This window comes from Gobio gobio, assembly GCF_949357685.1.
Source record: "Gobio gobio genome assembly, chromosome: 16".
Classification (NCBI taxonomy): domain Eukaryota; kingdom Metazoa; phylum Chordata; class Actinopteri; order Cypriniformes; family Gobionidae; genus Gobio; species Gobio gobio.
In genome coordinates this window covers 18,644,282-18,716,370 of record NC_137109.1, presented here as the reverse complement: position 1 = coordinate 18,716,370, position 72,089 = coordinate 18,644,282, and the positions used below count along the sequence as shown (strand labels likewise).

The 72,089-nt window shown below is 38.9% G+C and overlaps 1 protein-coding gene across 2 annotated transcripts; it reads right to left on the bottom strand.

Moving 5' to 3' along the window:
* Nucleotides 1-43,323: 43,323 nt before the first annotated feature.
* On the bottom strand, nucleotides 43,324-69,066 carry fmr1 (fragile X messenger ribonucleoprotein 1). Of its 2 annotated transcripts, XM_079839774.1 has the most exons (15): nucleotides 68,745-69,066; nucleotides 66,889-66,941; nucleotides 66,644-66,737; nucleotides 66,466-66,537; nucleotides 66,131-66,279; nucleotides 65,931-66,024; nucleotides 65,729-65,845; nucleotides 59,942-60,112; nucleotides 57,329-57,407; nucleotides 57,109-57,221; nucleotides 52,647-52,733; nucleotides 49,094-49,292; nucleotides 48,522-48,713; nucleotides 47,517-47,596; nucleotides 43,324-45,769 (listed from the first exon to the last, which is right to left on the bottom strand). In XM_079839774.1, exons 1-15 carry the CDS (start codon nucleotides 68,793-68,795, stop codon nucleotides 45,602-45,604), a joined length of 1,719 nt encoding a protein of 572 aa, XP_079695900.1. In that variant the 5' UTR covers nucleotides 68,796-69,066; the 3' UTR covers nucleotides 43,324-45,601. The 2 variants fall into 2 exon arrangements, with proteins under 2 accessions (XP_079695900.1, XP_079695901.1); XM_079839775.1 differs by lacking the exon at nucleotides 52,647-52,733 and having other exon boundaries at nucleotides 68,745-69,047.
* Nucleotides 69,067-72,089: the final 3,023 nt, after the last annotated feature.

The following is a 72,089-nucleotide window of genomic DNA, read 5'->3' as shown; positions in this document are numbered from 1 at the left end:
GTCTTCAATTTAAGACCAATTCTGTTAGAACTGCTCATATGATAAACATTAAAAGCAATAACGCTTAAATGATAGTGTCATATCAATTTCAGCAAAGTGTTTTTAGTGTAGGGTCCAATATTGCATATTACTATGATATTGGCTGATTATTAGTACTTATAAAGCACACATTAATGCCTTATTCTGTATGATCATGTTCTACATCTCTTAATCATCTCCAATACTTTACTATTATAAGCAGCAATTAGGAGTTTGAGGCAAAAGTCACAGTTTATAGTTAGTTAATAGTGAGAATTGGACCATAAAGTGCAATTTAAAGAAGCTATTATCATTTAAATGTGTTATTAATATATATATTAATAACACAATTAATATATATAACACAATTAATATAATGTGGCAAGGAATACAACTGTGCAGGAATATATATATATATATATATATATATATATATATATATATATATATATATATATATATATATATATATATATATATATATATATATATATATATATATATATATATATATATATATATATATATATATATATATATTCCTGCACAGTTGTATTCCTTGCCACTGTTTTTTGATCAGTGATATTTAAATAAGCTTTTACTTTTTTTATATAATTTAATAATTATAGTTTAGTAATACCTATTTCTATAATTTTGTGTATGTTCAATAATCACATTTCTTTTTTTTTACTCTGTTCAAAAGTTTAGGTTTGGTAAGATTTTTTCATGTTTTGCAAGTCTTACTCACACAAGACTCACCTCTTATGCTTTTATTTGATACAAAAATAAACAAAAACAGTGAAATATTATTACAAACTATTTTGGATAATATTTAAAAAATATATATGCATTCCTGTGATGCAAAGCTGAAACCATGAGACACTTTTAATTCAGGATTTGATGAATAGAGTTAAAAAGCATTTAGTTGATTTTTTTCTTTTGCTGAATTTTGAATTTTCTGAATAAAAATATAAATTTATTTTTAAAATAATAGTAATCATAAATTTTTTAAAAATACAAATTTGACTGACCCCAAACTTTTTAACAGAATTCAAAATGTGTTATTTCGATTTTTCATTAGGCCTGTATCAAACATTACACACAAATATATAAAACTTAAGCAGCTTATTTTTACGGCTGCCTCATATCCTCACATCTCTCCTATTAATAAATATTTTGTTACAGATGTGCTTATGAGACAACATATGATCCAACCAACCTTTGCCCCATGCAGTCTCGAGTAACGCTGCCCTCTGCCAGAGCTGATCTGATGGGCAGCACTCTCTGAGCTGAGAGCTGCCGGACAGTGTGACCTTTTAGCGAACGTAAGGGATAAAATAAACTGCTGTCAGTGGTAATGAGCCATCTGGACCTCTCATCCAGCCACCGTCCCACCTGAAGGCCCCATCAATCTGCTCCACTGCTGTTGAGGGGTGAAGGAAACATCCTCCATGCCCCACTCATGCAGCTCTTCCCTCACTGTATACCTGAGCAGTCAGGTGTTATGTCAACTAGTCTGCTAAGCCCTCAAGATAATACATATTACATTTCAGAAAAAGAGTTAAATGCTACATAATCTAGACACTCACTCAAATTCTCTTGCACATTTTGGATGAGTCTGTATTTATCCAGTGTGATACTATAGGGTTAATCTGGCGTGCTCGTTTTGGTCAGACACACAGTGCTCCCTGCTGGAACTGACAGGAACTTTACACTTACTGCCCGAATGGAACGTTTTTAATGGTTTGTAAATGGTGGGGATTATTTGAACCCCTGGAAACAGGGTTTACATCTACAAAATGGAGGTCATGGTTAGAAAGTCTGGATTAGGTGCAACATCCGGAAAATGGACAAAGCCTTTATCTGGTAACCAACATAAAATTACATTTAAAATATAATAATTTGAAATGCAAGTGAAGTAATTAAACATGGGGTTGGTTAGATTGTATGTTTTTGAAGGCTGTTTTTGAAGTGAACGTTTTTAACATGTGTTTTAAAATGTAATCTATTCCTGTGATGTCAAAGCTGATTTTTCAGCTCATAATATTGAAGGATCATGTGATAGGAGTAATCCTGTCTTCAGTATCACATGATCCTTCAGAAATCATTCTAATATTATGATTTGCTGCTCAAGAAACATTTCTGATTTTTAATATTGAAAACAGTTGTGCTGTATCATATCTTTGTGGAAACTGTGATTTTTTTCAAGATTCTTAGATGAATAGAATGCTAAAAAGAACAGTTTGTTTTTTAAATATAATTTTTATAACAATGCAAAAGTCAAAACTGTCACTTTCTTATAAATACAAAAATTTAATAAAAAAACAGGAAATTTAAATGATCTTTCATTAAAACATGACCCCAAATTCAAGTATCCCAGAGCAATCGTACATAGCAAAACATGCAAAAGGCATACAAAGTTGAAATTATACACTGAAATATACACTGATTAGGCATAACATTGTGACCACAGACAGGTGAAGTGAATAACACAGAGTATCTCTTTATAACGTGTTACTGGGTGGGATATATTTGGCAGCAAGTGAACATTTTGTCCAGGAAAAACGGGCAAACGTAAGAATTTGAGCGAGTTTGACAAGGGGGGCCAAATTGTGATGGCTAGATGACTGGGTCAGAGCATCTCCAAAACTGCAGCTCTTGTGGGGTGTTTCCGGTCTGCAGTGGTCAGTATCTGTCAAAAGTAGTCCAAGGAAGGAACAGTGGTGAACCGGCGACAGGGTCATTGGTGGCCAACACTCAAAAAAAAGTACTTTCACTGTTGTTAGTTGCACTCAAATCATCCTTGTTCACATTGTTTGTTGTTTCTACTAAAAATGAGTATTGTCAGCTTTACTTAATAAGTGTTTTTTCGGTCAACTTAACATTGCTGAGTGAAACGAACAAACTGGGCAGTGGACCTGTAGTTCCCATAATGCTTTACATTAGGAGAGTAAATTTAGGGATTAAAGTGTTATTTTATGTTTTTCAGTAAAGGGAAAGATGTTGTTATAGTTTATGTTAGTGTTTGATGTCAACCTGGTCTCACAGAATTCCGTGAAATGAAGACGGGCCCCTTAACTCAAAATCCGTGGCAGTTTCACAGAATTGCCAAAAATTCTGTGATGTGTCCAAGGAAGTGATTCCTATGTAAGTCAATGACAGTAAAAAGTAGACATGATTTTATGAATATTTATAGGCTACTTTTATATTTTGGAGCAATTAACTCCACTCCTACCCTAAACATATACCCACTCTCAACAATATAAAACGCATAACAGGCAAATAAAAGTACAGTTACAGGAATTTATTGCAAAAACTGACCAAAAACAGCATAAAAGTATTAACTCATGTTGCAATCCAAGTCTTCTGAAGTCACACGATGTCTTGATGTAAAGAACAGAGTTGATCTTAATGTTTTAATCGCTAAAATGATGATCCCGCCGCTCCGTGAACACACTCATTCATATCTCATTCAAATAATACACACAACTCGTTAGCATGACGCACTCTGTCACGAGACACATGAGCCAATGGCATTTTACAATCAAAGCCGACGTAATGACGCAATTGGTCACGAGACATACGACAGCCAATGCTGTCAAAGCTGACATAACGTTTCTTCCGGCGGTACAATTTGAAATGTGTTTATGATCTTTGGCGGATGGACTCGACGCTGCTGATCGCTTTTGGGGATTTTCTTCACACAAATCAATCGTTGGCCTCGGAACACTTGTAATATTTGTACTTTTTTAATAAATTGTGCCTGCAGTCGTATCTGCCTGTTATATCCTGTTTTTATAATACACAAATGATAGGTTTAGGGAAGGGATTGGGTTACGTGTTCAAAACGTGTCTGAATACTGTAAATAAAAAAAATTAAAATAATTGTAAATAAAATTATGCTGGCTGATTACATGTCATAATGGCAAAATCATAGTTTCATGATGATAACCATGCCCAACGCGTCTGTATACTGTCATTGACTTACATAGGCATCACTTCCGTGGACCCATCAAGGAATTTTCGGCGATTCCGTGAAACTGCCAAGGGTTTTGAGTTAAGGGACCCGTGTTCATTTCACGGAATTCTGTGAGATCAGGTTGTTTGATGTTCAGTTACATTTAGAGGAGTTTCTGTAATTTTGTGGTTACCATTGCAGAAGAGTGGTGCCTGTGTTTAGGCTTTGGGCACTCATACACATTTATCGGATGGACTTCCTGCCCTCAATTAAGTTATGTTTTGTAGAGCCAGTAGTTAGGTGAACACATTTATCCATTTAATTTACTTTGTTAAATATAAGGTAAATTAAATGGATAAATGTGTTCAACTAACATACGGTGTAACATAACATTATTCAGTAAACTGCACATATAAATATTATGTAACAGTGACAAATTCAAATGGTTTGTATTTACTTTACTGACTTTCTTTTGTTCATATAACTAAATTGTTATTTGTAAAAATTACTCAATATAGTTGCGTGGAACCACTTGACGCTGCTTTTTTTGAGTAAATTCAACAAGTAATTTTGAAGAGTGAAGGCTCATTGATGCATGTGGGGAGCGAAGGCTGACCCGTGTGGTCCGATCAAACAGACGAGCTACTGTAGCTCAAATTGCTCCAGAAGTTAATGCTGGTTCTAATAGAAAGGTGTCAGAATACACAGTGCATCACAGTTTGTTTCGCATAGGCCTGTATAGCTGGCCTGGTCATCCATGGGGATGTCACTTTGACACGTACCACCTACCTAAGCATTGTTGCAGACCATACACCCTTTCATGGAAACGGTATTCCCTGGTGGCTGTGGCTCTTTCAGCAGGATAATGTGCCCAGCCACAAAGCAAAAATGGTTCAGGAATGGTTTGAGGAGCACAACGAGTTTGAGGTGTTGACTTGGCCTCCAAATTCCCTAGATCTCAATCCAATCGAGTATCTGTGGGATGTGCTGAACAAACAAGTCCGATCCATGGAGGCCCCACCTCGCAACTTACAGGACTTAAAGGATCTGCTGCTAACATCTTGGTGCCAGAAACCATAGCACACCTTTAGTGGTCTAGTGGAGTCCATACTGTTAGGACTGTTTTGGCAGCAAAAGGGGGACCAACACAATATTAGGTCATAATGTTATGCCTGATCGGTATACATGCTATATATAAATCCCCCGAACCAAAAGGAGATGTTTAGCCCAAAATAATATTGACCAGTGGCTGTAAAAACTGAAAACAGAACAAAACATTTGCCAAAAACACACCATAAAATTACCATAAAAATTTGTCTTTAGAAGCTACCGGTATATAGCTTTTTGTGTGTCTAAGGCTCGTTCAAACCAAGAACGATAGCGATGAAGATAAAATCGTTCTAAATATAAAAGAATAGCAGACTTTAATGATAACGGCACAGAGAAACGATATAATAAAAATCACTTTCAGAACAATGTTTTCCAGCTGATGAACGATAAAAACATTGACAGCCAATCAGAATCCATCCTGCTTTAACGAGTTCAAACATTTAAAACGGCAGACATCAAAACTGCAGTGCGCAAAGAAGAATAAACAGAATTATATCTTGTTTTGGTGTGGAAACTAATATAGTTATCGTTACAGTTATTCTTGTGCGAAAGGGCCTTTAGTCATTATTTGGTGAAAATCTTGATATCAGCTGCTACATAACACATTTTTACACCATGTGTATGTGCAAGTGAGAGAGCTACTGTATATAGTTTGCCGTCAGATGACTTAATAACATACCACAAAAGCCATTTATACTACTATAAATGATACATGTGTGGTGCTTTTATTCTTTTCAGGGCTTGACAACCTCTGGTCAATATACACTTTTAAAAGATCACCTTGGACGTTCTTCTTTTGAGGTCCACAGAAAGAAAGTCATACAGGTTTTGACTGCATCAAAAAGGAATAGACCTGTATAACCGTGGTCTTCAGACTCCATATAGTCTATACTGCGAGTAAACAGAACAGTGGGAAAGGTCGCAGGGGATAATTTAAAATATGGGTCTGACCATGGAAGACACAAAGGTCCCACATAAAGCAACAACAACAACGACAGCCTGTGCAGTGGCTCGTCACTCCTCACTTGGCTTTTTGGATCCTTGGACACTGTCAAACGCAGCTCACACACTCACTCTGAATGGCATGGACTGCTTCCTCATTCGGAGTGATTCACTGCCACTTCACAACACCACTCTTCAGAGTCTGGGACTGACATTTCCCACATCCAGACTGCTGCTCCTGACAGCCACAGAGAAGAGAAGAGATGAGAGAAAAAAAAGACAGGTTGAGTGGGTCTGACTTTATGTGTAGAGACAAAGATATGCCTTGTGGAAGCCAATCCATGTGTTCAGTTTTTACAGTTCTCAGGTCAGGGAACTTCCAAAGAAGGGCTGGTAAACCTAGATGATCTGCGTTTGGTATATTATGATTTCAGGTCTTTTTTTTTTATGGAAAGTACCTATATATACTGTATAAATGTACTTTCCACAAAAACAGCCTGAAATTATTAATTCAATAAACTGTATTATAAAATATTATAAATATACAATTTCATTATAAATTATTTTTGCAACCCTGTTACCAACATTTGGATATATCAGAAATGTGGATATATCAGCAGTTTAAAACCCTGCAAATAAACATTAAATAAACATAAACATTTATATATTTTATTATTATTTTATAACAACATTTATATAATAATAATAAATATTACATAATTGGTTACATCAGGGTTACGATCTTTAGGTAACAATTTATTTTAGTGTCCTTGTTACATTTGTTACATGTACTTACCATAGTAATAGTAAATTATGCATAATTCATGCTACTAACCCTCAACCAAACCCTAATCCTATAGTAACATGTAGTTAATCAAAATTTCTCATATATAATTACACTGTAACAATGACAACTTACAATAAAGTGTAACTGAGTTCAATGGCTGAGCTTTTCAACAAAACAGAAAACAAAACACAAATTGAAATGAGTTTATTTGCTTGTGTTCCTTTTATTGCTGTAAATAGAGACAGTTTTTGTTATTAGATAAGTTGAAATCGCCTTTCGTTTAAAACTGCCTATAATTTTCATACTTTACATGGTATACAATACCTTAAAATATCTAAGAGTTCCCCCAACAATGGATTTGTGCCCAGTCTTAAAAATAACGCTTATTTATTGGCTTCAAATGTTCCACGTAGAACCTTTAACATCCGTTTTTAACATTCCATTTCCTTTGGTTCTTTATAGTGGAAACATTTTCTTTAGATAATTCAAATGTTTCTTCATAGAAAAAATAATCACTGTTCACTGAAAGTTTCTTTATGGCATCGCAGTGAAAACCCCATTTGGAACCTTTATTTTTAATTTGTAGAAAGTGAAAACAAAATGTGTGACATCTTTATAAATAACTGCAAAACCTAATTCTTCTTACAATTATAAAGCAAAATGAACCATGACTAAATGATGGTATATCAAAAGACTATGATTAAGAGGACTCTACTGAGAATTCCTTTGAAGATATAAGGGATAATTTTCACATTCTGTCTAAAGTATCAAATGCTTTTTTTCAGGTTGTTAAACCGACCAAACTGGGTCATCGGTCAAATCTGTGAGACGGGTAAAGCCAGCAGGTGGTCTTAACTGTTGTCTTGAAGTGCTCAAAATCCATCCTGTCATTAAACAAATGCCTACGAGGAGCAATTACGTGTCAGGACTTCAGCCTCACTTTACTGGTGCAGGTCTTTAGAACGTCACATGTCTTTAGACTTTCAGGCAGCATGAGAGGGGTTAAACTCATTGCTAAATCATTTTCACTTTGAGGTCTTGAAAAGTCTTTCACAGAACTCTTAACTTCTTCGTTTTCTGAAGAGCTTCTGTGTGAACATTTGCTCAAAGAACTCAAACAATGCCAAGGCCACTGGTTTCAAATACTGAAAAGAAGTGTTATATTGAAATTAATCTGAATAGAGACTTTAGGTCTTCTTCAGAAGCGGACACACTTCAGAAATCAGTCACATGTTTAAGAGAGAAATCAGCCTTCAACCACGCACAAAAAAAGTATTAGCTACTAAAATTATGGTCACTTCATGTGTTTTTACTGATTGGATAGCTATCGGCGCCCTGCTCTTTCCGCGCCGCCGAGGTGTCCTGCTCTGCCCGCGCCATCCAGACGCCCTGCTCTGGCCGCGCCACCCTGGCGTCCTGCTCTGCCCACGTCGCCCCGGCGCCCTGCTCTCTGCGGGACGTCCTGGTCGCCTGATCTCTGCTGGGTGCCCTGGCCGCCTGAACTCTGCGTGCCGCCCTGGCCGCCTGAACTCCGTGGGCCGCACTGGTCTGTCTCTCCCATCCCTCCCTGGTCTGTGTTGTGTTCGTGGATAAACCGAAGCAGCACTCATCACACAGCATAGCAGGTACGTAACTGAACTTTATTGAACACCCCCACAGTCTCAAACCCCCTGCTTAGGGGCGTGGCTCACTCAGTAGCGATCTCACTAATCAGATATCACTACATCTCCCCTTCCCAAAACAATAAACTTTGAGAACTCAAAAATGTTACAATTTGTGACATAATAAACATACTGTAACCATTTTACTCAGTTCTAAGCATATTCAAGCTATGCATCACAAATGTAAAAGAAAATTATGCTTTAAGAACGTCTTTTAACACAGCATTTTGTCTTTCACATAAAATTTCACTTGTTTTTTTTTTTTTTTTTTTTTTTTTTTTTTTTTTTAAAGGAGGTCAGGGTGGACTACCTGAGCACTCCTGGCACAGTGAGAGGATTATTCTGCCTCTGTGATCACCGGCCATGAACTAAAGGTTCATTCGTCTTGGTGGAATAGACAAACGTCCCGACCTTGTGTAAGTTCCATGTCGGGTAGGTATGGCAGACTGCAAACTTGGAGACGGTTGACGGACTGTTGGCATCTGACTGTCAGGTATGTGATCATCCTCAAATAACTCTGGCCAATCAACTGCTTGCTCCTTGTCTGTTTCAGGCTGATGGAGTCGCACCAACGCCCGTCTGTTGCGTCGAATATTTCCCTGTGAGATTTTCACAACAAACGACCTTGGGGCCTGCTGTCGGATCACTTTCCCTGGGATAGCTTTGTCCCTAATCCAAACAGTCTGTCCAGGTTTCAGTGGTGACAGAGATCTCGCTCTGTGTCTCTTATTGTATGAATTTCTTGTGCGAGCACGTAGACTGGATTCAAACTGTTTCAGTTTGTCTGTGTCTGGAAGTTTTGGTGTGAGGAGAGACGGCAGAGTTGGTAAGCCTGTTCTCAGTCTTCTGCCCATTGACAGTTCCGCTGGACTGTAGCTGTTTGCAAGTGGTGTGGAGCGGTATGCGAGCAAAGCTTTGAATGGATCTGCTGTTTTCCCCAAAAGCTTTTTGACCGTTTGTACCGCTCTTTCGGCTTCGCCATTTCCTTGTGGATACCGTGGGCTGCTTGTAACGTGCTTAAAGTCATACTCCCTCGAAAACTCCCGGAAGTCGGCACTGCTATACTGTGGCCCATTGTCGGATATTAGTATCTCAGGTACCCCATTCCGTGCAAACACCGCTTTCAGATGTTCTATAATGGTTGCAGAGGAAGTTGATGATAATTTGGCCACATCGACATCTCTTGAATAGTAGTCGACTGTTAGAAGGTACTTTTGTCCCTTTAGTTCAAACAAGTCTGTAGCCGCTCTCTGCCATGGATATGATGGAAAGTCTGTCGGTTGTAGAGGTTCTACGGTCGTCATGGAAGCCTTTCTACATTCATCACATTGTTGCACCATAGTTCGCAATTGTGAACTCAGGCCAGGCCACCACACAGACTGTCTTGCCCTTTGGCGACATTTTTCAATTCCTTGGTGTGCCTGATGAATGTGAAGCAGAACTGAACTTTGGAGGGAGGCAGGGATTATCAACCTTGTTCCATGTAGGAGCAGTCCGTCGAGGATGGAAATCATGTCTCTTTCCAACCAGTAAGGTCTGAGTTTGTCATTGGCTTGCACCGTTCTCGGCCATCCATGCTCAAGATACCTCATTACTTGGCTGCATACAAGGTCTTTTTTTAACTCCTCCCGAATGTTGTCTAGGCGGCTCTTTGAAGCAGGAAAGCTTTTCCCTATCTGGAAGAGGTAAATATTTGTATCTTCCACAAGAGTTGAGTCAGCATCCGTTACATCACTTGTAGAGGGCATCCTTGAAAGCGTGTCTGGAGTTGTGAACTGTTTTCCTGGAACATGGCTGATCTCGTAAGAATATCTCATAAGTCTCATTCTGAACCTTTGCAGCCTTGGTGGTAAATCATCCAGATGTTTTGTGCTCAGTAAGCTCAGAAGTGGCTTATGGTCTGTCTCAAGAAGGAAATGTTTCCCAATGAGATAGCAGCTGAAACGTTCACATGCCCAAACAAGCGCTAGAGTCTCTTTTTCTATTTGAGCATATCTCTGCTCCGTTGGAGTTAATGCTCTAGACGCATACGCAATGGGTTTCCATGCATCACTGAGCTTTTGAAGAATCACTCCTCCTAGACCAAAGGATGATGCGTCTGCTGCGACTTTAGTTTCCTTGCTGGGATCAAAGAGTGCTAAAGTTGGCGTCGTAACAAGCTCTTTTTTAAGCAAGGCGAATGACTTTTGCTGTGGTGAGTCCCAGGTCCACAGACTTTTCTGAGAGAGAAGGTCTCGCAAGGGCTTTGTTTTCTCAGCCAGTTCTGGAATGAACTTCCCCAATTGGTTCATCATTCCCAGAAAGCTGCGTACCTCAGACACGTTGGTAGGTTCACGCATATTTTGTACTGCAGCCAGTTTGTCTGGATCGGGCTGTAATCCATCTGAGGACAGCTTGTGGCCTAAGAACTTGACTTCTGTCTTTGCAAATTCACACTTCTTTTTGTTAAGTGTTAGGCCAGCACTCCTAAGCTTCTTTAGTGCTGCGTCCAGTCTGGTGTCATGTTCCTCCTGTGAAGTTCCATATACAAGAATGTCATCCATATGACATGTTACTCCATCTAGTCCTTCCAAAATCTGACACATTCTCAACTGGAACAGCTCTGGAGCACTGGAGATCCCAAATGGAAGCCTTTTGAAGGAGTAACGCCCAAATGGCGTAATGAAGGTGGTCAACGGTTGAGACTCTTCAGCCAAACGGATCTGCCAAAATCCAGAATTGGCGTCTAGCTTTGTGAAGATTATAGCTCTGCCTAACTGGCCTAATGTGTGGTCCACTGACGGCAAAATAAACTTCTCTCTTCTGACAGCGCTGTTTAGTTTGGTCAGGTCCACACAAATTCTCACCGTGTTGTCAGGCTTAAGTACAGGAACCATACCAGAACACCAGTCACTAGGTCCCACTACTTTCTTGATGATGTCGAGCTTCTCCATCCTGGATAACTCTTCTTTGACTTTTTCCATCAATGGTACTGGGATCCGTCTTGCTACATTCACAGAGTAAGGTGTTGCATTGGGCTGTAACTTAATACAGTACTCCTCTTTCAGCTCACCCAAGCCTGTGAAAAGTTCTGGATATTTCTCTTGCCACTGACATTCTGTGATATTATCCAGTCTTGCAATGAGGCCAAGTTTTTCAATGGCATGTCTGCCCAGGAGTGGTGTGAAGAGATTTTTAACCACATAGATGTCTTCCTCTATTTTTTTCTCATTTCTTGAGATGCTGGTAGAAAACACCCCTCTCACATCCAGGACATGCTTTCCTGGTCCCATCAGCGTTTTTCGTGATTTCTTCAGACCAGTGTTGCTATTTGAGGTGAGCTGTGTGAAGACAGATTCAGGTATCGCTGTGACATCTGCCCCAGTGTCCATTTTCATTTTCACTGGCTGTTTCAAGATCTGAATGGTTGTGCACCAGCCTTGAGTTTTTAACTCTACAGCTCCGAGGAATGCTTGTCCTTCGTTTGAATCACAGTCCTCTTTAACCTCATGCAGCACTGTCTTTGAATGACATTGGCTCATAAAGTGGCCTGTTCTATTGCACTGATGACAGACAGCCTCTTTAGCTGGGCAGAGATCCTTTACATGGTATGGTGATTTTCCACATCTCATGCAGCATGATTTCTTTGATTTTTCTTTGCTATTTTTCTGGAAAGTTGTCCAATTTCCGCCTTTCCCTGACTTATTGAACTTTTTAGACGAATCCTGTCTGTACTTTCCTTTATGTACAGCCTCTAGCTTTAGGTCTTCGTCCTCCTCTTGCCTAAGTTCTGCCTGCTGTTTTCTCACCGTTTCACTCTGTCTGGCCATAGTTACAGCCTTCTCCAAAGTTAGGTTTGCATGTAGTTGAAGGCGCTCTGACAGTTTGATGTCTTTCAATCCAACAACAATTCGATCTCTAATGAGTTCGTCTCTCAGAGTTCCAAAAGCACAGCGTTCTGACAATGAATACAGCGCAGTGATAAAATCATTAACTGGTTCATCTGGCTCTTGTTTCCTGGAGTTAAACTTTGCTCTCTCATAAATCACGTTTATTTTGCCAGTGAAATATTCTTTGAATTTATTCTGCACAGTTTCATAATTTCCACGCTCTTCTGTTGTCATGGCCAATCCACACAAAATGTCATCAGCTTTGTCTCCCATACAGTAAATCAGTGTGTTAACTTGGTGCAAATCTGATGCTCGTGCAAGATTACTTGCGACTCTGAATCTTTCAAATCGTCTGAGCCATCTTTCAAAGTCATTTGGCTTTGTAAAATCAAATGGATCAGGAGGTCGGATTTGATATGAAGATATGGGAGCTGATGATTCCTCCATTTGCTTTGAAGAATGTTAATTTTCTTTTTTTTTTCTTTTGCGAACTTGAGCGCTTTATTCAGCTTTTGTGCGTTATCACAATTCGCTTCTCTGGGCCTGCACCCCTGTTGCTTGGCGACCGCACCCCTCCCCCGCTCTCAACTTACGGTGGATACGCGCGTGCTGATCTGGTGCTGATCCGCTTGCTGACTTTCCTTTTTTCCTTATTGGAAACAGCATAACTATCTTACTTTAGCGTTTCTTCTCCCGCGGCGTTTATTGACTTATTCATCCGTTTGTCATTTGTTGGAGACTGTTCTAGCCGCTTCTGACACCATGTTGTGTTCGTGGATAAACCGAAGCAGCACTCATCACACAGCATAGCAGGTACGTAACTGAACTTTATTGAACACCCCCACAGTCTCAAACCCCCTGCTTAGGGGCGTGGCTCACTCAGTAGCGATCTCACTAATCAGATATCACTACAGTCTGTCTCTCCCGTCCCTCCCTGGTCTGTCTCTCCCGTCCCTCCCGAGTCTGTCTCTCCCGTCCCTCCCTGGTCTGTCTCTCCCGTCCCTCCCTGGTCTGTCCCTCCCATCCCTCCCTGGTCTGTCCCTCCCTTCCCTAGTGGAGCGTCTGGTAGCTGCTCCTTAAGGAGGGGGTAATGTCACATGCTTGTCCTGTCTCATGTGCACATGTGGTGTTTTGTTATTTTGGGTCATGTGCTCCTGTCTCTGTCTAGATCCCACCCCCCTTGTTATCTCGTTATTGGTTTCATTTGCCTCACCTGTGTTCCCTCATGCCCTGCTTGATTTGTCCCCTTTATAAGTTCCTTTGTGTTTTCAGTCTTTGTCAGATCATTGTTTTGTCTACGTCTCCCCCCTCCCAGTGATGTTGCTTGGTATATTTGTTATTTTGATTATTGTTTTGCCCCCTTGTGGGTTTTGCTTTGTGTTTATATTTCTTTTTGTTGATAAATATCACCCTCTTTTGCACATGAGTCCTCACCTCAGTTTTCATTTTTAAGTTACGTGACAAACAGGTAGAGATCCATCCATGTTAGATATAGATCTGGGTCGTTAAAGACCCGAATATGTAAGAATGATTGGCGAAACAGTGCATTTAAGGGTTAAAAGAGCAAATTCCTCTAAAAGAGCAAATACATGGTGCATTGTGTAAATTCCAACATGCCGTTCTTCTTCTGGGAGTGGTCGATTTATGTCTCCCTCAGACGGCCACGATCGTTGCCTTCAGTGTTTGGTCCGTGCTCATGCTGAGACATTAGCTATGTTTCCATCACTCTCTGCCATTCCTGAAGGTAGACCAAGCAAACGCATTGAGAGATCTGCACGAGGATGGTCCCAACCCAGATATGATGCAGGAACTGCATTCAGCTACCAACCATCAACAGGCTACTAAGAACCCTCGGAAGGCTATAAAGCAGACCTGAGATGGGCAACCCAAAGGAAGAGAAGAGGCCGCTGACCTGTTTTCCCCTAGGACTGGGGTCGAGCCTCACTCCCCATGGAGGGATGGGAGGAGAGCTCTTATTTCCTTTGGCCAGACGCCACCAGCCAGACTGCTACCACACGGTCAGCAAAAAAGCAGTTTCCTCCTTCCCTGGGTCACACACATGGTGCTCATGGCTCTCGTTATCATGACGGCCAGGAATCTAAGATTCACAACAGAGCCTTGATGAATGTGCATACCTTGGCTCCTGTTCAGAATGCTCACATGCTGACATGTGTCAGATACCAGGACTGGTTCACAACGATAGACCTGAAGGACGTGTACTATCACGTCTCGATCCATCCTTGGAATAACTCACTCTTGTTGTGTGCCCACAAGGACATGGTCCTCAAGCAGCTAGCCCGACTGGGACTTCAGGTCAACTGGGAGAAGAGCAAGCTCCTCTCCCGTGCAGAGCATCTCTTTCGTGTGGAGTTGGACTCGGTCACAATGACAGCATGTCGTTCAGAAGATCGTGCTCGCGAAGTGCTGAACTGCTTGAATTTGTTCAAGTACAAAACAGCATTCCCTTTTAAATATTTTCAGAGGCTCCTGGGGCGTATGGCATTCTCAGCCACATAACTCATGGCGCATTTGAGAAAGCTTCAGTACTGGCTTTATGCCCGAGTCCCAAGATAGGCATGATGCCATGGCTCACATCATGTGGCCATCACGCTTAAGTGTCGTCACACATTCAGCCCTTGGATGGACCTATAGTTTCTATGGGCAGGAGTTCCCTTAGATCAAGCATCCAGATGTGTTTTTGTTACAAAAGACGCATCCAAGACAGGCTGGGGTGCTGTGTGCAAAGGGTGTGCAGCGTCAGGGTCCTGAGGTGAGGGGAAGACCCACGGAGATGTGGCATTGGGTCATTGCTTTCCTGCCTCCACCTTAAAGGTGTATGTGGCTGCGATAGCAGCAAATCACAACACTGTAGATGGTAGATCATTGGGGAAGCACAACTTTATTATCAGGTTCCTGCGAGGTGCGCAAAGGTTACATTCTCAGAGACAGTGCCTCATCCCCTCTTGGGATATCTTGGTGGTCTTACAGGCCCTACAGAGATATTAATTTTATCTTTTATAGTCAGTCAAGCTCAGTGACCTCTCTATGAAGATGGCCCTCCTGACTGCGCTCAGCTCCGTCAAGAGGGTGGGGGATAGTCTGGCTATCACCAGACCAAGCTCAATTTAAGATTGAACATTGGTCTGGGGAGTCTGCTATGTATTTTCTACTGCACAAGAGGCGTTATAAACAAGCATAATTCAAATGACTCTGTATGCAATTGGATAGTCCTTCAACCAATCAGACCGTGATCAATGGGCAACGATCCATCCTTTCTCTATCCGTCATTGTGTTAAACCCACCAATAGCACGCCAGGTGGATAAGCCAGTCTGTGATTGGTTCCTGCAAAAGTGTAACAGAAGCAGTAGAAATGATTGTACAGGTTTCCAGACTGAGTTGCAAGGCGAAATCAAATCGCCGGCAGATCAGGCTGGGTGGGGGACCTACAAGCCCTTTCAATTAACAAAACCTACCTAGAGTTTGTGCCGACGGACTCTCACATGGTCCTCAGATCCCGACTATGTGCCTAATGTTCCTACTACACCTTTCAGGGATCAAGTGGTGAATCTGCAAGTGATCTCTCCTGATGAGGGAGACCCAGCTCAGTCTCTGTCTCTAAAAATTAAAGGAGCACCAAGTCATTTTTTGGTCAATATTTTGCTTACCAATATATAATATATATATGCTACTGCTATGCTAGTAATATATAATATCCCTCAATGGTATGCATTATGTTCTAACTAGTGCTGGGCAATCGATAAATCGTGATTAATCGCATCCAAAATAAAAGTTTGTGTTTAGATAATATACTTGTGTGTACTGTGTATTATTATTATATAATTATTATAATTATACAGACGCAATTATTAATTAACTATATTTAATGAATGATCCAGCAAACTTACTCTCCCAACAAAGTTTGGTGAAAACATCCCCCAGAAGAGCAGGGAAGGTATCTGTTACCATGGCTACCATCAGATAAGACTTGGTTTACAACTTAAAGGAATTTCCAGAGAGCTGTGATTCTAAATTTATTATTTTTGAAATGGGACCCAATGCCCTTAACCTCTTAACTGTCACCGTCCCACCTGGTGCTCTTTTTTTTGATCGCCTTTTTTCATATCATATATTTAAGTAATTATCACAAATTAGGTATCATTTGAAAGCTTACAAACTCAAAATTCATCCTATGAAAACCGTTTTGAAATCGGACATTGTGTTGCCATGGAAACGTTACTCTAAATTATTCTAGTGGGCTCCTCCCCTAGTGGGCGCTGTCATGTTTCATATTACAACAATTATTTTAACTACTTTATATTCAAAATCTTTTCCAATCTTGACAAAACGCATATTGTCGGAAAGGTCTGAGTCTCAAGGGTCCATATTTGGTGACTGTTTTGTGATGGAAGTAATATTTGGACAGAAATTTACAGGAAAATGCATCAAAACAACAATAAATGGAATTTGAATGACACCCGGTGGCTATTTTTGGTACAGCACCCTAAACAAAATCTCATGGGGACTTCAATTTTTGTGATATCAACTTCAAATTTGGAACACAAATTGGTTAGACATATGGCTTTGATTGTATAGTAATTTTAGAGTAAATTCTTTTTTGTAAAATATATATTTTATATGAAATAAAAAATATTTAGTACAGTATTTTTCATTTACAGTAAATTTAAACTTCCATAACTATTTCATACTTTCATATTTTGAATTGCTTTCACTTCAGCAATAATCTGCAGAATGTCGTCTTTAAAACGAGACCAAACTTTGGTCTATATTCCAAAGCATTCTTGAATTACAGCCCTTTAAGTTTGGATAGTGCAGTTTCATGTGTATTCTCAAAAAGGGGGGTGACAGTCAAAGGGTTAAAAAGGACTTTCCTGCATTAATTTATAGAAAATTGTTCTATAAATGAACATGCACCCCAGGACATTGCGTGTACAATTTAAACTATTTTGTAAAGGGTCTCTTTTATGGCATTTTGTTTATGCATGTCTTATGAGCAACTTACTAGTTCATGTAACCTCATATGTCTTGTCTCTTATCAAATTAATGCTCATTTCACGACTTACACTTTCATGTATATCTCTTCTTCAGAGGATGCAGTGTGTGTGTCACAGACACGTCCACCAATCACTCCACCAATCACAGCGCACTCCTTCCCCAGAGTACTGATCACCATCACCTGCACCTCATCACCACACTCATCACCAGCACTACAAGACTCACAACCACACAGCACTCCACGTCCGGTCTCGTTCGCATATACTACTGGCTATGCTTACCTCAAGGACTCCTCTACAGATGTCTCCCTCCTTCCGTGTTCCTTGTCTGCTGTGTGGGTGTGTTCCTGTCCGTCCTTCAGTTCTCCAGTGACCTCCAGGCTCCAGCGTCCGTTCATCTACAAAACAAAAGACAGTAACTCTCTCTCTCTCTCTCGTATCACCTTCAAATCTCCCAACAACCAGTTTACTCACCTGTTCCACAACATCTGCTCTACTGAGGTCTAATAAACACTCTCACCTGTTTACATCTGTGTCTGCCTCCTGTCTACTTGTAACAGAAGACCGGACCCAAAACCGAAGACCCAGTATGAGCCAACCGGATCCATTCCAGGAATTGGTAGATGCGCTTCGGCGCACATTTCCTCCACAACCCACTCCAGTTACTGTTCATTCACCTGCACCAGCGATCACTAACCCATCTGTCAACAACCCTCCTTCACTACCTCCGTATGCAAGTCCCATGGCCAAACCGGCGCCCTACTCAGGATCGGCGGAGAATTGCAGCGGCTTCCTGCTGCAATGCACACTGGTCCTGGAGATGCAGCCGCACTTGTACCCGAGCGACACTTCCAAGATCGCTTTCATAATCTCTCAGCTCAGCAGCAAAGCATTAATGTGGGCCGATTCCATCTGGTCACAACAGGGTGCGGTAACGCAATCATACGCTGCGTTTATTTCCCACTTCCGGGAGGTGTTTGGAAAACCGATCACAGATTCTTCAGCTGGTGAGAAACTTTATAATTTAAAACAGGGATCCATGTCTATTTACGATTATGCTTTGCAATTTAGAACGCTTGCAGCAGTCAGCGGATGGAATGAACAGGCGCTGATAACAACATTTCGGCAAGGATTGGAACCTCGGGTACGGCTGCATCTCGCTGCATGCGAGGACTCCATCGGCCTTGAGAAGTTCATCCAGCATTCCATTCGCTGCGCCACTCGCATGCAGGCATGCATCCAAGAGCACCAGGACCAGTATCCCTTCAACGTGCCCTTCTGCTGATCCGAACCCGTCAGCACCCCAGAACCAGCCCACGAACCCATGGAGTTAGAGAACTCCCGACTAACCCCTGAAGAACGCCGTCGTCGGCTGACCCTTCGTCTCTGCCTGTATTGTGGTGAACCTGGGCATGTCATAGCTGCATGCCCCACACGACCTCCACGACCCATGGTGAGTGCCATTATTCCTGCTGGTTCTGGGGCGCCCCTGGTTGGAGCAGCACAACCCTACCATCTCCTGGGAGACGGGCGAAATCCTGAAGTGGGGCGACACTTGCTTCTCTCAATGTCTAACTGAACTTCCTCTTCCATCCTCATCTCTGCCTGATCTGACTCTCTGTGCCACCTCCATCGAAAGTCCAGTTGAACAACGCTCTGTCGATATCCCCAAGTGTTACGCCCCCTTCAGTGATGTCTTCTGCCTGCAACGGGCTTCCAAGCTGCCTCCACACTGGCCATGGGACTGTGCCATCGACCTGCTTCCGGGTGAACCAGTACCAAAGGGTAAGATATACCCACTGTCCATCCCGGAGGAGAAGGCCATGGAGGAATACATCCAGGAAGCCCTCGCCCAAGGTTACATCAGGCCGTCTACTTCCCCTGCTGCATCCAGCTTCTTCTTTGTGGCAAAAAAGGACGGAGGCTTGCGGCCTTGCATCGATTATCGTTCCCTCAACAAGATCACTGTTAAGTTCCGGTATCCCCTTCCTCTCGTCCCAGCTGCCCTCGAACATCTCCGTGGTGCCACTGTGTTCACCAAGTTGGACCTCCGCAGCGCCTACAACCTCATCCGGATACGTGAGGGGGACGAGTGGAAGACTGCCTTTATTACCCCTACTGGACACTATGAATACCTTGTCATGCCGTATGGATTGGTAAACGCCCCCTCCGTATTCCAGGATTTCATCCATGAGGTGCTCCGGGAGTTTCTCCATCGATTCGTCCTAGTCTACATCGACGACATCCTCATCTACTCCCGGAGCCAGGCCGAACATCGCCAACACGTTGCGGAGGTCCTCAACCGTCTACGTCAGTTCCATCTGTTCCTCAAGGCCGAAAAGTGTTCTTTCCACCAAGCATCAGTTTCCTTCCTGGGATACCACATAGATCACAGTGGCATCCGGATGGACGAGAGGAAGGTGGAATCCATCACAACCTGGCCAGAACCCACTACCATAAAAGAACTCCAACGCTTCCTAGGTTTCTCCAATTTCTACAGACGATTCATCAAAGGTTACAGCTCCATCACTCATCCACTCACCAGTATGTTACGCAATAAGCCCAAGTCTCTGTCCTGGACCCCGGCAGCCACCAACGCCTTCAGCCAACTCAAGAAAGCCTTCACCACCGCTCCCCTACTAGTCCATCCAGACCCGGAAAGGCCCTTCGTCGTGGAGGTGGATGCTTCCACAACCGGAGTGGGAGCGGTGTTGTCTCAGCAGCAGGGGACGCTAAGTAGACTCCATCCATGCGCCTTCTTCTCCCGCAAGCTCAGCCCGGCGGAGGTCAACTACTCCATCGGTGACAGGGAACTCCTTGCAGTCAAGCTTGCCTTGGAAGAGTGGAGGCATTGGTTGGAGGGAGCCAAACATGTGTTCCTGGTGCTAACAGATCATATAAACCTTGAGTATCTTCGATCAGCCAAGAGACTAAACCCCAGACAAGCCTGTTGGGCCATGTTTTTCTCCCGTTTCAATTACACCATCTCCTATCGTCCCGGTACCAAGAATCTTAAAGCTGATGCTCTCTCCCGTCTTCATGCTCCTGACGAACAGACCGAAGAACCAGAACCCATTATTCCAAGCTCCCTCATCGTAAGTCCTATTACCTGGTCCGAAGAAACCATTCCCTCCTCCAATGCCTCCACGAACCCTCCGCCGGGCTGTCCACCTGGCTTGCTGTACCTCACTCGGACACGACGCACTCCCACCGTCTGCCTACTGCCATGGAAACAGCCGAAACACTCTTCAATCAAGTTTTTAGATATTTCAGAGTACCTGAAGACATAGTATCTGACCGAGGTCCCCAGTTCATATCCAGAGTATGAAGATCGTTCTTCTCGCTCCTAGGTGTGGCCGTTAGCCTGACGTCGGGGTATCATCCACAGTCAAACGGGCAGACAGAAAGGAAGGTACAGGAAATTGGCCGCTTCCTACGTACCTTCTGTCATGACCACCAGGACTCTTGGAACCAGTTCCTAGGTTGGGCCGAGTACGCCCAAAACTCCCTGAAACAGTCGACCACAGGACTCATCCCGTTCCAGTGCGTACTCGGCTTCCAACCTCCACTGTTCCCCTGGGATGGGGAACCCTCCGACGTTCCTGCTGTGGACTACTGGTTCCGAGAGAGCGAGAGGGTCTGGGACTCAGCTCACCATCAGTTGCAACAGGCCCTGTGCAGACGCAGGATGGTCGCTGATCTTCGACGTTCTGACACCCCTGTCTTCCAGCCTGGTCAGCTGGTGTGGCTATCTACCCGAGACATCAGAATGCGTCTGCCTTGCAAAAAGCTGAGTCCCAGGTTCATTGGCCCATTCCCCATCACCAAGCAGGTCAACCCTGTCACATATCAACTCCGTCTGCCACAAGGGTATCGTATACATCCCACTTTCCATGTTTCACTGCTAAAAGCTCACCATCCCTCTGTTTCTCCCACAGGACCTGACGTAGTTCCCCTTCCACTCATCCTGGAGGACGGTACGGCCTATAAGGTTAATGAAATCTTGAACTCCTGACGTCGTGGTGGTCAGCTGGAGTATCTAGTGGATTGGGAAGGATATGGTCCCGAAGAACGCTCCTGGGTCCCAAGGAACGACATTTTAGATCCCAGTTTACTCCAGACCTTTCACGACAGTCATCCTGAGAAACCAGCTCCGCGGGGTAGAGGACGTCCACCACGGCGTCGGGGTTCTCGGCCCTCTGGAGCGGGCCGTGGAGGGGGGGGGTACTGTCACAGACACGTCAGGTTCCACCCTCCACCAATCACAGCGCACTCCTTCCCCAGAGTACTGATCACCATCACCTGCACCTCATCACCACACTCATCACCAGCACTATAAGACTCACAACCACACAGCACTCCACGTCCGGTCTCGTTCGCATATACTACTGGCTATGCTTACCTCAAGGACTCCTCTACAGATATCTACCTGTCTCCAGCGTGTCTCCCTCCTTCCGTGTTCCTTGTCTGCTGTGTGGGTGTGTTCCTGTCCGTCCTTCAGTTCTCCAGTGACCTCCAGGCTCCAGCGTCCGTTCATCTACAAAACAAAAGACAGTAACTCTCTCTCGTATCACCTTCAAATCTACCAACAACCGGTTTACTCACCTGTTCCACAACATCTGCTCTACTGTGGTCTAATAAACACTCTCACCTGTTTACATCTGTGTCTGCCTCCTGTCTACTTGTAACAGTGTGTTTGTTGCATTATTTGAAGTATAAATGGGCACAGACCCATTGAATCATGCTTGAAACAAAGAGCCATAAATCTCCCACAGAGGAATTTCCCGCTGGGAAATCCCAACAATCCCATTGGTCAACTCAACTCACTGGTCAATCCCATTGGACTTCTTGCAGACTTTTAAGGAGAGACACACAGATCCACCTCTCTTCTCTCTCTGGACCAAAACGACGTGTCACCTTGGCTGTCTATCAGCCGGCCAGCAGGCCAAGCCGATAAAGCCTACAAACAGAGCCATGTGCATGTGTGGGATAGGAAACCCGATGCCACCAATTGGCCATGGGCCAGCAGGCCCAAACTCCTCATGCTATGTGCAACTTCCTCAACCTCAACGAGCAACCATCGAAGCAACCATGCAAGTTCACCGTCGTTCCTTTGCTCAACACAGAAGGAAACGATCGCAACTGCAAAACCATCGGACTGAACAATCAATACTTTCTCCTGCGACTGTATATCTGGACGCCTTACCAGGCAAATGCAAGTAACATACTACGAATAACAAATCACTGTGTAGTTAGTAAAACTGGAAACCGCTTTGTTCTGACCTGGTTCTCCCAACCAATTGTGTGATGTGTATTTTATATTAGCTTTAGTCTTGTCCGTGATTTAGTTAATACAATTTGTGCACAGTACATGTTTGGTTCTGACTCCCTGCCTGCAAACATATTGTCACTTAAATGATCGATCTTGTTATGCACTCAAGGCGCTTAAGTAAATACAAAGGAAGAATAATTTTTCTTTAGCCATGAAAAATATCCTTTTCTTAGAATTAATTAAAATTCAATACTGAGCATTCACAGGATGAACAGATTGATTGATTGTAATTTTAATGTAGCCACATCAAGTTAATCTATTTAACTGATTCAAATATCCATAATTAATCATAATGAATAATCATGGCAGTGAGTTATGAATAATTATTAATATTTCCCCTCTGAGTTAATTCGCTACATTACTATGTATATACACACTGCTTCATGTATATATTTAAGAAATATTTGCATATATATTTATATACAACCCCAAATCAGAAAAAGTTGGAACAGTATGGAAAACGCAAAAAAAAAAAAAAAAGAAGTGATTTCTAAATTTACTTTGACTTGTATTTCATTGCAGACAATATGAACACAAAATATTTCATGTTTTCATGTCTCTGGTCAACTTCATGTCATTTGTAAATATGCATCCTTTCCTGTCATTCAGACCTGCAACACATTTCAAAAAAAGTTGGGACAGGAGCAATTTTGGGCTAGTAATGAGGTAAAATGGTTAAATAATGATGTGATTTGAAACAGGTGATGTCAACAGGTGATTGTAATTATGATTTGGTACAAAAGCAGCATCCAAGAAAGGTCTAATCCTTTAGGATAAAGATGGGCCGAGGATCGCCAGTTTGCCAACAAATACGTGAGAAAATTATTGAAATGTTTAAAAACAATGTTCCTCAAAGAAAGACAGGAAGAGATTTGGATATTTCACATTCAACAGTGCACAACATTATTAAAAGATTCAAGGAATCTGGAGGAATTTCACTACGTAAAGGACAAGGGCGCAAGCCTAAGCTGAACAACCGTGATCTCCGATCCCTCAGGCAGCACTGCATCAAGAATCGTCATTCATCTATAAGCGATATGACCACATGGGCTCAGGACTACTTTGGCAAACCTTTGTCAAGTACCACAATACGTAGTTACATCCACAAATGCCAGTTAAAACTGTACTGTGCCAAAAAGAAGCCCTATGTTAACAGTGTCCAGAAGCGCCATATGAGGTTACATGAACTAGTAAGTTGCTCATAAGACATGCATAAACAAAATGGTCTGGGATGGACCATCACACAATGGAAACGTGTACTGTGGTCAGATGAATCAGTATTTCAGGTATTTTTTGGGAGGAATGGACGCCGTGCTCCGGACCAAAGAAGAAAAGGATCATCCAGACTGTTACCAGCAACAAGTCCAAAAGCCAGGGTCTGTCATGGTATGGGGTTGTGTCAGTGCCCTTGGCAAAGGTAACTTGCACTTCTGTGAAGGCACCATTAATGCTGAAAAGTACATAGAGATTTTGGAGCATAATATGCTGCCTTCAATAAGACATCTTTTCCAGGGACGTCCATGCATATTTCAACAAGACAATGCAAAACCACATTCTGCACACATTACAAAGTCCTGGCTGCGGAGGAAGAAGGTACGGGTACTTGACTGGCCTGCCTGACCTGTCTCCAATAGAGAATGTGTGGCGCATTTTGAAGCGCAAAATGCGACAACGAAGACCCCGTACTGTTGCCCACCTTAAGACTTGTTTGCAGGAAGAATGGGACAAAATTACACCTGAAACACTTCATCACTTGGTGTCTTCAGTCCCTAAACGTCTTTTAAGTGTTGTGAAAAGGAATGGCAACATTACAAAGTGGTAAATGCTTTACTGTCCCAACTTTTTTCGAAATGAGTTGCAGGTCTGAATGACAGGAAAGGATGCATATTTACAAATTACATGAAGTTGACCAGACAAAACATGAAATATTTTGTGTTCATATTGTCTGCAATGAAATACAAGTCAAAGTAAATTTAGTAATCACTTCTTTTCTTTTTTTTTTGCGTTTTCCATACTGTCCCAACTTTTTCTGATTTGGGGTTGTATATAATTTATCTTATATATATATATATATATATATATATATATATATATATATATATATATATATATATATATATATATATATATATATATATATATATATATATATATATATATATATATATATAATATTGTATATATTATTTTTTTTCCTTAAATATATTCATCCGTGTATGTGTATTTATATATAAACATGATAATTATATACAATACACACATATATTATTTAAACACAAACCTTTATTTTGGATGCGATTAATCGATTGCCCAGCACTAGTTCTGACCATGCAATATTTTTTTCAAACAAGTTATTACATGAAATGGCTTAAATCATACAAACCAAAAAAAGATTTTTGAAAAAAATAAATAAAAAATAATATCTTTGGATATGTACTTTGGGAAACGTTGCTATATGCTAAAAATCCCCCTTGATAAGAGATGTTTAGAAATGAGGTTAATAGAGCAATTTCTGGAGCACTTCAACCGGATGTCGATGACGTAGAATGGTTGCACTCGGCAATCAACATTGGGACCCACTTTATATTAGGTGGCCTTAACTACTATGTACTAACATTTCAATTAATCATTTGATACAATGCACTTATTGCGTACATACATGTTTTTACATTGTACTTACATTTTAAAAAAATACCTGCATGTAATTACGTCTGTAATTAAAGGTCCTGTTCTTCGTGATCCCATTTTTCAAACTTTAGTTAGTGTGTAATGTTGCTGTTAGAGCATAAATAATACCTGTAAAATTATAAAGCTCAAAGTTCAATGCCAAGCGAGATATTTTATTTAACAGAAGTTTCATTTCAAAGCCTACAGCGAACGGCCGGTTTGGACTACATCCCTGTACATCCTGCTTTAATGACGTCAATAGAACATTTTGTTGACTAACCTCCGCCCACAAGAATACGCGAAAAAGGGGGCGTGGTCTTGTTGCTCCCGCGTGGAGAAGAGGAAGTGTTGCGTTTGTATAGTTTGTTTGTCGCCATGTCGTCGAGACGCTGTTATTTTCATCCCGGAGTCAAATCACCTTTGTTTGGCTTTCCCAGGGACGCTGTACTTAGAGATCATTGAGCGCATGCATCTCCGTTATGGTAAGAGGCGTGACCTTTCCGGGCAACGTGCACTAAGCTGCTGTCGAATCACAACACGGGAACCGCTGGCACAATCAGAACTCGTTATGTATTTCTGAAGGAGGGACTTCATAGAACGAGGAAATTCTCAGGCTGTGTTTTTTTACACGCGAAACATGAACACATGTTATATTGCACACTGTAAACACAATCAAAGCTTCAAAAAAACACGAAAAACGGGACCTTTAATTTCTGTAGTTAAATTTTTTAATTACAGAGTTGACACTTCCCTTACACCTAACCCTACCCTTAAACTTACCCATACCACCACACCTGTCCCTAACCCTACCCTTAAACTTACCCATACCACCACACCTGTCCCTAACCCTACCCTTAAACTTACCCATACCACCACACCTGTCCCTAACCCTACCCTTAAACTTACCCATACCACCACACCTGTCCCTAACCCTACCCTTAAACTTACCCATACCACCACACCTGTCCCTAACCCTACCCTTAAACTTACCCATACCCATACCCCCACACCTGTCCCTAACCCTACCCGTATCCCACCTCAATATCAGCAAAGGTGTTTTGCAATACAATTTGAACACAGTAAGTACATTGTACTTATTTTTTGATGTAAGTACATAGTAGTTAAGGCCACCTAATATAAAGTGGGGCCGAGACATCATTTATGTTATATTAAGCCATACCAGTCTTAACACCAGGGTATCCCTTTAAGGCATGCTCTTTTAATTTGCATAGTGCAATTTTTCTGAATAACAAGGAAATTAGTTGAATTTAATTATTGCCATATGGCAACTCCGTACCATAAAGGGTTAAACATTTTAAAATATAATCAAATAACTATTAATGTCTTTATGGCTAAAACATTTTAACTGTAGACAACTTGATGTACTCTATAAAAAAAAAGAAATGTACATTAAATGTTTTTACATTTTCTGTTATTTAGTTGATATTGCATTTTTATAGTGCAATGTGTTACTCTAATAGTGTTTTGTATTTGTCTATACAGTATAACCCTGTGCACCTTATACACAATTGACTGTTTTATGAACAGGTCACTTCCAGTATGATGATTCATTATATGGCTGTCTATTTTACGACTGGTATCATAGTGTTTTTTGTATTTCATGGTAGATTGAAATATCAGTATTAATTCTGTAATTAATATCTGTAATTACATGTGGAATTACACTGTTGACACCTCCCTTACACCTTAAACCACCCAATACCACCAAACCTGTCCCTAACCGTACCCGTATCCCACCTCAATGGCAGCAAAAGTGTTTTATAATACATCAACACAATACATAATATAAATTGTATTTGTGTTATAGGCCAAGTACAACTAGGCAATTGTCTTTTTTAATGCAAGCACATACGCCTAGTAGTTAAACACACCTAATATAAAGCATGACTGAATATTTTTTGTGTACATTTAATTTCCCCAAAACACGATTGATACTTCACATAGTGTGTATGGAGAACAATCATACAAACAACAAAACGTACGTCTATATGAGGACAAGGACATTTAAGCAGCGTTATTGTTTCTCCTTCAGAGAGATAAGCTATCAGATCGCTCAGACGCACCGACGCGCCGCCTCATTAGGAGCAGAAGACTTCATACTCATCAAAATGCATTAGGAGACAAGCATCTGACACGGGCATTAAAACGGCTCTCGTGCAAATTGAATTTGACTACTCTGGTGAGGGGCCGTCTTGCTCGCGGGAGCACTTTGCTTTCGCTCGACATCGCTAGACTCACTCTCTCTCTCTCTCTCTCTCGCTCGGGATGTCAGCATGGCCCTCCATTTGTCTAGAGCAAATACAAAAATCAATAATTTAATTTCACTTTTCAATTAAGTGAACTAACAGAGGTTAGTCCCTGTGTTCTTTGACCACAAATTCCTCCCATGCCATCCGTCTGAATTAGCGCTCATTGAAAATAATGACCGGCTCCACATGTCATGTATTATCTGGAAATGTAGGGCCCATAGGTAGGTAACATCGCTTGACTCCTGCTAATTAATACCATGTAGTAGATTTAATGGGCCTTCCCGTCTTTGTTTATCTGGTGATTTATTTCAGGTTAACGGGGCTCAGAGTTGTATTCCATTATCAATTTAATTACCGTTTCTAAAGATGGATAAATAATTTTTTCATCACAGATGCACCGTATTGACAGGCGTACTGAGGTCAAACATGTTACATTATTCAGTTAATAAACCAGAGGCAACGGTGAATGATATTAAAAGGATAAGAAAACTTGTCTATAAGGAACATGAGGTTCAGTTGATATTTCAAGGCAAAGACCTTGAGCTGATTAAAAATATTACTGTGGCAGATGGCTGAAAAACCAGCTTTAAAGAGCCAAGAGCTTTAAGTACTACAACAGAAAAGTAATTCAGTGTCAATTCATTCTTTTTAACAGTTCTCTATCTAAAGGGAAACCTGTCAAATCTGAATGTTCAGCATACTCGAGTCTTCAGTGCCACATGATCCTTCAGAAATCCAGTTTAAAAGAACAGCATTTGTTTGATAAATAAGTCCTTATTCTCACTTTTGATGCATTTAATGTATCCTTGCTGACTAAAAATATTTTCTTTAATGAAAGAAAAGGGTTAGTTCACCCAAAAATGAAAATTCTGTCATTAATTACTTCCCTCATGTCGTTCGACACCCGTAAGACCTCCGTTCATCTTCGGAACAGAAATTAAGATATTTTAGTTGAAATCTGATGGCTCTGAAAGGCCTCCATTGGCACAATGGCACGGTTCACTCTCAAGACCTTTAAAAGGTACTAAAGACGTTGTTACAAAGTCCATCTCACTACAGTGGTTCTAAAATAACTTTATGAATCGGCGAGAATAGTTTTTGTGCGCAAAAAAACCCTAAATAACGACTTACATAGTGATGACGATTTCAAAACACGGCCTCATGAAGCTTCGAAGCGTTATGAATCAGTGAGTCGAATCAGCAGTTTGAATCACCAAATTTCAGCAGTTTGGCGGTTTGACACGCGTTCCGAATCATGATTCGACTTCATGAGGCCGTGTTTTGAAATCGTCATCACTATGCAAGTCGTTATTTAGGGGTTTTTTTGCGCACAAAAACTATTCTCGCCGATTCATAAAGTTATTTTAGAACCACTGTAGTGAGATGGACTTTGTAACGACGTCTTTAGTACCTTTTAAGGGTCTTGAGAGTGAACCGTGCATTGAGCCAATGGAGGCCTTTCAGAGCCATCAGATTTCAACAAAAATATCTTCATTTGTGTTCCGAAGACGAACGAAGGTCTTACGGGTGTCGAACGACATGAGGGTAAGTAATTAATGACAGAATTTTCATTTTTGGGTGAACTAACCCTTTAACATAACATACATCATTGGCTATTTCTGGGATGTATTTATATGAAAATACTAAGATATAATTCAAAATAATGAGCGCAAGTTTAGCATATATGTGACCCTGGACCACAAAACCAGTCATAAGGGTCAATTTAAATTTATATATACGTAAACTGAATAAATAAGCTTTCCATTGATGTATGGTTTGCTAGGATATGACAATATTTGAAAATCTGGAATCTGAGGGTGCAAAAAATAAATAAATATTGAGTCTTTATAGTTGTCCAAATGAAGTCCTTAGCAATGCATATTAGTAATATTACTACTAATAATACATTTTTGATATAATTATGATAAAACATTTACAAAATATCTTCATGGAACATGATTTTTAATTAATATCCTAATGATTTTTGGCATAAAGAAAAACAATACATTTTTGACCCAATGTATTGTTGGCTATTGCCACAAATATACCCGTGCGACTTATGACTGGTTTTGTGGTCCAGGGTCAGATATGATTCTTCATGACGAAACCAACATAATTTCTTGCCAATCAGTCTTCTAGCTTTCTGATGTCACTGTAATATAAAGCATATTTAAAGATGAAGAACAGATATCAAGCCTGTGATGTTAAACCCAGACTGATGATGCTGGAGTGCGCAGTTTGACAGCAGGCTCAGTGTGTGGCCCCTGAATCGCACTCCACCACGGCTCTCACACGCCAGGGGCAACAGAGAAATGAGTCATGGGGGACCCAGACAGAGAGAGAGGGACGGGAGCTGGGCGCTTCAAAATGACAGTGTCTGAGACAAAAATCTAAAGGACAAAGTGTTTGCTACTAGTTGAGTGCATCTTTTTGTTAGCACTCCACTATAAGACAATGCTGTTCTTTACACGTTTGTACAAATAATGTTTGGTTGACCCTATACAAATCACAAAGAGAAGAAGAGAACACAACAGACTAGGACATTTATCTTGTAATGGTTACACAACTGCGTGCAGAATAATAAATGTTGAGTTCCATGTCGAAAAAGTATTTTAGAGAATCTTAAAGGAAAAAAAGGAAAAAGGAAAAAAGAAGGAAAAAAAAAAGAAACAAATTTTGTACAACCTTCATCTATAAGGTAACACTTTATTTTACAGTGCAAGGACAAGTGTTACCTTCTATTTATAGATGAAGGTTGTACAAAATGTTTTTTATTTTTATACATATGTTACATACTTACCATAGTAATAACTGTAAATTACATTCAACTAACCCTCAACCAAACCCTAATCCCATCCTAACCCTATAGTAAGTACATGTTAATTAATATTACTCAGTCTTAAATATATAATCACACTGTAACAATGACACCTTAACCCTTAAAGGCATACCTCGGGTCTTTAGAGACATTCTAGAGTCGTTCACTACCCTCCTCCTCATTCATTTTTTAAAGTTAGACATCAACCTTCTTAGCAGGGCCGTGCACAGACCTTTTGAGGGGCAGTGGCCCAAACCAAAAAAAGGGGCACTGGGGTGGGGTGGCATTGGGGGCGAGGATTGGGTGCTTGTCCATACAAATTATCCATCTTACTCTTACTAGTCAATCAAAACAGTTTTGATCTAATTTTGTGTCTATCGGAAATAGTGATATATGACATTGTATTATGTTGAATATCAAAGTTGTGGTGTCTATTTGTTAATGAAGGATTTGTAGAGTAGCCTAAATGTTATAGCTTTTATTTTTAATAAAATAGAAAAAATTAGACTCTTGGGGTAAGATGATCCAGCCATATTTGGCACAGAAGGCCCCAAGTGGCATGTTGTCACTGGTGTTATTGTTTTTAAATGTAATACTTATTGTAATTAATGGGGCTATTATTTAATATTTTCATGAATTAGATGTAGATTTCAGGCATCTTCACTTTCATTAAAACCTATAGGTTAATTGAGTGATTTCTATTATGACAAAATATATTAGGCCTATGTTTTTTTATTTTTTATTATGACATCTTCAATTAAAATATGGGCAATTAAATAAGTAAATATTGATATGCTTGTACATAAGTCATAAAAAATTACCTTTCAGATGATTATCTTTTACTGGGATTCAGATTTTTCTGTTATCAGTTATTCAATTAGCCTATTCTAAATGGTCAAAATAAAATTAAGTAGAATATTTTTAGTATTTTACATTATGACTCGGACGATATAGCCTAAATAGTAATAAGAATTATATCAAAAGTAATTTATACATTCTGTAACAGTTTATTGGTTATTATATGAAATTAGGCCTATATATATATATATATATATATATATGTATATATTCTACAAAGTGTGCCATCAACATGATTGATGTTGGTGTCACTTTGGGTACAAAAACTTGATTAGACAAGAAATATGATTCACTTCCAAGAACGTGTATTTTGTTCAAGTTGTTGGCACTATTAGAAGATCAGGAGCAAAATAATACCGACAGAATACAAAAACAAACTACCAAATTACTAATTCCACGGATTGTAATGCATACTGTTAATGCGACGACATTCTGGAACTGTCATCTCCGCTTTCCAGATTTCCGCACACAGACTCTGAGTGACGCTAGGGAGCAGGCAGGAAAACACGGGAGCGGATTCACGGAATTAATCCATTTTAAACAATATTACAAGAAAAAAATAATAAAATTATAATTGAATGCCTGTTTTTCCACTAGTTTTTTGTCAAAATTGAATAGGGTCGCTAACGACCCGAGGTGTGTAAGATTGTATGTATTTTTTTTTGCACAATAATAAATGAATCTATAATGACGAAATAACTGCAACTCACCTTTATTCCACAAGGTGGCAATGTCTGATACACAATGATGAAGTGACGTTTCACTCATACTTACTGCAGACTGAAAACTGAACAATAATTATAATTGGCAAAACTTGAATTGGCTCAGCGATTTTCTGCAGAGCAAGTACTGAACACATTCAAATATTAGTGTCACTGTCACTTGATGATGAATCTGGTGAAGGAAGCTGTCAGTGATCAAAATATTGATTTTCAAGACGTTGAAAATGAGTTTTGAGAATATGCGTGAGATTGTGAATATGATCCAGATGCAGAATGTACTGGGAAATGAGTTCTGACGAGGACAGTGGTGATGGTATAAAACATCTGCTCAAACTGAAGCCTTACATGCTCCAAAAGGTAACACAATATGCTTTATTTTATTCTTCTGTAATTGTTGCTCTAATATCCAGAGTTTTATATATTATCGCGACAGGTATAGTTATAGATCTATCCATGTTAGATATACATCCGGGTCGCTAAAGACCCGAATATGTAAGAATGTTTGGCGAAACAGTCATGCATTTAAGGGTTAAAATAAAGTGTAACCAAATATAATTGAATTACTCTAAAAGTTATGTGGTGTAAAAATAAATGCTTGAATACAAATATTTTATATATACTTAAATAAAATAAAGTAAATAAATCCTTAAATAAAATGATGTACAAACTGTAGAAAGCAGAAAAGTTGCAAATATCAAATTTGTAACATTTTACATTTAAAAAATAATAAACCAAGTCATAAAAGGGTCAAAATATCTGATTTTACATGATTTCAAGTCCTCTATCTTATTTCCAGTGTTTTCTTATGCGATTTATAAAAAGTCTTCCAGCATTTTGATTACACCACAGTGACTAAAAGTTTCTAAATGATTAGGACTGGGTTAAAAATATTGATTTCTCAATTTTATTTGATTCTCATTTTGAAGAACTGATATTTATTATTAAATCCCAAGAATCGATCAGTTTACACCGAAATTCAAACAATAAATACAATTTTGACGCTCTTTAATGTGGCGTGACAGATCGATGTGACGCCTCTGATCGGAGCACGTGAATGATCATCTCTTCCTCTTCACTACTAGTCACAGCATGAAATAAACATGAATGAACATCTGAAGGTACATATCGTGATATTTTGTTTGGCGATACTGTATCGATTCTCAAAAACGCAATATCGACATTAAAAAAATAAATAAAAAACATACAGATTCATGGCAGTGGTTTAATTTTCCGTTTATATCTGGATCACAGTCTTCTTATCTCTGAACTTAAACAGTGACAGGAAGTAGCATAACGGCATGTCACTAATGTTAACGTTAATATGCAGGAAAATGCAGGAAATCGGAACGCATGTGGCGAAAGACAAAACTTGTAGTCCATTATAAGATCTATAAAGACAGTCTTCGTGCTTTCAATGTGGAACTAGGCAAAGCTAGACAGACCTTCTTTTCAAATATTATAAACAGAAACATAAACAACACGCGCACTCTTTTTGCTACTATAGAGAGACTAACAAACCCCCCGAGTCACATTCCCAGTGAAATGCTCTCAGACAGCAAATGTAGTGAGTTTGCTTCCTTCTTCTCCGAGAAAATCATTAATATCAGAAATGCGATCAGCACATCGTTCAGTTGCTCTGAGGTGAATCAGATCAGACCACAGCCTCAGAAAGTTACTATGACTGATTTCGAAGCAATTGATGGTAAAATTTTAGAAGAAACAGTACAGCACCTTAAAACATCAACCTGCGCCCTTGACACACTCCCCACTTCTTTTTTCAAAAGTGTGTTTAACTGTTTAGAAGCAGATCTCCTAGAAGTGGTAAACGCCTCACTTCTTTCTGGGACTTTTCCAAACTCCCTTAAAACCGCAGTAGTAAAGCCTCTCCTGAAAAAGAGAAATCTGGATAACTCCATATTGAGCAACTACAGACCAATCTCAAATCTCCCCTTCATAGGCAAGATCATTGAAAAAGTTGTTTTCAGTCAGCTGAACAAATTCTTAAGCTCAAACGGATACTTTGACAATTTTCAATCTGGTTTCCGACCGCATCACAGCACAGAGACGGCCCTCAGTAAGATAATAAATGATATTCGCCTCAATACAGATACAGGCAAAACATCAATTCTGGTACTACTGGACCTCAGTGCTGCATTCGACACTGTTGACCACAAAATACTTCTTGACAGGCTAGAAAATTGGGTTGGGCTTTCTGGAATGGTCCTCAAATGGTTCAGGTCATACTTAGAAGGGAGAGGTTATTATGTGAGTATAGGTGACCATAAGTCTGAGTGGACATCCATGACATGCGGAGTCCCACAAGGGTCAATTCTTGCACCACTCCTATTCAACCTGTACATGCTGCCACTGAGCCAAATAATGAAAAATAACAAAATGGCTTACCACAGCTATGCTGACGACACCCAGATCTACTTAGCCCTATCACCTAATGACTACAGCCCCATTGACTCTCTATGTAAATGCATTGATGAAGTTAACAGTTGGATGTGCCAAAACTTTCTTCAGTTAAACAAAGACAAAACTGAAATTACTACATTTGGAAACAAAGATGAAATTCTCAAGGTGAATGCATATCTTGAGGCTAAAGGCCTGAAATCAAAAAATCAAGTCAGGAATCTTGGTGTGATTTTGGAGTCAGACCTGAGTTTCAATAGTCATGTCAAAGCAATAACTAAATCCGCTTACTATCATCTCAAAAATATATCAAGAATTAGATGCTTTGTTTCCAGGCAAGACTTAGAGAAACTCGTTCATGCTTTTATCACCAGCAGGGTGGATTATTGTAATGGTCTCCTCACCGGCCTTCCCAAAAAGACCATTAGACAGCTGCAGCTCATACAGAACGCTGCTGCCAGGATCCTGAGCCGAACCAGAAAATATGACCATATCACACCAGTCCTCAGATCTTTACACTGGCTTCCAGTTACATTTAGGATCGATTTTAAAGTGCTATTACTTGTATATAAATCACTCAATGACCTAGGACCTCAATACATTGCAGATATGCTGATTAAATACAAACCCAACAGATCACTCAGATCATCAGGATCAAGTCAATTAGAAATACCAAGGGTTCACTCAAAGCAAGGAGAGTCTGCTTTTAGCTATTATGCCAGCCGTAGCTGGAACCAGCTTCCTGAACAGATCAGATGTGCTCCAACAGTAGCCACTTTCAAATCCAGACTCAAAACACATCTGTTCAGCTGTGCATTTACTGAATGAGCACTGTCACTGTACGTGCTTTGTCCGAACTGCTTGCATTTTAATTTATATGCTTAAATTTAACCCTGTTTTTATTTTTATTTTTAATTATACTCTTTATTTTTATCTTTCAATATTTTCTTTATTTTTTATTTCTTTAAATTCCTATTATAACTGTAATATTTTTATTTCATTTCTGTGTAAAGCACTTTGAATTGCCACTGTGTATGAAATGTGCTATACAAATAAACTTGCCTTGCCTTGCCTTGCCTAATATAGTTCGCTGCTAGAAATGGGGGATGAAAGAATATTTCCAGCAGGAGGTAAAAATTAGCGTACTAGAATCTCTTAGCTTAGCTGAGAGTTGCTTTGACATGATCTTTCTTCTGAAAAACCTTGACATTAAAAAATAAAGACAAACATAAATCCAAATGAAAAAAAAAAAAAAAACTGAAATCCAAGTTTATAGGTTCTGAGAATTTTCAACATCTGTAAATATTGTATTGTTTTCTTTAGGATTCCTGCAAGCACTTCATTTTTATTTGATATTAAGTAGATGTAATTCTTTTGTTCAGATCAAAATGTTAGGGCACTGCATGTTACAATTGTAAATTGTTATCTGAAGTTATCAATTGTAAGAAGTTATCTGCCATAACTTCCGCTAAGTGAGGTCAAAATACAAGCGTGGTCATAGATATATTGATTGTAGATTCTCATTCGACTGATCCGTGCAGGTGCTAATGAGGCATCTACGTATACATCTATGACCACGTATTTTGACCTCACTTAGCGGAAGTTATGGCGGAGCTCAGAGATGATCACATTCGTCTGATAAGAGGTAAAATAATAGCATAAATACTGCTCGGTTTCTCGCAAAAACTGATCATTTCGCTAGATAAGACCCTTATTTATCGTCTGGTATCGTTTAAATCCCTTTGAAGCTGCACTGAAACTGTCATTTGGACCTTGAACCGTTTGGGGCCCATTGAAGTCCATTATATGGAGAAAAATCCTGGAATTTTTCATCAAAAACCTTAATTTCTTTTCGACTGCAGAAAGAAAGACATGGACATCTCGAATGACATGGGGGTGAGTAAATTATCAGCAAAAGTTTATTTAAAAGTGAACTAATCCTTTAAGACGTCCTCCCCATTATAAACGAAGCATTTATTTATTCAAGCTCCAAATACAGCTTGTTGTGGATCCTATGGGGCAAGGTGACGTCACCTGGCACCAGTCGTTTGCATATGAATGCCTCCAGTGCAAGACAACTACGCTTAATTTTGCATCATCGGCATCGCATCGTTGTCATGCTCACAGGTGATAGATTCAGTTTATTTAAAAATTTCACTGTGAATTAATTGGTAATTAATTCACAATTTCAGTGCTCTGCAAACACTTTTACAAGATGGATTTGACAGCAACGCCACAAACATGTAATTCTAATGCCTGATCTGTGATATTTTCTTTCTAAATCGTTTAATACGGTTTATGCATCAGCAAATCAAGCCAGTATCTTAACAGTCAACTTCACATTGTTTCTCTAAGTAGCATGAAAATGTTATTAAAATTGATTAAACTACAGAAAACGATCAAAGAACGCTCCCTTTATAATGGATGAAGCTGTCAATCAAACAGCACGAGTTTATCTGGACACTTGCCAAAAGTCACGTTCTAATGAATGACGCTGCTATTCTGCAGAGCAAAGCTCTTACTGTATGCATATCATGTTTGCTGTTAGTTATGATGAAAGCATTCGTGAGAGTGCAGAAATCGCGTTGCAAAGACGAGATCTGTCTGTCTACTCAATGCTCATCACAGCAGCCTTTCATGTGATGGAATAGATCTAAATGTAATGCAATAATCAACACTTTTCAGGATTCGTTAATCTCGACAGCTGTAATAGTAAAAAAAAAACTGTAAAAGTATTCGAGAGGGGTTCCACATGTAATACGCATTTCAAATGCAAAGATATCAGTCAATCACAGCTGTGGGCATTTACACTCAAGTCTCACAGCAGACATGCCCCTTCAAACAGAGCATTCAACCAAAAATCAGGATAGAAAAATGCCTTTTATTTCTAAATTATATAATTTTATGATGTAAAAATCATATTAACAATATAAGTGCACCCCAGGAAACAAAATAATTAAAAAATCCACTTCATGACCCCTTTAAACAACCATGTATGAAGACACATCATGGCCATATTCCAGGATGAAAATGTGAAGATTCATCAAGCTCAAACAGTGAACGACTGGTTGGGAGGGAGCATGATGAATCATTTTACAGACCTTAAATTAAACATCACAACATTTATTTCCATCAAGAGGTGCATGATTTTATGGTCAAGACAATGCAAGAGTCAAGGACTCAGTAAAGTCTCCTCTAGCACATCCCAAAGACTGTTAGTGGTATTATAACAAATTGGAAGCCATTAGGAACAACAGCAACTCAGCCACAAAGTGATAGGCCACGTAAAATCACAGAGCGGGGTCAGCGCATGCTGAGGTGCACAGTGCGCAGAAGTCACCAACTTTCTGCAGAGTCAATATACAGACCTCCAAACGATGTGTGGCCTTCAGATTAGCTCAAGAACAGTGCGTAGAGAGCTTCATGGAATGGGTTTCCATGGCCGAGCAGCTGCATCCAAGCATTACATCACCAAATGCAATGCAAAGTGTCAGATGCAGTGGTGTAAAGCACGTCACCACTGGACTCTAGAGCAGTGGAGACGTGTTCACACTTTTCTGTCTGGCATTCCGATGGACGAGTCTGGGTTTGGCGGTTGCCAGGAGAACGGTACTTGCCTGACTGCATTGTGCCAGGTGTAAAGTTTGGTGGAGGGGGGATTATGGTGTGGGGGTTGTTTTTCAGGGGTTGGGCTTGGCCCCTTAGTTCCAGTGAAATTAACTCTTGATGCTTCAGCATACCAATACATTTTGGACAATTTCATGCTCCCAACTTTGTGGGAACAGTTTGGGGATGGCCCCTTCCTCTTCCAACATGACTGCGCACCAGTGCACAAAGCAAGGTCCATAAAGACATGGAGTGAGTTTGGTGTGGAGGAACTTGACTGGCCGGCACAGAGTCCTGACCTCAACCCGATAGAACACCTTTGGGATGAATTAGAGCGGAGACTGCGAACTAGGCCTTCTCGTCCAACATCAGTGCCTGACCTCACAAATGCGCTTCTAGAATAATGGTCATAGATTCCCATAAACAAGGTAACAAGTGTATATGGAAGCTTGTTTCTGCCACAGAAAACATTTTAAAAAATGATTGCGATGTTTTTCATAATTGTGAGATATAAACTTCTGAGTTTATATCAAGCAGTTCTGACTTTATATCTCGCAATTGTGTAATAAAGTCAGAATTGCGAGATATAAACTCACAATTGTGAGAAAAAGTCCCAATCACCTTTTTTATACTGTGGCGGAAACAAGCAAATACACAGCAAATACACAATCTATATTTAATCTATCTTTGAATAAATCGGTCACGTTTTTTTGACCTACATTTTAAACAAAGACAGTCATAATTACAAGAAATAAAACCACATTTTCATATAAACATTTATAGTACCATGTCATTTTGTAACTTAAAAAAAAAAGGGTTTTCTATGTAATCTTTGTTGTGCAGTAACACTTATCAATGTTCGATTAATGCAGTATAATTTCACTAAGTTAAAGCACTTGACTGAGACAGACCTGTGATAGATGTACAGCTTCTGTCATTATATACTAATTAAATAGTACTGCAGGCATAATTTTAAGTGTTGTCATTAATTTCCTATGCATTTATTAATGACCGCACAGTGAGAGGAAAAGAATGAGGGAGAGAGGGAGAGAGAGAGAGAGAGAGAGAGAGAGAGAGAGAGAGAGAGAGAGAGAGAGAGAGAGAGAGAGAGAGAGAGAGAGAGAGAGAGAGAGAGAGAGAGAGAGAGAGAGAGAGAGAGAGAGAGAGAGAGAGAGAGAGAGAGAGAGAGAGAGAGAGAGAGAGAGAGAGAGAGAGAGAGAGAGAGAGAGAGAGAGAGAGAGAGAGACCGACTCAGGTCACTATATGTGCTTGTTGTTAGTAGATGGGAAACTAGGTCAGTCTGTTGGATCCATTGGGTGGATGATGGCATGGGTTTCAGGGTAAGGGCTCCTATAGATTTGTTTGGGGTTGGAAGTAATTGGCCCTTACTTCCTGCAAAAAGGCAGAACGTCTAAATTTCTGTCAGCTCTGGTGAAAAAGTTTTTTTTTTTTTGCAATTGAACTGCATTAAGCAGAAGAGTGTCAGAGAAAGAGAAAATAGTAAGATATTTAAGTCGCCAATGAGTATCCTCTTTACAGATTTATAGTTAAATGAACCAGTTCCACCTATTTGAAATTCTTTGATCTTATAATGCAAGGCAAGCATCTTTACTATTGCTCATAATTTATTAAATGTTAGTGCGGAACCACACCAATTACACAAATCATACTTGTAATTATGCAGCTTATTGAGGTGTGCTATTACTTTAAGCAATGATATTTACAAAATTCACATGCATAAAAAGCGTTTTATTGTATCATCTAATACAGGGGTTTTCAAACTTTATCTTGGCAAGGACACCCAATAATGTTGAACCTTGTATGAGGGACCCCCTTCCTAAAATCCATCTACATACATGTATGTAAAAACAGAGATAAATAGTAAGTGTGACATTATAAATACAACATATTGTTTTTCCAAACTTAAATTGGCTATACTTAATGTTGGATGTATACATTTTCAATTAAAACGTATTTTTATAAGCAACTTTCACAATAAATGTATGCAAGCAGCTTACATACTGCACTAAGAATACTGCCTTACAACCCCTGTGAGCAAGATAATGGACTATTGTGAGAAAAACTAGAGAGAAAGATACAAAAAAAAAAACATATACAATTCTGGAAAGTAGGTTTACAGCAAGAAAGGAGAGAAACGTTTAGATATAACATGAGATTTAACATTTAACATGAAACAGGTAGAATGATCGGTAGACTTTATCTATTTTTGCTATGTCTTTTTATTCTCTGAAATTTTCTGGGGACCCCTTAGAACATTCTGGAGGACCCCTGGGTAAAAACCCCTGATCTAATACACTGATCAGGCATAACATTATGACCTAATATTGTGTTGGTCCCCCTTTTGCTGCCAAAACAGCCCGGACCCATCGAGGTATGGACTCCACTAGACCCTGAAGGTGTGAAGTGGTATTTAGCCCAATATGTTAGTAGCAGATCCTTTAAGTCCTGTAAGTTGCGAGGTGGGGCCTCCATGGATCGGACTTCTTTGTTCAGCACATCCCACAGATGCTGGATTGAGATCTGAAAGTTTAATTAAAAGCTTATTATTTTAGATACCTTAAAAAAAAAAAAAATACTTAAATAAATCCTTCAATTAAATTGTGTACAAACTGTAGAAAGCAGAAAGTTTGTGTTAAACTTGTGTTACCCAGGTAAGCGACGCACACGCAACCGGCCATCCACGTGATTCATCAGACCAGGCCACCTTCTTCCATTGCTCCGTCCGTGGTCCAGTTCTGATGCTCACGTGCCCACTGTTGGCGCTGTCAGAGGTGGACAGGGGTCAGCATGGGCACCCTGACTGGTCTGTGGCTATGCAGCCCCATACGCAACAAACTGCAAACTGTGTATTCTGACACCTTTCTATCAGAAGCAGCATTAACTTCTTGAGCAATTTGAGCTACAGTAGCTCGTCTGTTTAATCATATGGGCCAGCCTTCACTCCCCACGTGCATCAGTGAGCCTTGGCCGCCATGACCCTGTCACCGGTTCATCACTATTCCTTCCTCTGACCACTTTTGATAGATACTGACCACTGCAGACCGGGAACACCCCACAAGAGCTGCAGTTTTGGAGATGCTCTGACCCAGTCGTCTAGCCATCACAATTTGGCCCTTGTCAAGCTCGCTCATATCCTTATGCTTGCCCATTTTTTCTGCTTCTAACACATCAACTGAGGACAAAATGTTCACTTGCTGCCTAATATATCCCACCCACTAACAGGTGCCGTGATGAAGAGATAATTAGTGTTATTCACTTCACCTGTCAGTAGTCATGTTATGCCTGATTGGTGTATGTACAGGTCATTGACTACAGAAGGCCTTTTGTTTTTTATTCTGTGACACTTTTCCAACAATAATAATACAAATAGCACATTCAGTGCAATAATGTGTGCATTTCTAAGTTGAGAGCAACTATTCCATATTTCTATTTCATGTATTTTTGAAAGTTCAATATTTACAACTCAGTTAGATTTTTTTTTCATTTAGCAAGGATGCACTGAGTTGATCAAAAGTGACAGTAAAGACATTTATAGATTTTTTTCAAATGTATCACGGTTTCCACAAAAATAAGAAGCAGTGTAGCAACTCAATGTATTGTATTGAGTACAATAATGCAATGTACATTATTGTAATTTTTTTTTAAATAATTTTCACAAAACTTAAAATATTGAGCTCATAAATGTAATAATTAATAGCTTTTCAAAAACAAAAAATAGTATTCCTTTAAGGAACATTTTTAAAAATCTAATGCCACTCCTGCGAAAAGCAACAGATTTAAATATGCAATTATTATTCAACATAAAGCATTCGTGTTCCTTTACAGTACATTTTAAAAATGTAAATCCAGTCTTTACCTGCCTACAAAATCCACCAGATTATTCTTATTTACATGTCTTTCTTTACATAACAAAACCAAACCGTACATGATTGTGTGTTGTACTGTATTTTTCAACATGGCCTCTGATGTACATCCAGGCTTTGTTTTGCTTTAACTTGTAATAAAGTGAAGACATTTTTAATAATATTATTGATATGATGAATAATTGCCATGAGTATTTAAATGTTGCATTTCGCAGGTAGTTTAAGACTGGATTTAGATTTTAAAAAATGTAATCTAAAGGAATACTAATATATTTTAGGTTTTAAAAGCTATTACAATTATGACAATATGACAACGTTTTTGGTGAGTTTATAATGTAATGCATTTCTCATAATGTAAAAAAATATTACATTATGGTCTCAAGATTTCGTTACGTTTTGAAAAAAATGATTACATTATACTAATGTAATACTCATTTCATAATGTGCAGTTATTACATTACGAGTTGCTACAAGCAGTAAACATGTTTTCAAATTGATAAGAAATGTTTCTTGATCATCAAATCATCATACTAGAATGATTTCTGAAGGATCATGTGACACTGAAGACTGGAGTAATGATGCTGAAAATTCTGCTTTGGTCACAGGAATAAAAATCACATTTTACAATATAATCAAATAGAAAAGTAATTTTGATTGTAATATGTAATACAATTGTAATAACATTTGATCAAATAAATGCAGCCTTGGAGAGACTTCTTTCAAAAAGGCTTCATCTTAACAACCTCAAACGTTTGAACAGTAGTGTACACACACACACACCTTCTGAATGCAGTCAAAAGCACAATGATCTTACCTGACGTGATTTTCCTTTTGAAATAATTCATAGTAATTGCTATACAAAAGACAAACAGTAGTTAATGCAGCCGCCACATACAGGGTGAATTCAGGTAAAACATCTCAATGTCAAAAGTGTCCCGAATCACCTGCATTCACTCTGAGCCAGCATTGTGCCATTGTCGTGCAGGACCGGGCTGAACTCGGCACAGCCTGTGCCAGAGCGCCACCAAGTGGTAAAACAAAGAAATCAACAGCTACAAATGAGCCGAGCACTGAGGACTAATTAAATCTGCCGTCGCCTTTAATGATGCGCAGATTTATCACGACATACGGAATGTAAAACGTCCAATTCCCTGCGAGGAATAAAAACACTTCAGATTGCAGAGGAAGATCAACCTTTATTTATTGAAACTGCTTGCATACAAAATATATTGCACTATAACCAAACAATGTCAACATAAAACCCAGTCTGTTCTGCTATTATGTACAAAGAAATTATTACCCAAAGTGCAGTAACATACAAGGTCAGTCTACCTCAGATCATTATCTACAGTATTTCATGGTTTTTTTTTTTGTTGTTTTTTTTTTTCCCCGTTTGTATGTTTGTTTTTCTTTTCAGCTCTTTTTCAAAATCACAATAGCCTATGACGTGTGTGCAAGAGATGGTTTTACAATTTGTCATTTTCATATACATTCCAAAAAATAAATAACTAGAAAACAGTCTGTTTGGCAACACTTCAAAGATTCGGAACATTCTTTTTTTTTTTTTTTTTTTTTTTTGGAACAGACTGCAGTGAACGGCGGCATCTTGCCGGTTTACTGCCCGCCGTGGACGTGCAGGTTTTAAAAAATACTGCGAGTAAACCATTTAACACCTTATTCCGAAGTAAAGGCTAAATTTAAGAGCCACACGAGAGGGGCCGCCTCGATTCGAGAGAGTGGTTTGTCTTTCCCAACCCGCAATCCTCGGCCAGTCACAGTTTCCTCTGACGTCTCCGAAGCCTTAACCTTTCCATTCGTTTTCACAGGCAAATCACTTGTGTATAAGCTTAACAGGTAGAGCTGGTAAATTTGCCAAGGTGACTAGCGAGAGCACAGGAGCATAAAGAGAAATCGAAACGTAGAGAAAAAGAGCAAAGAGGATAACGACCGGTTTTCTTGCTGTACAGTCGAAAGGAAAGCGGAAAAGACTACCATGGTTACCGTCACAGTAGGTTTCGAAAGAGTCGTGGGTTAAGAACAGCATCGCGTCTTAAAAATGTAAACTAAAGTTTAATGCACAAGCACTAATCGGATAAGACAGACGGTTTTCATATCAAAGTTAACACCCCTCCCTTCGTTATCCCTCTCGAAGCGAATTCAGCTGCAAAAGTACAGTAGACTCAAAATTAGCGAAGAGATCTAAACTTCAGTTTAGTTATGTTGACAGCATACATGTGATTCACCTGCCGAGGAAGTCTTATCACATTCTAGTTTATTATAGGTTTATAGATTATAAAGTACTTGCAGAGTAACACAAACATGATAAGTGCACATTTAAAGTTCAATCTAAAAAGAACAGCAACAATCTCTTAACGGATGACATAATATACAGAATGCAACCCCACAGTTCAACATTTTCAGTCTATGATGAGCCATTGTTAGGACAAAAGACAATGTTACAGAGAGCTGATATAAGTGCTTCACACCTGATGCTGACAAATACAGCAGGAACGATGGCAGTTTACTGTGGCCAGCATGAACGGAAAAACAGAAAAAGAGCATTTCCACCCTGTTTTATGAGAGAATTCATGATGGGAGGTCAAACAAGAGAAAAATCAAAAGACATTTATTTAAAGGAACCTGCTTTGCTACTACCTCTATTAAAAAATAAAACGCACAGATATGCTAAATGTCAAAACTCGCACTGAATTAGCGTTGATATTCGTCTCTGGGTGGTCGGTTACAATTTATGACTTCCACAGTTGACTAGGTTAGTTAGGTTAATACCTTTACTACTCACAATTCAGCTATGGCAAAATAGAATAATTCGGCCGACTTGATAGAATCCTGCTTTTCAGACATACAAAATGTTCATGAATTACATGCAGCACAGAAAAAAAAAAAACACCTCTTTTTTTTAAGTTGTCGGCTGAGATTTCAACACACACGTTGCTCAGACAGGTGTTGTTCACGTCTTCTTCCCTGATTTAAACATCCAAATTATGATACTATCCACATTAGTTAAAGGCACAGATCCAGACAGGAGCATTTTTTTGTACATGGTTTGCCATTTTTTTTTGTTTGTTATTTTCGTTGTTTTTTTTTTTTTTGTTTTTTTTGCTAACGATGTGGATAAGATCTCACATCAGAATGGGCTCGAGTGACCACGGACACCAAAGCGCGTAAAAACAATGTATGCCTTGAGATGTGGCATAAACTTGTGCCCCGAGCGCTTGAGTTCATCCTCCAATGTGTTTCTTTCCCTTTTTTGGACATTGTGGAAAACAAAAACTTTAAAAACCAATTGCTTGGAAAACTTTTTTTTTTCTTTTTTTTTTTTTTTGAAGATTCCATTTTGGAGAGACATTTAATCCACAGCTTCTTTAAGTTTCATAGGTAGTTATTTAGAAAGTCAATTAGAAAATCTGTAGCTTCAGTTGTGATCTAGAGACCGGTCTCTCTAATCCATGAAGGCTACCCAATTCAACACACCATACACCAAGAGACCTCGTCTTTTTACCCCCACTAACAATTACAAAGTGTGCTTTATGTCATGTCTTTCGACAGCCCTACTGACCTGGTTCTCTTTGGCCTAATGTGTCTCTAATGAAGAAGCATCTGGATTGGTGGAGCTGAGTGGGAGAAAGAGGGGAAGGGGGCAACTTTATTCTCTACGAAACGCCGTTCACAACGGCTTGGCTGTCTGGGACATCCTGCTTCTCTTTCTTCATCCCTCGCTCCTTTATTGGTCTCTGCCGGTTTCCTCCACTGTCTCCTGCCAGAGCTTGAGAGCCTCGGCTGGTGTGGACGCTCCTCTCGTTATTGCTGTCGATGCGGATCTGACAAACGAACAGATTGGACAAGATGAAAGCTTGAGTCGAGCACATTAAGCATTTGAATATGCAGGGTTAAGCTTTCTTCTTTTTAATAAATTTTATACATTTTCGGTTTTGCTTTCTAATTTGAACGCTAATAATACCTCAAAAACTTCCATTACATGTTACTTGTGTATTTGTTATTATGGTTTAATAACCACGTGGTTTGGGGTCAGTAAATGTTTAGTTTTTTTTTTTTCATTAAGGATGCATTAAATTGGTCAAAAATTAGAGTAAAAATTTGTAAAATGTTTCTTTGAACTTTCTATTCATCAAAGAATCCTGACAAAAAGTATCACTGTTTCTACAAAGTATTAAGTGGCACAACTGTTTTCAACATAGATAATAATAATAAAAGTTTCTTGAGCAGCAAATCATCATATTATAAGGATTTCTGAAGGATCATGTGACACTGAAGACTGGAGTAATGATGCTGAAAAAAATCTGCTTTGCATCACAGGATTACATTTGTTTCAAATATATAAAAGTTATTGTAAATTGTAATTTCAAAATATTACTATTTTACTGTATTTGAAAATACAATCAGGATACGTGCCCATTCAGGAGCTTTTCCAGATCTTGACCAACCCTAAACTTTGAAACGGTAGTTAAAACCTAAAGTAATGTTAAATTGAGAAATATTAAATACTAAAATTTGTTCAATTTGCAAATTCATAGGAATATTTTAACCTTTTAAATAAAGTAGGGTGTTTAATAGCATATACAGTATACTTTTTTTAAATACTTTTTTAAAAAATCTTATAATTTCACTTGTATTGGAACTTCTTTTTTTTTTTAAATAAACAAAATCAACACAATGTATATTGCAAATATTGATAATCTAATAGGCAAATATTTGAAAATTTTGGCATCAACTGCCAACAGCCTTTAAGCATAAAAAAAAGAATAAAAAAAAAAAGTACATGGTGTGTATATTGTAAATATTGCATTTAAAATGCCCCTATTATGGATTTTTGAAAATTACTTTTTATGTAGTGTGTAACAGTTCTAAGTGAATGAAAACATCCTGCAAAGTTTTAAATCTATAAGTGCACCGTATATAAAGTTATTGTCTCTCAAAAGTAAGAGTAGACTCTGATTCAATTCAATTAATAGTTTTTTCAAACAAATCGCAAGCAGTTTTGTTGTGATGTCAAGACGAAACATTAGCATATTGCCCGTCCACTTATTGATCGCGCAGACACCGCAGAAACCTTGAACCACCTCAAACACTGCAGCTGATTCCTGTGGATACTGGATAGTATCAGGTCGAGAAGACGCTGTGCTCTACAATGTGTTTATTGTGTTTCAAATTGTGTAGGTCTCTGGCTAACCGGCTAACTCACATTATTACTTACTGAAATACTACTAAATACTGTAAATCAGCTGTGGGCTGCAGTATTACATACAACTGTGTCTATTAATGTATATAGTATTATCAGTGTCTGTCATTCTTACTACTTTGAGTAAAGATAAAGGATGGAGAAAGATTTGTTTGGCAATATTTAATGTTACATCAGTCATTCACGTTAGTACTCGTATGTGCAATGTATATTATGAGAAAATGATGCATGTAAACATGTTGCTGGAGACCTCCAAAACTAAATTAAGAAACTTTAAAATAGCATAATAGGGTTACTTTAAACTTGTGTAATCTGCTATCATTATAGTGAATAAATATTGAAATAAGTGATCATATGTTAATTCAGACCTGCAATGAGTCTTCCTGGGGTCTCAGCTTTGAGTCTCTGGAACTACGGGAGCGGGACTCGTTCCAGTGCATGTCTTCAGCTGATTCAAGACAAAAACAAAAGACTATTACAAAAAATGTAATTCATAAATAAATAAAATAAAAAGCAAAACAAAGTTGTTAATGTAGAAAATGTATGCAAAAGCTGATTAAACGTAGTTAATTTATACTTTTTAATTGATAAAATCTTGATATCAGATTTACAATCAAGTATTTTTGACGATTTTTAATATAAATACTGTATAAGACATTTTAAAGGGATAGTTCACCCAAAAATGAAAATTAGCCCATGATTTACTCACCCTCAAGCCATCCTAGCTGTATATGACATTCTTCTTTCAGGAGAATAAAATCAGAGTTATATTCAAAAATGCCCTGGCTAATTCAAGTTTATAATGGCAGCCCAAATTTTGAAGCCCAAAGAAGTGCATCCATCCATTATTAAAGTAATCCACACGGCTCCAGGGGGTTAATAAAGGCCTTCTGAAGTGAATCGATGGGTTTGTGTAAGAAAAATATCCATATTTAGAACTTTATATGAAGTAACACAACGCCTTCCGTATTCAATTTATGAAGAACAGGTAACACCTCACGCAGTTCAAAATGCTTAAGTTACACCCGACGTCATACATCGCACCAGTTATGCTTTTTTTGAAAGTTGAATATGAAAGGCAGTCCATCGAAAGCTAGATATTTCACTTTATAACATGTTAAATATGGATATTTTTCTTACACAAACCCATAACCCAGAGCTGTGTGGATTACTTTTATAATGGATGGATGCACTTATAATGCTCAGATTAGCCACAACATATTTTAATACAACTCATTATATTCGTCTGAAAGAAGAATGTCCTATACACCTAAGAGGGCTTGAGGGTGAGTAAATCATGGGCTAATTTTCATATTTGGGTGAACTATCCCTTTAAAGGCACATTCAGAGAGGTAACAGCTCTAAAAACTGACTTTTGTATCCTCCTCCTCCTCTTCCTCCTCTCCCTCCACGACCTCGGGGCCCCCCACCCCTTTTGCGTCCATCGGGGGCCCTTTTAGGGTAACCCATGGACTCCTCATCTGTGGGGGCCAGGGACCAGTCGCTGAGCTCATCTCTGTGGTCGGATTCGGTCTCAGATGCATTAGAGGCCTCAGAGTTGGTGCCTGGGACAAATACAGTCCATAATCAAGAAACTGATAATCAGATAATTAGCACTATGTTTGGATGACTGATGCTTACATATCAAACCAATGGCTTCTATGTTACAGAAAGTAATACTATTACATAAACACGATTTTCTTTCATTTAAATGCCCGGTTTCTCAGAAAAGGCTTAAGCTACTCCTAGACTAAAATGCATTATGGAGCCGTTTTAACTGAAAGCAACTTGCACTGATATATCTTAAAATGTGCCAGTGCCACCGTTTTGTCTCAAGATGCACACAAGTAATGTTGTTTTAAAAGGCCTAATCCTGGCTTAATCTAAGCCGGCCACCAATTTCCATATCTAAAGCTCTACTTTTATTATTTGAGGCTGGTTATACCGGAGGCCAGTGTTGGGCCCCGTCTCCCTCTACCTCCACGACCGAAGGGTTTGCCGCCACCCCGTGAGGGTCCCATTCCATTATCAGCATTGAAGGGTTTTTCTTTCTCAGGTCGTCCCGGCAGAGCTCTGGGTCCTCCACCGATCTGTCGGAGCTGTTCATCGATCTGCAGCCTCTCCATTCGCAGCTGATCCACCTCCTGAACAAGACCAAACAAATATGACCAACGCACCGTCACACAAGTACAAAGAGGCTAAATAAGAGTAGTAAACATCACATGATTCTCTTCGGGGTATTAAGCATGTCACTTATCAACAATTTCTGCTTTGTAATGAGTAATAATGTGCTCTGTGAGAAAAATCTGCTCAATGAGAAGGATAACTATACATTTATATTTTCTAAAGAAAATGTGACGCTTATTTGAGCAGAACTAGTACAAACAACAAATGCTGAGGGCAAAAAGCAACCATCGGGTGTCTATGATATTCTGGGGACATATTAAGGAAAATATTCTTATTAAATGTTAATAAATGTCTTAAAGGAACACTCCACTTTTTTTGAAAATAGGCTCATTTTACAAGTCTCCTAGAGTTAAATAGCTGAGTTTTACCGTTTTTGAATCCATTCAGCCGATCTTTGTATCTGGCGGTAGCACTTTTAGCATAGCTTAGCATACATCATTGATTCTGATCAGTCCATTAGCATCTCATTCAAAAAATGACCAAAGACACTTTCAATATTTTTCCTATTTAAAACTTGACTCTTCTACAGTTACATTGTGTGCTAAGACCAACTGAAAATGAAAAGTTGCGATTTTCTACACCGATAAGGCTAGGAACTACTTTTTCATTCCTGCGTAATAGTCGCGGATCATCGCGGCAGTACCATGGCTGCAGCAGCGCAATGATATTACAGCGCCTGAAAGTAGCCCCCAGCTAGGTAACTTTCAATGTGACGGGCACTAAGTTTGTGTAGTTGCAGAGAAAGTTTCAGGCTTGCAGCCGACAAATTGTGTTGTGGATTTACCTGTGTGATTAGCCATGGTTCTGTGTGTTGTAAAGGGCTGTGATAGTAAGTCGAAGGTGTATACTACCACCATGTTTCACAGAATACCAACGAATCATTGCGCCGCTGCAGCCATGGTACGGCCGTGAAGATCCGCGACTATTACGCAGGAATGAGAAAGTAGTTCCTAGCCATATAGGTGTAGAAAATCGCAACTTTTCATTTTCAGTTTGTCTTAGCACACGATGTAACTGTAGAAGAGTCAAGTTTTAAATAGGAAAAATATTGAAAGTGTCTTTGGTCATTTTTTGAATGAGATGCTAATGGACTGATTAGAATCAATGATGTATGCTAAGCTATGCTAAAAGTGCTACCGCCAGATACAAAGATCGGCTGAATGGATTCAAAAACGGTAAAACTCAACTATTTAACTCTAGGGGACTTGTAAAATGAGCCTATTTTCAAAAAAAAGTGGAGTGTTCCTTTAAAGTAAATTCTAAGAAGTGCAATTCTTGAAAAGGTTCTCGAAAATATTCTTAAAGGGGTGATGGATTGCCCCTTTTTACAAGATGTAAAAGAAGTCTCTGATGTCCCCAGAGTGTGTATGTGAAAGTTTAGCTCAAAATACCCCACAGATTAAAATTGTCAAAATTTGAGCATGAGCAAAAACGTGCCGTTTTTGTGTGTCCCTTTAAATGCAAATTAACTGCTGCTCATGGGGCGGAGCTTCAAGAACTCCAGTTAGCAGCTCTGAAAACCTCATGCAGGCAGGCAATGAAACTGTTCAGCCTTTTGTGTTCAAACCGGAGTCGGACAACGATGGAGAGACTCAAGGAGAAGTGACAACATGAAGAATGCAACAGGGCGTTTCTAAATGGTTAGTTGATGAATTTATGTAGCTCATGTGGAGTTAACTTCAAGTCATTGATTAGCATATTCTGTCATGATAATCTCACCCCCTTTGTTATGTGTTACCGGGGGCGGGGTTTATGTAAATTTCAGGGTTAGTGATGTCACTAACCCGGGAGGAAGCTTGTGTAGTCCCTACCAGCCGTTTGTTGTGGTCCTTAAAAAGCTATTTATTTAAAAGAAAATATCTCCCTTTGATTTGAACTTTGAGCGTCGTAACTTTGCAGATGTTGTTTATGCCCAAACAGCAACATTACACACTAACTAAAGTAAAAAAAGTGAAATAATTAATCAACCACCCCTTTAAGAAAATGAGTCTTTTACTGTGTCTGATTGTATGGCAGTTCTTGCTGAAAACGTATTGATTAACTCAATTAAAAACATCTCAAAGGCTGTTTTGAGCTGCATGCAGGTTACCGTAATAAAAATCACACGATCGCACAGTATTTTCTTTGCGATTGGCTTAGTACTCAACATTGCGTTTTTTTAAATAAAGGTGCAGTAAACGATTTCTGAGAAACGCTGTTGAAAGTGGATCAGACCGAGCACCACAACACACTTGTAGCAGTAGGGGGCGTGTCCACACATGATGGGGGAGGAGAGAGAGTGAACAAGTTGGAGATTTGAAGAAAGACTGTAGAAAGAGAGATGGCTGAGAGACATTACAAAAGAGAAAATGTCAGAGGAATATCACTGGAAAAAGAAGGGTTACAATCAGGCAAGAGCTTTAGGACCCGCATTCAAATTAGAAAAGCTTTCCAGCGCTGGAGAGACCGAAGCAGGAAGGCTTGAAAATGGACGCAGAGGTTGCGTGTTTCTGCTCCATATGTGAGTAACATTGGTTTGGATGTGTTTTACAGAACCAAGATATGCTGTTGTTGTAATGTCAGCTATACAGCACAGTTTTGAGTGTCATTGTTTGTCTGGAGCTGCTGGCTAACAATCAATGTATACTCGTGTACTGTATTTTTATTTTTTTGTCATTGTCCTTGTCATTCGTTCGTCATCTTCACTTCAGTCCTAATAAATAGACATCCGCTCTTCCATTGCATGTTTACGCATTTTGGAGGCGAAGCAATGAAGGGAGGGGCGTGTTTGTTTGGGTTGATTTCAAATATCAACTGTTTTTCAGAAATCGCATTTTAATAAGTTATTTTTAATAGCCTGTCTCATGATGGTGCATTAATTTGCGCTCACCAATAAATTCATTAAACATCTTACCAAGTTTAAGGATATTTATGATGATTTTAAAGCAAATTATTTTCAGGAATTCAAATTCCTCTTAAGTTTTGTCTAAAGAACAAAAAAAAAGGCTAAAAAAAGGCTTTAAAAAAAAAAAATTTCATAAATGTTTTTTTGGGAATACAATATTTGTATACTTCTTAAGTTAGAAAATAAGAAAATAGCAGTTTTTTTAAGAATTGTATTCTTAAAAATGTTTGTGGATGCAGCCCATGGTCTAGTTAATTCTTCATTGTAACTTTTTTTTATCATTTTATTAACCGCCACACGAAAATTTTTTATTAGACAGGAGTCTAAATAGAGAGTTATACACCAAAGTTTAATCCTCAGGGTTTAAGATTTATTTTATTCAATAACTCCAAGTATGATCAATAGTAACCTAAAAAGTGGTTCTTACCTTTAGATAATTCAGATGGTAGTCCAGCAGAATACGTGCATTTGAAATGCTTTCCTTTGTCCCAACAAACACAAACGGCACCATTCCCTGCAGTTGCAATTCAAGTATGCGAAGTCAGTATGAATGATAATTTGTCAGCATTAATGACAATTTGTCAGCATGGATGATAATTTTGTCAACATAAATGATAAATTCCATATTGGATAAATTCATAGTCGATTTAGGAGTTTAGGGATGCTCCGATCAGGATTTTTGCAGCCAATTATGGATGCAAAAGACAGTCGTAATCCAATTTGTCATCATGATCAGCCAATCCCGATCATTCAAGCTTTATAAGTGATATGCAAGCCTTTTGAATGATTTCACGTGATTTCAAGTGGATTTCAAATACTTAAAAGAAATGGCTTATAACTCGACAAAAACACAAGGTATCATCAAATACATGGTCTCATTTGATAGAAAACATCTAAAAAGTTGATCTATTTCGAGGAAAATAGATTTTGATCATGTTTGGAGGTTCTTATGTTACAACACTGTGGAAAACCCCAGAAAAAGGGATGCAAATTATTTATTTATTTAGCTTCATTTAACTTTATACACCGATCAGGCATAACATTATGACCTATTATTGTGTTGGTCCCCCTTTTGCTGCCAAAACAGCCCTGACCCGTCAAGGGATGGACTCCACTAGACCCCTGAAGGTGTGCTGTGGTATCTGGCACCAAGATGTTAGCTGCAGGTCCTTTAAGTCCTGTAAGTTGCGAGGTTGGGCATCCATGGATCGGACTTGTTTGTTCAGCACATCCCACAGATGCTCGATTGGATTGAGATCTGGGGAATTTGCAGGCCATTTAACACTTCAAACTCGTTGTTGAGCTCCTCAAACCATTCCTGAACCATTTTTGCTTAGTGGCAGGGCACATTATCCTGCTGAAAGAGCACCAGGGAATACCGTTTCCATGAAAGAGTGTACATGGTCTGCAACAATGCTTATGTAGGTGGTACGTGTCAAAATAACATCCACATGAATAGCAGGACCCAAGGTTTCCCAGCAGGATATTGCCCAAAGAATCACACTGCCTCCGCCCCATAATGCATCCTGGTGCCATGTGTTCCCCAGGTAAGTGACGCACACGGACCCGGCCATCCATGTGATGTAAAAGAAAACGTGTTTCATTAGATCAGATCTTCCATTGCTCTGTAGTCCAGTTCTGATGCCACTGTTGGTGCTTTCGGAGGTGGACAGGGATCAGCATGGGCACCCTGTGGCTATGCAGCCCCATACGCAACAAACTGCGATGCACTGTGTATTCTGACACCTTTCAGAACCAGCACTAACTTCTTGAGCAATTTGAGCTACAGAAGCTCGTCTGTTTGATTGGACCACACAGGGTCAGCCTTCACTCCCAACGTGCATCAATGAGCCTTGGCCGCCCATGACCCTGTCGCCGGGTCACCACTGTTCCTTCCTCTGACCACTTTTGATAGATACTGACCACTGCAGACCGGGAACACCCTACAAGAGCTGCAATTTTAGAGATGCTCTGACCCAGTTGTCTAGCCCATTTTTCCTGCTTCTAACACATCAACTTTAAGGACAAAATGTTGACTTGCTGCCTAATATATCCCACCCACTAACAGGTGCCACAATGAAGAGATAATCAGTGCTATTCATTTTTCCTGTCAGTGGTCATACTGTTATGCCTGATCAATAACTCCTGCCTGATAAAAGACAGGTCATAAAATCAAGTTTGGGCTTGTTCACAATCATGTCAACTGCATCAAATTTTGTGTTGATATCTCGAAGCAATCAAAAGTTATGGCACCATGGTAGCCTTTCTATCAAATGTTCAAAAACTTTCCAAACAAATGATCTAAGTGTTTAAATGAACATAAGAACTTCTTACATGTTTAAACGCCACAAAACATACAAATATTTATAATTATATCAAGTAACAAGTAATAAGATCCTGGTTGATGAGTGTTGATCTTCCAGCGCTGTTTCAGCTATGCGCTCCTATTCTATGGCGGATGGTAAATCAAGACCTGTCAATCTGAGCGATCGATGCAATCCAAGTGCGCTCCAGCTTTAAGAGACTGTCCGATTGCTCTCGACACATCTTCCCTACCCACCATAACCGAGATCCAGTTTCCATTGATTTTCAAATGACATTGGGAAAAACTGCATTATGATCACGCACGATCGAATCCCAGAAGTCCTATAGCTTTAGCCAAGCAGCATGTCATGTCACTCCGTGAGGATTTTCTCCAGATCTAAGCATCATATGTTGTGTGTGAGCTTGTTTGAATCGAGACAACCTGCTCTAAATAAAGATGTGCGATTTACAAAGTTACAAAGCAGAACGTGGCGCAAAAAAGCCTCATCTGTATACTGTTTACATGCATGTCGATGGCATCTTTTTACGTTTTTACCTAATCATATTGTGAACGGTTGGGGAGATTGGGCAAATTTAGTGACTATCGATCGAGTCACAGAATGTGACTATCAGCCCTTACCGATCTGCGGCTGATCGATCGGAGCACCTCTAATAAATAAATAATATATATATATATATAGTGAGGGAAATAAGTATTTGAACACCCAGCTATTTTGCAAGTTCTCCCACTTAGAAATCATTGAGGGGTCTGAAATTGTCATCGTAGGTGCATGTCCACTGTGAGAGACAATCTAAAAAATAAAATAAAAAATCCAGAAATCACAATGTATGATTTTTTAACTATTTATTTGTATGATACAGCTGCAAATAAGTATTTGATCACCTGAGAAAATCAATGTTAATATTTGGTACAGCAGCCTTTGTTTGCAATTACAGAGGTCAAACGTTTCGTGTAGTTTTTCACCAGGTTTGCACACACTGCAGGAGGGATTTTGGCCCACTCCTCCACACAGATCTTCTCTAGATCAGTCAGGTTTCTGGCCTGTCGCTGAGAAACACGGAGTTTGAGCTCCCTCCAAAGATTCTCTATTGGGTTTAGGTCTGGAGACTGGCTAGGCCACGCCAGAACCTTGATATGCTTCTTACAGAGCCACTCCTTGGTTATCCTGGCTGTGTGCTTCGGGTCATTGTCATGTTGGAAGACCCAGCCTCGACCCATCTTCAATGCTCTAACTGAGGGAAGGAGGTTGTTACCCAAAATCTCACAATACATGGTCATCCTCTCCTTAATACAGTGCAGTCGCCCTGGCCCCTGTGCAGAAAAACACCCCCAAAGCATGATGCTACCACCCCCATGCTTCACAGTAGGGATGGTGTTCTTGGGATGGTACTCATCATTCTTCTTCCTCCAAACACGTTTAGTGGAATTATGACCAAAAAGTTCTATTTTGGTCTCATTTTACCACATGAGTTTCTCCCATGACTCCTCTGGATCATCCAAATGGTCATTGGCAAACTTAAGACGGGCCTGGACATGTGCTGGTTTAAGCAGGGGAACCTTCCGTGCCATGCATGATTTCAAACCATGACGTCTTAGTGTATTACCAACAGTAACCTTGGAAACGGTGGTCCCAGCTCTTTTCAGGTCATGGACCAGCTCCTCCCGTGTAGTTCTGGGCTGATTTCTCACCTTTCTTAGGATCATTGAGACGCCGCGAGGTGAGATCTTCCATGGAGCCCCAGTCTGAGGGAGATTGACAGTCATGTTTAGCTTCTTCCATTTTCTAATGATTGCTCCAACAGTGGACCTTTTTTCACCAAGCTGCTTGGCAATTTCCCCGTAGCCCTTTCCAGCCTTGTGGAGGTGTACAATTTTGTCTCTAGTGTCTTTGGACAGCTCTTTGGTCTTGGCCATGTTAGTAGTTGGATTCTTACTGATTTTATGGGGTGGACAGGTGTCTTTATGCAGCTAACAACCTCAAACAGGTGCATCTAATTTAGGATAATAAATGGAGTGGAGGTGGATATTTTAAAGGCAGACTAACAGGTCTTTGAGGGTCAGAATTCTAGCTGATAGACAGGTGTTCAAAAACTTATTTGCAGCTGTATCATACAAATAAATAGTTTTAAAAAATCATACATTGTGATTTCTGGATTTTTTTTTTTTTGATTATGTCTCTCACAGTGGACATGCACCTACGATGACAATTTCAGACCCCTCCATGATTTCTAAGTGGGAGAACTTGCTAAATATTTCCTCACTGTATATATATATATATATATATATATATATATATATACATATATACTGTATACACATATATATACACACACATACACATACAAATACATACATACATGCATAAATACACACACACACACGCGCACGCTAGATTACATTGTAGATGGCATTGCAATATTCTCTAAAATATGTATTGCTAAAATTTATTAGTCTGCTTTAATAGTCTTCACAAATTACTTTGAATTAATGCATTTTCTCAGCATCATCACTTCTGCCACCCATAAATACAACAACGAGTGTGTTCAGCCACCCACTCACTGACCTCCTCTAATGGAGCAGGCTTTTTGTCATTTTCAGGTTCCACTCGAACTCTGACAACTCCCGATTTATCCACAACCTCTTGAATCAGCTTCCCACTCTTGCCAATGACTTTTCCTGCAGGACGAGGTAGAAAATAATTTAATGATCACATTAACCATCATGGTGCAGGACAGAAGGTCCAGTCCGTGAAGGCAAATGTTGTTCATTTCATTTGTCCTCACCGACTAAATTCCTAGGAACTTTGATAACATCCTCAGAAAACTCCAGGTAGCTTCTGGCCTTCCGTACAGCTTCCTGGTCCTGGAATTGAAACAAAATCCATCACAAAGACCCATCAAGCACTGTTAATTTAGTTGACGAATAATTTGTCTCATTGTTTTCATCAACATTTTTTCACAGACGAAAACGAGACAACTAAATAAAAAACAGTTTTGAATAAGAAAAACTGACAAAAATCTATTGACATTTTCGTTGACATGAAAAAGTTACGGAGGGACAATTTGGGAAGAGATCAGTCAGAACTGATGTCCTGTGAGGTAGACGCACACATTCGAATTGTAATAGGCTGATCTGCCCGGCGGGACATAAGTTGGCATGCGCTTGATGCAGAGAGTATTCACGTAAACAATCACGTTGGAAAGGTCACGCTAGACGTAGGCGGAAGTACCGCCCTAAGCGAACATGCGAAGAATATTTACAAACACCCTTAACCAAAAACACTCCATCTTCAACTTCAAAATCGTCCAACATCGTTGTTTTACCTTTTTTTGCTAAAGGATGTTTGTATTGGTCTTTGCATGTGCTCTGCATACGCGTGACCATTCCGACGTGATTACGTAATCACTGGTGCTAGTCAAGATGAGCAATTTAGGTTAAAAAGTACATACAATTTTTTTTTTTTTATGATCGATGGTTTGGCTTGATAAGACCCTATTCTTTTTCTGGGATCGTGCAGAGCCTCTGAAGCCTTTCAAATTACTTTGAAACTGCATTGATTTGGACCTTCAACGTTTTGGTTGTCATGGAAGTCTATGATGGGCAGAAAAAACCTGGAATGTTTTCCTCAAAAAACTTCATTTCTTTTCAACTGAAGAAGAAACACATGAACATCTTTGAAGTGAACTAATCCTTTAATATTAATTAAAAAAACAAAAGAAAAAGATAAATCATTCACTGTTCTTTAATTGCTTTAATAAGGGTAATTATATTTAATTTATACAAATAAATGTCTGCTTGAAAGAATAAATGAAAGCATACAACGATGTATGAAAGTTGTTATAAAGTCTGCATACATCATTCATTGAAAAGACGACCATTATTATTTAATTTTAAGAAAAATAAAGAGGTATTTTTATTACGTAAAAATGTGTCATATCAGCTAAATCTGTGTCTGTATTGCATGTTCAAACTTTAATATAATTCATATTAACAGGTTAATAGAGGTGTTCTACGGGAGTAATAGATTAGAACATTTTAGAGAAATTCTTAATGCATTACAATTTAACTAAACCCATTAGATTTTAGTCGACTAAATCTAATAAATCTTATTATATATTTAGTAGACTAAAACTAGACTAAATCTAAAACAACTCAGATGACAAAAATATGACAAACTAAATGTAATTTTAGTCAAAAGACTGACTAAAACTAAATCGAAATTTGCTGTCAAAATTAACACTGCCATCAAGATAGGGCTGTAACGATTTGACCAAAAATAAACACCTAGATTAATTGAACATTTTACCTCGATTACGATTAATGAACGATTATTTTGCTCTTTTTTTTGCCCTCGTAAGGTTTTTGAGTAAGTTCCTGATAAGATTTGTACTGTAAATATTTTCTACTATTAAAAAGGTGGATTTTTTTTTTCTAATGAAAAAGTGCATTTCTTTGTGATTTTAAAACACTTGAAGGAAACGGTTCTCTTTCAGCAGTTATTGTCTATGGGGCAGATTTCTGTTTGTTGTACATCAGATACAGATAAATGAACACAGTAGGCCTACATTACATTTATTTGAATGCATTAATGAGAGAGTGATTGTGTGTGTGAATTACTCATTCCGTCTCTATTCATTATGAAGCTGTGGTTTGTACTTACTTCAAAGGGTATTAAAATATATGCTATAACGGTTGAGTTTCTAAGCTACTTTAGTGACTTTACTTTAGTCACAGGACAGTGTTGACACTGCGTTTCTGCGCTGCTCTTTGCGCGCGCGTTGTCAGAGACGCGACACGGCTCGGCTCTGTGTCACAGAAAGAAGCTGAGCACTGAACGGATACGTATTGTTGTTTTTGAATAGAGCACAATCGATTTAAATGTTGAAACTGGCAAGCCTTTAAACGCATTTACTTGACAAACTTTATGAGCACGAAAGTGAAAGCGATCTGGCTTCATGGCGCGCGCCGTCTGTTTGTGTGTGTGTGTGTGTGTGTGTGTGTGTGTGTGTGTGTGTGTGTGTGTGTGTGTCGGTGGTAGCGCGTATAGGCTATAAGAACAGCGATTAACTGACCTGAATATAAACTGTGTAAAACATGCAGTTACTATAGTGATTCTGGGCATCTATAAACACAGATAACTGCTCCTGCATCTCTCTGTGTGCCTGCAAACTGCACTTGACGTGACTGACGGGGCGGAGTCACGTGAAAACCGAAATAACCGACATGGGAAAAATACGTCGGTTAGAGGTTCTGAATGTCGGTTTCGGTTATTTTTCGATTAATCGTACAGCCTTACATCAAGACGCCTCAGATATTTTTTTGGGCTCACATATTCTAATAGCCATCATGTTTAATTGTCTTTACCTACACAAGAAAGTCCCCAATAAAGCAGTTACCTCTCCATAGATGTGAAATGTGCAGGTCTCTTCATCCAGATCTATGGTTGTGACCCCAGGAATCTTTCGGGCTTGCTGGATATTCGCCCCATGGGTGCCTATGGCCAATCCCATCAGGTCATCACGTACCACAAACTGCTCATGGAACCTTGAGGCCAGTTGTCGAGAGCTCTGGAGGGGGGACAAAAATGCAGGTTTGAGTCTTACCAATGCTTGGAACCTTTGTTGGTAGCCTCTGGGTTCATATTGATGCAGAAATTAACTTTATGACAAAGGGTCAACCCATTTTCTTAAGCGAATGTTGTACTTGGAAAACCATGATGGCATGTGTTTTAAAAGTGGTTAATTTTTAAAAACATAAGCCATTTAAATGTTATGGCTAAAAAATGACCTGCATGTTCAGTTGTGGCTTTTAAAGAGGATATGCAAGGATGTGCCTACAGCATTAGATTTTGAGCACATTTGCAGGTGTGAAATTGCTGCGCTGCCTGATACACACACGTGCTTTCTGTATGAAACTTAACAGCGAGTTCAAAAGCCCTCAGCAGTCCAGCTACACTTGTACCATAAAAAAAAATCCAGCACTGTTTAGCCACACATTTGATAGCATTCTCCAAACCTTCTCCAAAACAAATATACTTGTGCAAAGAAATAAGTGCATTAATAAAGCAGACATCAAAAATGTATTCAATAAAACAAGTCAATGATGAAAAAGAAATTCAAAGAGATAATTTTTTAAGACATTTCAAACCATTTAAGTGTTTGTACAAATCAGTTCGTTTTTAGCTACAATATAATAGTAGGCTACAACTGACTACCATAGTTAACAGCATTTGTTAAGAGATTTGTTTTCCTTGAGAAAATACCCGATATTGAATCAAACCAAAATCTAATCGAATTGCAAGCTTGTGAATCTAAATCGAATCGAATTGAGAAATTTGTGTCTATACTAGGGATGCAACAATACAGTTAGTCCACGGTTCAATACATACCTCGGTTTTTAACCACGGTTTTCGGTTCGGTTCGGTTCTGATGGCTTGTCACATACATTTTTTGTTATTCTATACTTAGGCGACAGGAACAGCAAGGGGTTAAGGAGAAAAAAAGACTATTTATTATTGCAATACTCTTTCTTTATTTTACTTAAAAGAATTGATAAACCTACCTTAAACTTAAAACTTTACTTAAAAAAAAAAACATGTATTCCAGCAGCATTAAAGTATGAAATTGAATGAATGAATGTAAAAATAAAACACTACATAGACTTCACTATAAAATATACACTGATTCTTAGCTACTGTATTAGTTATTCAGTCAAGAGCAGTGAGTGATTTTCTCTTTGTCTTTTGTTGTTGTATTAACATTAAAGGGATAGTTAATTTAAAAATGAAAATTCTGTCATAGAGAAATTAATACAGGGATGAAACAATATTAGAGTGTGTAAAGGTGAACTGTCCCTTTAAGGACCGCGTGTTCACTACTGCACTGTTGTCAATTTAAAACCTGCGTGCATCTAATATACGCAATTTTACTTTCACTTTAGACATAACCGATTGTGTTTATGTTAACCTTGTGTGTATTTGACAATATTAGCGCAGTAAGACGACTATTTAGTCCTGCAAGACGACTATTTAGTCCTGTAATCACGTGTTTGACAGGCGTTTAGTGCACGCGCTCGGAAAAGCGCATGTTTAAACCGCGCACGCGAATGAAGCCGGCAAGGCTTTAAAACGCATGCAAATAATGAACTTATGTGATTATGAATAACTATAGTGTTCCGTGAGTATAACTCTACCACTAACGTGTGATGTGTATGTTGCGTTGTTCAGTATATTGGGATGGAGGCAAATTATAGAATTTGTAGAAAAATAATTAATTAAATGCAAAACCGAGAAAACCGCAATTCACAAGTGCGTATTGAACCGTGAATGCCGTACCGAACGGTTCAATATTATATTGAGAATTGTGGCATCCCTAGTCTATACACAGCCCTACTATAATTGTCATTTCAGTTATTGAGGCAGAGATTTTAAAAGCAAAAGGAAGAGCCATTCTTGGCTTTTTTGTGACAATTTATTTATTTCATTTAACTCATTGTTTTTTTAATGACAAAAACTAAATCGTTTTTCAGTTATCACTACTGTTATAACACTGGTTATTCAATAAACAGGTATGAACTGTTACTAAACTCTGCTCAAAAGAAATTTAAATTCCAAATTGATCCATATCGTGATACTTATCGTATCGTGACTTTAGTATCGTGATAACACATTGTATGCAAACATTTAAACTTCACATAACTTCTAAATCTATTACCCAATTTGTTGTTGAAATATAATCATTTATACACAGATGCTGTAATTTTCATGATTCATTTAAACATACATTAAATAATCAAGGCATCACTAACAGGTTAGTAGAATTTAATTAATGTAGAATTTAATTAATGTATAGGCTAATATAGTGCATATATTTAGTGAAAAAGTTCATTTCTCTAGTGAACTAACCAGCTGTGGACTCCGAATGACTTCTGAGGTAAATGTAATGCTACGTGACGTTGTTTACAAGCTTTTTACAATACAAGTTTTATTGACGTTTGTCCACCGTTGAATCACTGATTGAGCCATTACACAACATATGATACGTTTCAGTAAGTTGTAATGTATCCACAACATACCAGTGTTTACCACACAGACCAATTTGTGGCGGTGCGCCACAGAATCAACACTGGCCGCCACATATTGCATATCCTTATTCACGCTATTTAAAACACGCAGCGTATTCGTTAATTTCCTTTCCCTGCTCTCCCTCCCTCCCTCCCTCCCTCCCTCTCTCCCTCTCTCTCTCTCTCGATATGAAAGTATTTAAAATTTCATACGAAATTCAAACAATAAATAGCATTTTGCCGCAAATGTGGCAGTTAAAGCCAGAGGCGTTGAAATACAGAGTTGCCACATGCTCTCATCTCCCGGCAGCGAGCACAGTCACGTAGTTCACAGAGCTCTCAATAGTTCTAAACAAACCAGCGCTGTCAATGCATTTGAATGGCTTAAGCGGATACACAACAGCTTCACTATACAGGTATTTGCAGCAACTTTTGGTAAACATTACAGCATAGTGTGCATTGATTATTACGTCAACCATGTTTAGAGTATCATTTTATTATGGAGAGTGATGGAGATGCAACATTGTTAACATTAATGTTAATGTTTTTCTTGTATTTAGCCCTCAGGTATTCCTTACTAATTGGTCACACACATACTCATTGGTGGTCAAATGTGACCATACACCTTAACTATTTTTCAATTAAATAAAAATGTATATTTTGTTTTTAAAAAATAATATTTTGAGGATATATTTTGGTACTAAATACTATTTGTGCAATAATTATGGTCCGTTAATGACCACTTAAAATATTTTGTATTATTTATATTACAATTAGTGTAGTAATTAAGGTTAAAATAGAGAATGCCAATGCAAAGAGGCAAATTAGAGTCATTTTGTGGCTGGAAAAATAATAATTTGTAATGCCATTACCTACTAGGTGCCTGAATGGCTCTTTAATAAATATACACGTGTCTAGTCTGGTTGCTCAAAGTATCGCAGATCATAACTGCTTACTTATTTTTAGGTTTTGCATTTAAATAAATATTTAGACATGATCATACACTAGATTTCTTTAAATGTGAAATTTTAAAAAGTTAACTTGCATCCTAATATTTTTACTGATACTTATATTAAGCACACACAAGTGAATATTAATGAATGCAAGCTAATATAAAAGTTTAAAAGGTGCTAAAAGTGCTAAAAAGGCAAACTTATTTTTCCTTATATGTACAGTAGTCTATACATATGAATTGATACTGAATCAAGATCGAAATCGATATTTGTGCCAATCACCAACCCCCCCAATTTGAGATCGATAGCCTAATTGTTATTTTTATGGTATGCCAAAAATTCTTATTTAATGTGATCGTTGTTACATTTGACCACATTTTATCAACTGCATTTTCACCCCAAGTGCGTATTATTTGACCACAACATTTTTTAAACATGATTTCATCGCAAACACATAAGTAGAGATGCTCCGATCAGCATTTTTGGGGCCGATCACCGATTACCAAGATCATGATCGGCTGATTGCCGATCACTGCCGATCACAGAATGGCAGGGGAATGGCAATCTTTTATCTATAATCTTGCAGAGTTTTCACCATTTGTAGAAATTAAACTAACTCTAAATTAACTGAGTCAAGATCTTGAAGAACCACCAAGTGTTTATTTTAGAAAATTAGATAACTTAAGGCTACTGTAGGCCATCTTTCCCAAATAAATGTATATAATAAATGTATATAATTATCTCACCTAAATATTTGATCATGCAGTGCATTTTTGTTTTTAAAAACAATTTTTCAGGTAGGTCTAACATTAGTATTGAGGTAAGAAATACTAAAGACATTTAATAAGAAATCAAATGTAAATTAATATTGGTCTTCCCTGAATAAATTAAATTAGATTAATCCTTACACTTAAGGTTGCAAAAGTTAGTCATTCAAGAGCAGTGAGTGTCATAAAGGTTCATCAAACAACACAAGACAAAGAGAAACTCAGAGACAGCAGCAGTTTATTCGACAGCTGTCACTTTAAGAGCGAACACGGATATGGTTACATGCAGTTGCACAAACGTTCACTCGCGAGTCACGACGGTAATTTAGTATACATTTGTGTGTATCTGACCATTTCAGCGCAATTTGTACTCGCAAGCTTTTTGTGAGATGGCCTATGTGTGTGTGTGTGTGTGTGTGTGTGTGTGTGTGTGTGTGTATGTCTCTCCAGACCGTGCGCGCGAGTGCTGAGCGGTTTGAACAATGGCAAGACTTAAAAATAAATGCAAATGATAAACTTTAGTGACGATGCGACACTGCCTCGATTGTGCAAAGTGGCAAATCCGGTGTCAACTGTGCAGCTCGATTTTAGTGCACATGCGACACGCTGATGTGAATCCATTTGAGCATTTTGAAAGGGAGAGAGAGAGCGTGCACACGAGGTGATTCACGCGCGCTGTTTGTGAACTTGCGTCCCAAAGAAAGTTTTCAAATGACTGCGTAAGTTATCCAATATAGAAATATGAATTGTACCTCACCTTCAGCATTATAATTATTTTACCCGCGCTGGAAAGAGAATGAGACGGGTGTCGCTGCATATCATGCCCTAGCTCTCACGGCAGGTGCGGGTTTTATGTGTCGTCAGCATGCGATCGGTTCATGAGATCGGCCTTTTTGGAGACCGCCGATCAATCATCCCAAAGCGATTATCGAACGATCGAGATCGGTTGCCGATCAATCGGAGCACCCCTAATTTTAAGAGCTAAAACAATACCTATATGGTGCCAATGCATCTGTAAATATAGTTCTGCATATCAACAGAGTATCATATTATGCCAAAGCAGGAGCATGGGCCATCACAGCGGTGCATATATGCACGCAATGCACGTTTGCACCTGTTAAATATAGTCTCTACTGCCACTCCATGCATTTGTGTCCAGGGATATGCTGCATGGCTTTCTTACAGTAAGAAATAAACCAGTCAATTTCATAATAACACTATCAGCCTTTCTTGATTCAGTTATATTACCGCAATAAAATACGATTGCACTAACAACAAGTATTTGACATAAAATAGCTTTTTGACTTGACAAATGATTGTTTGGGAGTATCAGTAAGGTCTTAGCTAACTGGTGTGAGTGTGGTGAACCTGACACTAAACATCAGGGAGTCCAGGGCAGTACCTCCAGCTGTCTGTTTGCTTCTTCGTTCCTCATTATCAGCGTCAGCTTTGTGCGCAGACTCCTGAAGTGCATGTCGCTCAACATGGCTATTCGCTTTGCTGTGACCTCATTAACAGACTGAAAGAGAAAGGAAACGATCCACTTAAGAAAACGTCCAAATCAGACGTGCATTAACAATTGGATTTGAAGCATTCCAAATTACCAAAATAACCAACTGCTTTTCTTCCGAGTCATAAGTGACGTTAAAGGCTCCAATCGCTTTTTTAAAGTCTTTATGTGCTGAGTCTTTCGCACACCTATTCAAAAACAAACAAACAAAACATTAGTTAAGCTACTGTATGTGTATGATGGCGTCCCAGTTTAAAGACGAACAAATAATCCACTTAAAAGACCTGAACTTACATCTGTCTTAAGTCTTCGGGAACATCTAGTCGGATTTTGAGAAAGGTGTTCTTTGATGCTGCTTTGTTGGGGTTCACAGGTCGTAGCCTCTCTAATGTGACGATTTCATTTAGCGTTGCATCACAGGCTGCGTATTCTATCACATAAAACTAAGTGCAGGAGAGAGCAACAACAACAGTTACAATACAATACAACTTCATTCATGTTTGTAGTATTCACGAGAACCCTTACTGTAGCTCACTATCATTTTTTTCAATACATAAACTACTTGCCTGTACATAAACTACTAAAATTAAATCTTTCTACTTCTATAGAAGAATACAAAACTGCTTTACCTCTCCTTTCACCATGCGAACTTTGGCTAGCCACCATCCACAGGGCTCCTTATCATTGGCCCTGGAGTAAACCTGTGCAAGAGACAGGTAAATGTGGTAAATACACAAACAAGTGCACGCGTGTGATATTTGTTTAAGGTTTAAATAACGTTTTCCATGTTGAACGATCAGCACATACCTCCACTTCATCACTCTCGTTGATCTCTTTCTGAAAGCCGGTTGGAGGTGGAAACCGGACATCATGGAAAGAAATCTGTCGTTCTGGCTGCCAACTGCAAAGAAATTACATTTAGAAACCCATTATGGGAGTGTTATATATTCACTTATGACAACATTTATATTGAAGACAATGCAAAACTGTACATCTGAATATGAAACTATTTTGACCTCACAAGGCATTTGTGTGCTGAAGCTGGTACTCACTTGTTCTCAAAAGACACTGTGACTGTACTCTCATGAACATCCTTAATATAAGCCTGGAAGATATAATGAGGTAATTACACACTGATCTGGACATTTTTGGGGTAATCACAGATATCTATAAACAACACAGTCTCGGAGAGTTGATTTCTACTTTACACTTGGAACAAATTAGGTACCGTTTGGGCAGTTTGACAAAGTCTGGCACTCTTTTACCTGTTATCTTGATGGAAACCATATGGACTAATGCATTATTTTGGTAATGTAGTTAACATTTCTTCATCATACATTCCAATTCTTTGAATGTTTTTCTTTGTATAGGTAGGCGTAAAAAGAAACTTTAAAAGTTGTCTTCGAATAAAAAAAAAATATTTGACAAAAAAAGTCCAAGCTGAATAATATCTACAGCATTGTAACATTGAGTACATTTCCTTGACTTTCACATTACTTTTCTAGCGGTTCATAAAAACAATATGATAAAATAAAAAGGCAATTATAATTTTTAGTTTTTTTATTATCATCATTTTAAGTGGATGTATTATAAATAGAAAAAAATATATAAATTGAAAAAAAAAAAATTCTAATAATAAAATGATATCCGTCTTCATGACGGATTGTTTCCTGTATTCCTCAGTTGTAAGTCACTTTGCATAAAAGCGCCTGCTAAATTAATAAATGTAAAATTCCTTGATATTCCCAGGTTTTCCATAAACATGGAAAATGTCTGATTTATAACCTTTTACATATTCTAGCTGTCCATAAATACATGCAAATGATACTTTGTATTTTATTATTATTAGTAGTATTTTGAGTCAGTTATAACTTGAAAAAAATACATACATTGAATACAATATTTTCATTCAATTTAATTTAGGTGTGGAAACAAGCATTTTAAAATTCATTGATATTCCCTGGTTTTCCATGAACATGGAAAATGGCTGATTTATAACCTTTTACATATTCTATCTGCCCACAAATACAAGCAAAGTATACCATAGATTAGTAGTAGTAGTAGTAGTAGCAGCAGTAGTAGTATTTTGAGTGGGTCATAACTTGAAAAAAAGAATACAACATTATTGAATGCAATAATTTCATTCAATTTCATTTGGGTGTGGAAACGAGCATTTTAAAATACCCTAATATTCCCTGGTTTTCCATAAACATGAAAAATGGCCGCTTTATAACCTTTTACATATTCTATCTGTTCACAAATACAAGCAAATTATACTATAGATTAATATAGTAGTAGTAGTATTTTGAGTGGGTCATAACTTTGGGGGCATAAATTGAATTAAATATTTTAAGATTGTATTGTGGATAGGTGTGGAAACTAGCATTTTAAAATGCACTGTTTTAAAGTTTTCCATGAACATAAAAAAATGGCTGATTTATAAACTGCTATAACATATATTACAACTTCATTGTCCTAAACAGTATAGATAATGCCATTTTAAATCATTCTGACTCGGGGAACATATACATTAATTTTAATACCATTTACATTGTCATGTCTAGAGCCATACAGATGTTATTATGATGTAAAATGAAATACATTACACCAATCGCCCATAATTGGAGAACTCCGTGTACCATACACAGATCCAGACAGAACCGAGCGGGCACACTGACAGATTCGGGTGTCAACACAGTTGATATGTATTAAGAATATACATGATATCGAATAATTGCGATTAATCTTTAACGCCTGTTCGTCGAAGAGGCCTCGTGGGCCTACAGCACATCGTGCATTGAGATCTGCATTCACGACGGACTGGATTCAATTTTACAAACATTAATTTCATCATCAGGCGAGTTATAGGCGCGTACAGGACGCATATAAGACGAGATCTGAAGCCCACCTTGTAGAAAGCTCCACTCGCTCCTCGCACTTCCACCGCGAGCTCGTCCATGACGCCAGTAATCTAATACACAACCGATCACAGCTGCAGCAGACGCGCGCTCTCTTTATCACACAGCAGTCTTATGATCGGGCGGCGTCGTAACTACCGTGTGTACCGATGTTTGTGCTCGTTTTCAGAGAAATGAAAGCAAAACATTGATGTGTAGACGGTCTGCAGCAACCGCTGTTGAACGCATCGATGTAAACACAAGAGCCTCCCTATTTCCCCCGTCACGTGACACGGGCCCGCTTCCCTTCACTCGAGAAGACACGCCGCCGTCACGTGACACGCATCAGCGTTACATCTTATGAACGACGCTTTTCTGCACTTAAATTAGCTTGATGCTACGTATTATTTAAGCTATACTTAATTAAAAAAAATTAAATACAAAATAAATAATATTCACAATTGCTTTCCCGTTCCCATTTTGATAAAAAAAAAAAAACATAAAACTATACAACAACCATTATCAACCAGGAAAAAATATAAAATACACAAAAATACAGCTCAAGAATATATCAGATAATTTGCTATTTAAATAATGTGCTGCCCTGTTTCACACATAAAAACCATAAAGTTGGATTTCCTAGTTAAAGTATATGGTAAGATGATAGGCTAAATGATAAGATGTTTTTAATCCTCCTTATTATAATTTGTGAAGCCAAGAAATACATTTAACGTATAGTGAGTCTTGACTGTCTAGTAATAATAGGCTTTACTGTATTTTTCTGTATTTTACACCAAAATGTAATGGAGAGGATGCCAATATTGTGTCATCAATAGGGGAGAACGGGGGCAATTGTAACAAATTTTGGTCATGTTGTCATTACTCAAAATCTTTTCGAAATATTTGGATACCATTTTTATGTTACCTACTCAGTAAAATGGATCCCCAGATTGAGAGGCAAAACCTTTAACCTCTGGACTGTGCCACTAAATATATTGGTAACACAGTATACATAGTAGTCAAGTCAAGTCAAGTTGAGCTTTATTGTCATTCCACTACATGTGGTGACATACAGTGGAACGAAATGTCGTGCCTCGTAGGACCACGGTGCTACATAAATACAGACAGTATAAACCTATACACAACTATCTACTGAGAGAGTCTAACTATAAATATACTTTATAAAAATATTTACCTATAGGCTACAAAAAAAATATACAAATACTTTCACATAAAACACTGTACATGTGTAAAAGGAGGATATAGTTCATTCATGTACATGCTAGGCTACTATTACAAGCCAAAAATAATTGTAAATATAAGTATGCTGTTCTTATGCAAATATGGCAGTATTTAAGATTTTGAAAGCATGACAAATTTGCTCTTGTTGGGATTTGAACCCCAGTCCCCAGATTGAGAGGCACTCAAAGACATAACCACTGGACTGTGCTACACTACAATATAGAATATACATAGATATTTAAACTGAACACAAAACACTTTTCTTAAATTATTGTGGGGGGGGGGGGGGGTCTATTTTGATGTCCTTACTAAGCTGTGCACTATTTTGATGGTGTCTGTACCACCCAATGACAAGCTACCTGTAACGATTCAGTGTGAGTGCCCCTGATCACCAACAGAGGACACTCCAACCCAGACTGTCATTCTATCATAGACTACATCACCCATAATCCTTTGCCCAGACTCATTAGCACTCACTGTTTACACATGTGTCTCATTTTCCTCATTATCTCTGCATATATCAAGCCTGTTCATCCTGTCATTCATGGCGAGGTTTTGTATATGTTATTATTGTATCTCTTGGTGATTTTCCCTGGTGCTTGTCTTTTTGGTTTTCTGTTCTTTGGATTACCCTTTTGCCTTGTTCCCAGCCTTGTGTGTTTTGTTTGTTTAGACTGCCTGCCTGTTTTTGACCCTTTGCCTGTATTTTGGATTACGTGTCTGGATTGTCCCTCTATTAAAGCTGCACTTGGATCTCCAACCCAAAGTCTCAGAGCGGTTCGTAACACTACCCTGCTAGCTAGAAACAATGAAGCTAATGTTTGACAAAGATATCAAATGTTAGACAACATAATGGTCATAAAAATAGATCGATTTTAAATTCATAGACATTAATGGTTAAGACAGTATGAGGAAAATACTGTAGATTAAAAAAATACTTTCATGCTGTTGTGAACTTCAGTTGTTTCTTGAAGAAATAGACCAGGAGACGTCGGATCGAGACATAAGTGATTCTTTTTAATGAGAACTCTCTGTGCTGTAGGTCGTCCGAAAACAGTCTGATTTCACAGCACAAGATAATGCAATTTATCTACATTTCATGGGAAGTGGTTATACAGCAGAGGAGGAGACATTCAAACAAAGGAATGCATCTGTTGTGTAGGTAAAAGACACACCCTACTATGAAATCCCTACCAGTCCCATTGAATCAGCATAGCTATTCGCATGCTGATACTAGCCAGGCCAAAGAGTCATTAAAGATAAAAAGGGGCAACGTCTGGGCTCCCAACGGTGGGCTTTGACTCATTTAAAACACAATAGAGAATAACAGGTCTGGCAGGAAAAGAGACTCTTGTTAGAGCCTTTGAAGTCAGTAAAACAGGTCTGGGAGATTTGCGTAGCGGACTAATTCATCTGACATCATTTTTACCTAAAATCCTAAATGCAATGTACTTTCTAAAATTTGTAATCCCACAATGCCTCAAACAAGAGATTCATACGTTGGTTCTTGGTGTCTGTGTCTAAGTAATGCTGAAGATTAAAACCTTTTTTGCCCTAATTTTTTCTATTTTAAATCCTGCATATTATTCGATTACTACAACAGTGCTGGATCTCGTGCTGTAGAATCACATGGCTACCATTATGAATCATACAAAATGTATAACACATTACCACTATTTAACCAGAGCATTAGACTCTGAATGAGATCAGTGATTCAGCCACTACATGATGATTATGTCATCATCAATAAAAGCTGATCACATTATCTCTTAGCTTCCCTTGCCATAACATATTTGCTTTATAAACACAGAGTTAAAGCAGCCAGAGAAAAATTAAAGCTACACTATGTAACTTTTCCGTCCACTAGCGGTTGCCTGTTCAAAACAAAGGCGTAGTTTGATGACGCCACGTTTGAGCACAGAATCTTGGGTCATGTGGTCTTCACCGGTAGTATGAAGCAGAGCAGGACCGAGTGTTGTGGAGCTGAGCAAGACTGCAGGAGCGATTGCAGAGCGGGACTGTTATTATGGCATAGTCGCCAGTGGGACTTTTATTATGACACGGTCGCCGGCGCCACTTCCTCTTTTCCAGTCATGAGTATGAGGTAATGCAAC

What these genes read in the sequence shown, in the direction of transcription:
- fmr1 (XM_079839774.1), bottom strand. Translation starts at nt 68,795, where the DNA reads ATGGACGAGCTCGCGGTGGAAGTGCGAGGAGCGAGTGGAGCTTTCTAC. An exon ending in AGTTCCTAGGAATTTAGTCG is followed by an intron (nt 57,222 to 57,328) that starts GTGAGGACAAAT and finishes CTCGTCCTGCAG; the next exon opens with GAAAAGTCATTGGCAAGAGT. An exon ending in AGCCTGCTCCATTAGAGGAG is followed by an intron (nt 52,734 to 57,108) that starts GTCAGTGAGTGG and finishes TTGCAACTGCAG; the next exon opens with GGAATGGTGCCGTTTGTGTT.